Source organism: Electrona antarctica (genome assembly GCF_951216825.1).
Source record: "Electrona antarctica genome assembly, chromosome: 9".
Classification (NCBI taxonomy): domain Eukaryota; kingdom Metazoa; phylum Chordata; class Actinopteri; order Myctophiformes; family Myctophidae; genus Electrona; species Electrona antarctica.
Window position 1 is genome coordinate 1,129,295 of NC_136790.1, and position 72,089 is coordinate 1,201,383.

The 72,089-nt window shown below is 44.9% G+C and overlaps 3 protein-coding genes across 3 annotated transcripts in view; all 3 read left to right on the plus strand.

Moving 5' to 3' along the window:
- Positions 1-14,768: 14,768 nt before the first annotated feature.
- On the plus strand, positions 14,769-56,980 carry LOC306929269 (NACHT, LRR and PYD domains-containing protein 3-like). Its single transcript, XM_079509711.1, has 16 exons — positions 14,769-14,789; positions 17,833-17,894; positions 18,367-19,673; positions 19,803-20,449; positions 21,862-22,035; positions 22,584-22,754; positions 41,686-41,859; positions 41,940-42,095; positions 42,796-42,839; positions 46,373-46,907; positions 48,864-48,926; positions 49,689-49,903; positions 51,251-51,498; positions 52,227-52,358; positions 53,792-53,933; positions 56,001-56,980. The coding sequence occupies exons 3-16, from the start codon at positions 18,399-18,401 to the stop codon at positions 56,378-56,380; spliced, it is 4,356 nt and encodes a 1,451-aa protein (XP_079365837.1). The 5' UTR covers positions 14,769-14,789; positions 17,833-17,894; positions 18,367-18,398; the 3' UTR covers positions 56,381-56,980.
- On the plus strand, positions 31,555-38,991 carry LOC306930502 (uncharacterized protein; the record flags this gene model as incomplete). Its single annotated transcript, XM_079511505.1, has 7 exons — positions 31,555-31,618; positions 34,175-34,251; positions 34,356-34,545; positions 34,660-34,781; positions 35,069-35,183; positions 36,409-36,548; positions 38,956-38,991. The coding sequence occupies 7 exons, from the start codon at positions 31,555-31,557 to the stop codon at positions 38,989-38,991; spliced, it is 744 nt and encodes a 247-aa protein (XP_079367631.1).
- An 8,821-nt stretch (positions 56,981-65,801) lies between the features above and the next one.
- The window catches only part of LOC306929270 (nicolin-1-like), a gene marked incomplete at its 3' end in the record, with an annotated part of 9,343 nt that continues 3,055 nt past the window's right edge, over positions 65,802-72,089 (plus strand). Inside the window, exons 1-6 of the mRNA XM_079509712.1 lie at positions 65,802-65,870; positions 67,171-67,327; positions 67,571-67,744; positions 69,038-69,151; positions 70,962-71,030; positions 71,500-71,604. Of these exons, the coding sequence (XP_079365838.1) occupies positions 67,175-67,327; positions 67,571-67,744; positions 69,038-69,151; positions 70,962-71,030; positions 71,500-71,604 (615 nt within the window). The 5' untranslated portion in view covers positions 65,802-65,870; positions 67,171-67,174. The remainder of the gene's footprint in view (positions 65,871-67,170; positions 67,328-67,570; positions 67,745-69,037; positions 69,152-70,961; positions 71,031-71,499; positions 71,605-72,089) is intronic.

The window sequence follows — 72,089 nt, forward strand, 5'->3', positions numbered from 1 at the left end:
TCAGCAATTTCAGTTGAATTTGTCATCTCCTGTGTTTTGTGCAATAGTTTATCGTCCGCCCAAATATAATGCTAGCTTCATCCATGACTTTGGTGATTTTTTATCAGGCATAATGGTTAAATATGATCACTGTCTGATTACGGGTGATTTTAACGTCCATCTTTGTTGTGAGTCCCGCCCATTAGTCAAGAGCTTTAGTAATCTTCTCGATTCTTTTAATTTAGTCCAATCGGTAAGTGGCCCGACACACGAAAAGGGGCACACCTTAGATTTAATTTTATCACATGGTCTTTCTGTCTCTGTTAGTGAGATCCGCTCATCTTTCCGCATCTCCGACCATTTCCCTGTTCTGTTCAACGTTTCAATTCCCTGCTCATCTGTCAAACCCCAGGCCCCTGCTCGTCGCCAGCGCTCACTCACGCCTGAGACTGCCTCCCGGTTTTCACTTCAGTTCAACAACTCCATTTTACATTCCCCAATTGATCACTGCACCTCCAGTGCTGATGAACTTTTTGATATGTTTAACTCCACATGCACCATGATCCTGAACTCAGTGGCCCCCTTTAGACTGCAAACAAAAAGCGCCAAGGCACTCTCAGAGCCCTGGCTAAACAGCTCTACACGTGCCCTCAGATGCGTCTGCAGACGCGCTGAGCGGAAATGGAAAAAAGATGGACTCCATGTCTCTCTTGATATCCTTCGCGGGTGCCTGTCAGAATACCAGGAAGCGGTCAAAGCTGCTAAAACCAGATTTATATCAGACCTGGTCTCCAAAAACAGCAAGAAACCCCAGGTTCTTTTCAGTATCCTCAATTCAATTATTAATCCTAGAGATGTCTCCCCCATCGTACCTTCCCTCACCTTATGCCAAGATTTCTTAACATTTTTTACTGATAAGATAACTGCCCTCAGGGCAGCTCACTCACCCGCTGCTCATCAACCTTAAGTGCCACCTTTAGTCATTTCGAGCCTGTTTCTCTTACCCTGCTTACAGACATTGTAATGCAGTTGCGTCCTACTAAATGTGCCTCTGATGTCATCCCGTCTCATCTTCTCAAAGATGTTTTTGACTCTGTTGGTAACAGTGTATTAATATGTATGAATGCCAGTCTCAGTTCTGGTCATGTCCCTGCTGCTTTTAAACATGCGGAGGTTCAGCCTCTTTTAAAAAAAAAGAATCTTGACCCTTCCGTTCTTTCAAATTTTAGACCCATTTCACAACTCCCATTTCTATCCAAGGTTCTCGAAAAGTTAGTTTATACCCAGTTGCAATCATTTCTAACTACCCACGGCATCCATGAAACCTTTCAGTCAGGCTTTAGGACAGGCCACAGCACTGAAACAGCCCTCCTCAGAGTTTTCAATGATTTACTTTTAACTGCTGACACTGGTTCCCCTGCTGCCTTGGTGCTCCTGGACCTGACAGCGGCATTTGACACTGTTGACCACCCAACCCTGCTATCCAGACTAGAACATTACATCGGCATCACTGACATTGCTCTGCAGTGGTTCAAGTCCTACCTCACCGACAGGAGCTTTACAGTCAAGCTTGGTGAACTTTCCTCTAGTCCTGCCCCCCTTAACTGTGGCGTCCCCCAGGGCTCCATTCTCGGCCCTCTTCTGTTTTTATTGTATATTCTGCCATTAGGGACAATCATTAAAAAACATAATATGACTTTCCATTGCTATGCCGACGATGTACAGCTTTATTTACCCTTAAACACAAAAAACAGTGATTCAACTAAACCATTGTTGGACTGTCTCTCAGATATTAAGGCTTGGATGGCCTCAAATTTTTTAACACTCAACGAGGGAAAGACTGAGGTGCTGGTTTTCGATCATGCCCCAAGCTATCCCAACGCTGACCTTGGCCCACTCAGCATCAACACTCGCCCCTTTGTTAAAAATCTAGGAGTGCTCTTTGACAACACATTTAAATTTGATAAGCAGATTAGTGCCGTTGTCAAAGCTAGCTTTTTCCAACTAAGGCTGCTGGCCAAGATCAAGGCCTATCTACCTCCCTCAGACCTAGAGAAAGTTGTCCATGCCTTCATTTCCTCGCGGATTGACTACTGCAATGCCCTGTACTTTGGAATCGATCAATCTGCTATCAGACGCCTACAACTCGTCCAAAATGCTGCTGCCCGCCTCCTTACCGGAAAGAAAAAGCGCGATCATATTACACCTGTCCTTGCTTCCCTACACTGGCTCCCAGTTCGCTTTAGAATAGATTTTAAATTATTATTGTTTGTCTTCAAAGCCCAAAATGGGCATGCCCCCCCTTACCTCTGCGAGCTCATTAAACCATACGTCCCAGCCAGACCCTTGAGGTCAGCTGACCAACTGCGTTTGATTGTGCCTGGAACCTCATGTGTCACTAGAGGTGACCGAGCCTTCTCTGTGGCCGGTCCCACACTGTGGAATGCCCTGCCCCTTCCCATTCGTTCTGCCCAGTCCCTGGGTGTTTTTAAATCTCTCCTAAAGACCCACTTTTTCTCCCTGGCTTTTAATGTTGCCTGAAAATTCGTACCCTTCTTATACCATGTCTGGTTATACTTCCGGTCTCACTTGTTGCTTTGTTTTTGTTTTGTTTTGTTTTTCTTTTCTTTACATGCTCTTGTTGTTGCTCTGTTCTTGTTTTTACATGCTATTGTTCAGCACTTTGGTTTGTCTTCGGTCAATGTAAATGTGCTATACAAATAAACTTTGATTTGATTTGATATCCATCCCTGATTCACCTGTAGTAGCGAAGAGGATTCTATCCATCCTGATTCACCTGTAGTAGCGAAGAGGATTCTATCCATCCCTGATTCACCTGTAGTAGTGAAGAGGATTCTATCCATCCTGATTCACCTGTAGTAGTGAAGAGGCTTCTATCCATCCTGATTCACCTGTAGTAGCGAAGAGGGTTCTATCCATCCTGATTCACCTGTAGTAGCGAAGAGGATTCTATCCATCCTGATTCACCTGTAGTAGTGAAGAGGGTTCTATCCATCCTGATTCACCTGTAGTAGCGAAGAGGGTTCTATCCATCCTGATTCACCTGTAGTAGTGAAGAGGATTCTATCCATCCTGATTCACCTGTAGTAGTGAAGAGGCTTCTATCCATCCTGATTCACCTGTAGTAGTGAAGAGGATTCTATCCATCCTGATTCACCTGTAGTAGTGAAGAGGATTCTATCCATCCTGATTCACCTGTAGTAGTGAAGAGGATTCTATCCATCCCTGATTCACCTGTAGTAGCGAAGAGGATTCTATCCATCCCTGATTCACCTGTAGTAGCGAAGAGGATTCTATCCATCCCTGATTCACCTGTAGTAGTGAAGAGGATTCTATCCATCCCTGATTCACCTGTAGTAGTGAAGAGGATTCTATCCATCCTGATTCACCTGTAGTAGTGAAGAGGATTCTATCCATCCCTGATTCACCTGTAGTAGCGAAGAGGATTCTATCCATCCCTGATTCACCTGTAGTAGCGAAGAGGGTTCTATCCATCCTGATTCACCTGTAGTAGCGAAGAGGGTTCTATCCATCCCTGATTCACCTGTAGTAGTGAAGAGGATTCTATCCATCCTGATTCACCTGTAGTAGCGAAGAGGGTTCTATCCATCCTGATTCACCTGTAGTAGTGAAGAGGCTTCTATCCATCCTGATTCACCTGTAGTAGCGAAGAGGATTCTATCCATCCTGATTCACCTGTAGTAGTGAAGAGGATTCTATCCATCCCTGACTCCCTGCCACTACAACCCCTTCGGAGCACATCTTCTCCAAAGCGGGATTTATTGTCTCTTTTCTGCACTAATATAAGTACGGTAACTATAATATTGCACTCTCAGAGACAGAGCCGCCTTTTAGGTTGTGCGAACGGTGACGCTGCACATGGGCCTCACAGAGTCGCGCCTGCGAGGCCTCGCGCTAGACGGCTTTTTTTTTTCTTTGAAATGGAACGGCTTTACGTCTCTCTCTCTCTCTCTCTCTCATGAGCTCTCTCTCTCTCTATTCAATTCAATTCAAAGGGCTTTATTGACTTTACATTGCCAAAGCAATGTTCTCTCTCTCTCTCTCTCTCTCTCTCTCTCTCTCTCTCTCTCTCTCCTTTTAATTGAGATATTAACTACCGGTATTTAATTACATATTTCCATTTTGCACCAATATTATACTGCCATGTCTTAATACTAGGGCTGACCCCAAAAAATCGATTAATCGACGATCGATCGATATGCACGGGAATCGATCTTGAAATAAAAAATCGAATAGTCATTAAAAAAAAAAAGCGGCCGCTTTTGGTCCGCGAGCCGGCCCCATTTGGTCCGCGAGCCAGCTGCATGCTGGCGCCTCGCAGACCTCGCAACGCCTCCTCCCCTCTCCCCCTCACTCGTGGTAACAAGTTAACAAGGAAGTCAACAAGAACAGCTGCAGCCTGCAGCCCAAAAGAAATCAAAAGTGTATGATTCTATCCATCCCCGATTCCCTGCCACTACAACCCCTTAGGATTCGGAACGCATCTTCTCCAAAGCGGGATTTATTGTCTCTTTTCTGCACTAATATAAGTACGGTAACTAACTATAATATTGCACTCTCAGAGACAGAGACGCTTTTTAGGTTGTGCGAACGTTGGGCCTCATGGAGTCGCGCCTGCGAGACGGGATGTTTTTATTCGTTGAAATGGAACGGCTTTACGTCTCTCTCTCTCTCTCTCTCTCTCTCTCTCGCTCTCTCTCTCGCTCTCTCTCTCTCTCTCTCTCTCTCTCTCTCTCTCTCTCTCTCTCTCTCTCTCAAAGCAATTCTCTCTCTCTCTCTCTCTCTCTCTCTCTCTCAAAGCAATTCTCTCTCTCTCTCTCTCTCTCTCTCTCTCTCTCTCTCTCTCTCTCTCAAAGCAATTCTCTCTCTCTCTCTCTCATATTTCCATTTTGCACCAATATTATACTGCCATGGCTTAATACAGTGTTGCTTTTTACAAATAAAATAATTAAGAAGGTTGATCACAAAGTTAGTGTGCTACTTTGATGGGAATGCGACGCGACCTGCCTGGGTGCTGTGCGAACAGTGAATCATTATATAGTTTCTTACCTTGTGGCTCGTGCTGGTTTGAAGAAAGAAGAATTATAGGCATAATCCAATTATAATCCAAGGTTTGTTTGTCTGGAGGATGGAGATCCAACACTATGTCATATTATTAAAGTAGGCTAAGTAAACTTTAAGAAGAGCTGGTCGTCAGTGAGAAGCTGCTCCGCTCTGGTAATTGATCTGACCTATACTTGCGCAACTGACTGGCATTTGGTAGCCTAGTAATTATACTTATTTGGCAGCACCTGCAATTCAGTAACCTACAGGCCTACACATTTCAAAAGGCTTTCATATGCTATTACTATTTTTTCTAATAAGGTTTGTCCTGTGATCATTGAGAAATGTGATCATTGTTGTATAGTTTTGGATATTAATTAATTAATTATTAAAGCACAGGGCCTCGCATTTCTCCCAGGCAGCTCTGATTGCGTGCGCCTCGCAGCAAGCTCGTCATAAAGCCTCGATTAAATGACGCTTTATTTCAGTTAATTTTACGGCAAGATAAGGAAAATGCCTTTCCTTTACACTTGCGTGTGCTGTTTCCACGAAGCCTCTGAGTTTATTTCAGTTATAAATGCAATATGCCGTTCGTCGTGTGTGTGCTGTGCTAAAGTAAGTAAAAAGTAAGTAGCCTTGCCGAGCCATGAGGCCCATAGGGGCAGGAGCCTATCTCCTGTTTCTGTAGCGTGAGGCAGCTTGATGTACAAGTACACCCCCTGGACATGACGCTAGTATGTCACAGGGACTTACCCCCAATCCAACCCTTGATGCTGAGTGTCAAGCAGGGAGGCACTGGGTCCCATTTTTACAGTCTTTGGTATGACCCGGCCAGGGATTGAACCCCGACCTCCCAGTCTCAGGGCGGACACTCTAACCACAAGGCCACTGAGCTGGTCTGTGTGCTGTGTGCTGTGCTGCTTTGGATTATATCTTTTTTATTTGAGAGGTTATTTAATGTTGACTTGTTACGGTCGGATGTTTTATTGTAAGCCTAATTATTTGTGCGTCACTGCTTTCATGAAGGCTGCTACAATTGGGCGGATTGGGTGAAAGCAACAATTGTTGCTTATTGTTAAATAAAATAATTGAGACCAATCCAAGCATGCGTTTCTCTCTGCTATATCGTTGTTTTATGGGGCTCCACCGGGCGCGTCAGCGTCGCGTCACCGTCAGGGAATGTTCCCTTTTTAATCAATGAAGGGTGGCGCCACTGCCCGCGTTGCGTGACATTAACGCGTGCATTAAAATTGAACCGGTGCGTTTTTTGACGCACGCGACGGAGGCGTCCGGTGGAGCCCTGGCGTAATTCATTGTGCGTCACTGCTCGCCTTGATTGAATGACGCTTTATTTCAGTTAATTTTACGGCAAGAGAAGCAAAATGCTGTTCCTTTACACCTGAGTGTGCCGTTTCCACGAAGCCTCTGAGTTTATTTCAGTTATAAATGCAAAATGCTGTTCGTCGTGTGCTGTGCTGCTTTGGATTATATATTTTTTATTTGTATTTGATGGAGAGGTAATGCCTGTGTCAGGCACTGTTTAAGAATTGCTGATTTGTTACTGTCGGATGTTTCACTTTTTTATTATAGGCTGCTTAAGTCATTGTGCGTCACTGGTTTCATAAAGCCAGCTGCTGGTCCTTAGCTCTGGTCCATAGCTCTAATACCCTTTGCTGGCTCAACCCCTGCTACAGCCATCATTCACATCCCTGTAAGCTCTGGTCCATAGCTCTAATACCCTATCAGTGATGTAAATAGGGTGCGTTTTGCGTCCCAAAACGCACTTTATAGTTATGGGACGCAATACACCAACAGCCTTTGTGTCCTGTGGACGCAGAGGCTGTTGGTGTATCTGGCTGCACTGAAGACTATGGCACTCTCTCGGTCACACACTGTTCTACGTGGAAGTCTAGCACTCTTTCGGTCACACACTGTTCTACGTGGAAGTCTAGCACTCTTTCGGTCACACACAGGCTGCAACAACGGGGAGCACTGAGCGCTCCGCTGTCCCCTCGCCTCACTCATATCACACTTTGGCTGAGTAAAGGCTGGAGCCTGGGTCCGAGGGGCTAATGGACTAGCCTACATGTTGTTTACTCTCCGGAGTCCAGACTCCAGACCCATGCAGTTTAATAATATACAGTCACACCAGAATGCACACTGCTGTCTCGTGTCTCATCACAACCCAATGCGCGACCCGTGAAGTCGGGGGGGGGGGGGGGGGGGGGGAAATAATAAGAGAGAAAAGAAAAAGACGGAGTGACAAATCGTTAGCAACAAGCTATGCTAACAGACTGGTGGTGGTGGTGTTGGCTATTAGCTTGTTGCTGCTGCTGATTCAACGCACTTGTTGAACTTCACTTCATGTCCGCCTGTAACGTGAACGAATCCTGACACCAGCGCTGCAAAAACAGACAGATCTACAAGCTCTCAACGTGCTGCAAACGGCGCTGCAGAGATGGGCGCATCTGCGGGTTCTCAACGCGTTTGTTTTTGCAGCGCTGGTGTCAGGGTTCGTTCACGTTGATCTACAAGCTCTCAACACGTTGCAAACGGCGCTGCAGAGACAGGCGCATCTGCAGGTTCTCAATGTTGAGAGCTTGTGAATCTGTCTTTTTTTCGACTTGTGACCTGCTGTAAACTGTAATCACGAATATATCGTCTATCGGCGATTTTTGACCAGACGATGGGAAAATGTTGCTATATCGCCCAACCTTAATGCGTGTGTACTGTGTAGGGCAGCTGCCATTCTTCCTTGTAGACAGGGACTCAAGTGACTTCTAAGTTCCACTTTTCCAAATAAATTATTTTACATCCACAATGGCAAACCTATTTGCATTTTGGCTAAGTACAATAATTGCAACTGCAAAGAACTTTTGGTTGGTATATTAAGCTATGTTAAATCCACTGTTGCCCACTATTAGTATTTCTTACTGAGTTGTGCTTGCTAATACTACTAGCCTACATAAAAAGATATACTGTATAGGCCTATTTGATATTTTTATATATATATATTTTTTTTTTATAAAAAATGTTTTATTATTATTTTTGAGTGGTGCAACCACTCCCTTACGGAGCTATGTGTGTGTCTGGGTATGAGCACAAAAATAGCATGGTTGTTTTTCACCATCTGTGCGCAACCTAACGCACACACAAACACACACGCACGTATTAACTGTATATATGATGCTTTCGGGGGGTGCCAATACATTACAGTGACAGTACAGTACAGTAGAGGGACCGCCACACGGTAACTCTGTCATTTCTCAACCGTTTCGGACGCGGCACGGCACGGCACGCCGGAACCGGCCCGGCCCCCTGGGCGCATTCCTGGGGGTCTGGAACTCAACCTAACCTAACGCTAACCCCCTCACAGAGTTGCACCACTCACTTCACACAGGTGTGATTTTTTTTGGGACTCATAAGAATTTTTTGGGACTCATTTGAATGACCACCTGTGCATCCCGGGACCCATTACATTGAAAACCTATTTACATCACTGCCCTATGCTGGCTCAACCCCTGCTACAGCCATCATTCCTGTAAGCTCTGGTCCATAGCCCTAATACCCTTTGCTGGCACAACCCCTGCTTCACATCCCTGTAAGCTCTGGTCCATAGCTCTAATACCCTTTGCTGGCTCAACCCCGGCTACAGCCATCATTCACATCCCTTTAAGCCAGTAAAAAATGATAGATATTGCTAGTATTATATGTATACATCTACACAGACAATACATCTACGTGTGTGTGTGTGTGTGTGTGTGTGTGTGTGTGTGTGTGTGTGTGTGTGTGTGTGTGTGTGTGTGTGTGTGTGTGTGTGTGTGTGTGTGTGTGTGTGTGTGTGTGTGTGTGTGTGTGTGTGTGTGTGTGTGTGTGTGTGTGTGTGTGTGAGAGAGAGGCCGGTCCCCCCCCCCATGTCGGTGTCAGGTTACTAGTGCTCACGACATGAGAGCAGAGCAGCCTGGCCCTGCCTGGCAGCCTGGCCCTGCCTGGCAGCCTGGCCCTGCCTGGCAGCCTGGCCCTGCCTGGCAGCCTGGCCCTGCCTGGCAGCCTGGCCCTACCTGGCAGCCTGGCCCTGCCTGGCAGCCTGGCCCTGCCTGGCAGCCTGGCCCTGCCTGGCAGCCTGGCAGCCTGGCAGCCTGGCCCTGCCTGGCAGCCTGGCCCTGCCTGGCAGCCTGGCCCTGCCTGGCAGCCTGGCCCTACCTGGCAGCCTGGCCCTGCCTGGCAGCCTGGCCCTGCCTGGCAGCCTGGCCCTGCCTGGCAGCCTGGCAGCCTGGCAGCCTGGCCCTGCCTGGCAGCCTGGCCCTGCCTGGCAGCCTGGCAGCCTGGCAGCCTGGCCCTGCCTGGCAGCCTGGCCCTGCCTGGCAGCCTGGCAGCCTGGCAGCCTGGCCCAGCCTGGCAGCCTGGCCCTGCCTGGCAGCCTTGCCCAGCCTGGCAGCCTGGCAGCCTGGCCCTGCCTGGCAGCCTGGCAGCCTGGCAGCCTGGCAGCCTGGCCCTGCCTGGCAGCCTGGCCCTGCCTGGCAGCCTGGCAGCCTGGCAGCCTGGCCCTGCCTGGCCCTGCCTGGCTCTGCATGAATACCTGTGTCCGTGTGCTTCAACTCCGCGGAACGGCTCGGACAACAAATCATCATAGTGATATTGATTATTACAATGAATAAACATAAACAAACTAGTTCACTTGAACAATGTTGTGGTAACTAAGGTATTTGAAGAGGAATATACATTTTATAATTGCGATTATGCAACAGTTAACCTCTTAAACCCCAGGGGGGTCCAGGGGGAAAATCCGCAACATCGGAGTTGGAACCGGAGACCAATTGAGTCTCCATTGACCCGCTGAGCGCTGTTCAGAGGTGGACAGCCGCTGCCCCCGCCAGCGGGGGCAATGGGGCTCAAGAGGTTTTAAGGTGGTTGCACACTGGACGCATTTTTTCGGAAAAACGATGGAGAAACGCTGCTGAAAATCCAAAAAACGCGCTCGGTGTGTGGGGACCTTTACCCTAAAAAAAACACCTTAACTCAATGTCACTGTAACTAAGATTTTCGAGAGAAGAAATATTTTTTTGAATGAGACTTTCACCCAGTATGAAGCTAAATGTGACACCAAAAGAGGCACTCTGACGTCATCATCAAGATTAGCATAACACATAGCCGTTCTTATCTCCCGAGGGGCGTGTCATTCCCCCTTTAATTCAAATATCACTTCTTTTTTTGTTTTGTTGTGATAATCCTCCCTACTATAGAGTGTGCTGACCATAAAAGGAGTTCCTCCCTGTCTCCAGTTAACCCCTGGGGGTCAAAAAACCTTAGGTTTCATTTTTGGCTAGGTGGCCCAGCCTTCATCCAATCAGGATAGAGAGGGGCCTTCCGCCAATCATGATCGAGCGGGGGCGGGCCTTGGTGTGTGTGTGCTGTTGGCCTGTTGCATACCCACTGTAGAGTGTGCATGTGCACATCTGGTTACCGGGGTGTACCATGTGACTGTTTCCAAATCACTGAATGCTCCTTTAATAATAGACACTTTAGGTTAGGTAGATTTTAGGATTTGGGACGTTAGTGTTTAAATAATAAATACCCTTCTTTGTGTTGTTCATCATAGATGTGTTAAAGTCTAGAAGATGAGTGACTCTGGGGACACCGTGGGGGAGGAGCCTCCAGCATCCAGACATGAAGACCAACCACCAGACACCGTGGGGGAGGAGCCTCCAGCATCCAGACATGAAGACCAACCACCAGACACGGTGGGGGAGGAGCCTCCAGCATCCAGACATGAAGACCAACCACCAGACACCGTGGGGGAGGAGCCTCCAGCATCCAGACATGAAGACCAACCACCAGACACCGTGGGGGAGGAGCCTCCAGCATCCAGACATGAAGACCAACCACCAGACACCGTGGGGGAGGAGCCTCCATCATCCAGACATGAAGACCAACCACCAGACACCGTGGGGGAGGAGCCTCCATCATCCAGACATGAAGACCAACCACCAGACACCGTGGGGGAGGAGCTTCCAGCATCCAGACATGAAGACCAACCACCAGACACCGTGAGGGAGGAGCCTCCAGCATCCAGACATGAAGACCAACCACCAGACACCGTGGGGGAGGAGCCTCCATCATCCAGACATGAAGACCAACCACCAGACACCGTGGGGGAGGAGCCTCCATTATCCAGACATGAAGACCAACCACCAGACACCGTGAGGGAGGAGCCTCCAGCATCCAGACATGAAGACCAACCACCAGACACCGTGGGGGAGGAGCCTCCAGCATCCAGACATGAAGACCAACCACCAGACACCGTGAGGGAGGAGCCTCCAGCATCCAGACATGAAGACCAACCACCAGACACCGTGGGGGAGGAGCCTCCATCATCCAGACATGAAGACCAACCACCAGTGGGGGAGGAGCCTCCAGCATCCAGACATGAAGACCAACCACCAGACACCGTGGGGGAGGAGCCTCCAGCATCCAGAAAGCTGTAAGTTTTAACTCCAGCTTGGATGTCACACACTAGACAGAATGGTGGTTAACTGGTCACATCACTAGACAGAATGGTGGTTAACTGGTCACATCAGAATGGTGGTTAACTGGTCACATCACTAGACAGAATGGTGGTTAACTGGTCACATCACTAGACAGAATGGTGGTTAACTGGTCACATCAGAATGGTGGTTAACTGGTCACATCACTAGACAGAATGGTGGTTAACTGGTCACATCACTAGACAGAATGGTGTGACTGCCGGATATTCTCATAATAACAGATAAGCAGTGCCAGTGGTTAGATAGTGATCAATATAAAATCATTCACAGAATATTTTCTTGTTGGAATTTGTAAACACGAAATATGGTATTGTGCGGAGGTGAGAGAAACAGTGATGATAACAGGGGTGACATAAACAATGATAACAGGGATGACAACCAGAGTCAGAGACCAGAGGCTCCAAGCAGCACAACGAGTGGCATCTACTCTCTCACTTCTACCGGACTCTCTTCAGATGTCAGTGATGAACCTGAGACATTTCTTTAAAAACAATGATACCGTGACCAGCGCACCTGCCTCGTCCTTCAGACCAAAAAGTAGATTTAGTCCAAATGTCTCTAACGCTTCTATTAATACATTTTGTCGCTTAGTAGATCAAGACATTCTGCACACTGTAACTCAACCTTATCGTGTTTCCCATAATTTATCAACTGCAGAGAAAACGGCATTAAAGGAACTTATGGACTCTAAAGACTTGGTTATTAAACCTGCTGACAAGGGAGGGGCTATTTGCATCCAAGATGCTGCCAAATATAAAGCAGAAATTCTCTCCCAACTGTCTAATGACAACGTCTATAAGAAATTGAAATCTGACCCAACTAACTCATTTCAGAGTATTGTTTTATCCTACTTGGAAGAGGCTAAATTGAAAGGTTGGATCTCTAAACCGGAATTTGATTTTCTACATAACCAGCACCCAATTCGACCTGTTTTCTATACCCTACCCAAAATACATAAATCCTTAGAAAACCCTCCAGGTCGGCCTATTGTGGCCCAGACCGACTCCTTGCTGTCTCCACTATCTGCTTTTGTTGATTCCCATATTAAGTCTTTTGCACAATCCCTACCATCTTATATTAAAGACTCTACAGACTTTATTAATAAGATTTCCAGTATTCAAAATATCCCAGATGATGCTTTACTAGTAACTTTGGATGTGACAAGTTTGTATACTAATATTCCACATGACGGCGGCCTTGAAGCTTTAAAGTTCTTTCTGTTGCATCGAGACGATTCTATAAACCCCCCCAATGAGTTTATCATTGAGTTGGCACGCCTTGTCATGAAGTACAACTACTTTAAATTTGACAATGATTTTTATCTCCAGGTTTCGGGCACGAGCATGGGCTCAATTTGCGCCCCTAATTATGCAAACCTATATATGGGATATTTTGAACATACTTTTGTTTCCAACCCTGACATCAACATCCATTTGAAGAGAATTTTAAAATGGTACCGTTACATTGATGACATTTGCTGTATATACCAGGGTAATGTTGATGAACTTGATGATTTTATGAAATTGCTAAATAGCTATGATTGCAATTTACAATTTACTATGGACCACAGTTTAGAGAAAGTACATTTTCTGGACATGTGGGTCATAAAAGGCAATGGAAGTCTATTCACTACACTATACAGAAAGGAGACCGATAGAAATACACTTCTCTTGGCTAGTAGTTTTCATCCTACACCCCTGAAAAGAGGTCTCCCTAAAAGCCAATTCTACAGACTAAGACGAGTGTGCCACTCTACTGAAGACTTTTGTGAGAAAGCCTCAGATATGCGAGAAAGGTTTGTGCAACGTGGCTACCCGACCACTTGGGTGGATCAAGCTTATAATGCAGCGCTCCACAAGCCTCGTTCCGAATTACTAACTACCAGCAATAAGACCGAAAAGAAATTCTCAGTGACCTGTATCACAACATATTCGCCCCACTCGCAAGCCATTAAATCTGTTTTTAAAAAACACTGGCACATTCTACAGTCAGACCCTGAACTAACCACTGCCTTTCGTGATCCTCCTCTGTTTGTTTTTAAACGTGACCGCAATCTGAGAGACAATCTTGTCAATGCATATTTTGCACAAAACGAACCACAGTCCAGCCAAACACGCCTTTGCCCCTTACCTAAAGGAAACTACCGGTGTGGCCGCTGTGCACAGTGTAATAACACTGTTAAATTGATGCACTTTAGGCATCCACACACAGGGAAAAAGTTTCCCATAAAAAGCGTCATCACCTGTGATAGCACCCATGTTATCTATTTAATTACATGTCCCTGCGGACTGGCATATGTCGGTAAAACCACCCGAAAATTAAAAGAACGCATGAGTGAGCACAAGAGCTCAATCCGCAGGAACAACAGAGAATATCCTGTCGCTGTTCATTTTAATGACTTAAAGCATGACATATCCTCTTTTAGATTTCAGGGGATAGAACAAGTCCAAATGCCACCCAGAGGTGGCGACCTTGACCTCATGCTAAAAAGAAGAGAAACATTCTGGATCTTTACATTGCAAACCCTGGCCCCTAAGGGTCTTAATGATGAATTCACACTTAACATTATGCTGTGATTTATCATGCGTTGATTGGATGGACTGCCTGTATATATTTGTGCTTTTATTTTTTGTACTCTTGTGGCTTCTCTATAATATTGTATTCTCACTGTGTGTTTTTAAACTTTTGGGTCCACTAATATGACTTTTCTTGTCTTCTAGATATTGAAGACCTGGATGACTTACACTGTCATATGATCCTTTGTTCTTTAGTGATGCCCTGACCCTGATAAATTGTTGTATTTTGTTTTATGGGATTGCATACACCTTTTCTCTATTTAGGGTGGGTTCAATATGGTTTTAAGGGGAGTGTCTTAAGGGTTCTGGTTATCTGTGCAGCCAATGACCTGCATCTCCATGACCTTCTTACTGGGGGTGTGGTCTATAAATGTTTGGTGGTTATTGTGTCCTGTATTGTCTGTCCTGATGAAGGTCGAATAGACCGAAACGTTGAATAAAGAGCAACATTTCTGGCAAGTTTTCTGACAGTGTGCGGGACCCTTCTTTGTTTTTCAAAGATACCCTTTTAAGTATACTTTATTGCCCTACGCACCTGTCAATAGCCTTGAGGTGTGCATCGGCCTTTTGCTAAAAGTGATGAACCTGGACCTTCACGCTCAAAGTAAGATCGTTTAAAAATTCATGCTTTTCGAGAATGAATAAAGGTTTCAATCAAAGGTCGTAGTCAGAAAAAAAGCTAAACAGAGAATACACACTGGCAGAATTCCTGAGCACTGTGACTGACCCAAAACTAAGACAGTCCTTGACCAGGTACAGACTCTGTGAACACAGCCTTGCGATAGAGAAAGGCTGACACAGACAGACCCCGCTCCCATGACAAGACAGACTGCACCCACTGCACGCTCCCATGACAAGACAGACTGCACCCACTGCACGCTCCCATGACAAGACAGACTGAACCCACTGCACGCTCCCATGACAAGACAGACTGCACCCACTGCACGCTCCCATGACAAGACAGACTGCACCCACTCAGTGATGTAAATAGGGTGCGTTTTGCGTCCCAAAACGCACTTTATAGTTTTGGGCCGCACTTCAAAAACATGCGTGCGTCCACGGGATGCACTACGGTACTCAGTGTACAGTAATAATAATCCACGTGAGAAATAAAAATCGCGGAAAAAAATGCGGTAAAACAAATAATCTACGGACACGATCATTTTGCATGGCCGCATGCGACCTCATCCTACGTTATAAACGATAAAATCCACGTAGGACTCGTTGTAGAACCACTAGTTTGTAAATTAACAACAACACAGTCTGACGGGCGCCGCCATCTTGCTCAGAGTCGAGCGCTGAGCGGAGCGCAGCCTGGAGACCAGAGCCGTTTAGAGAGAGAGAGTGACGACAACATACCGTTCAGTGACTCATGAAGCTCCGTGAATAAACAGTGAACGCGGTTGTCGCAACTCTCTCATCTACAGGCGAACATTTTTGAGCATGACAAACAGAGTAGACCCGATTGAATGGGAAACACACATTGTGTACTGTAACAAACGCCGACACTGTTGTATGTTGTGCGTTGTGGACCGGTGCCACCACACATTAACATGCCCCCACCCACCCCCCAAAAAAAGAAGTGCCAAAGCCAACTGCAGGGCAACAAAAAATATTAGCAACCCTATTTTCTAAATCTAACATCATCATCTGCTAATGATGATGATGTGTGCTGCTGTGCACAGCCTACCTCCTCCATGACTGCTTCTACTTAATCTCCAGGTTAGTTTTGTAGCATTCATTTTTATTTTGTATGTATTGTGTAATGTGTCATGAAAACAACATAAAGATTTATTAACAGTTAAAACTGGCAGAATTATTATAGATTTCATATAGCCAAAATCATATGAAATATGTATGTAGTATGAATGTAGAGTTTTTTTTTTATTATAATTTATTTTGCTAGCTTTAGTTATAATAATAATTTCTTCTTCGTTTTCTACATGAATATAACCACATTATAACCATATAAGATGAAATGGGAGTTAAATGCTGCAATTTGTAAAAATGGCAAAATATGACTCTTAAACGTCGCTGAAGTGGGACTCATCAAATGTCCCTGGGACTCATCTAAAAGACCACCCCTGCATCCCGGGACTCATTACATTGAAAACCTATTTACATCACTGCCCACTGCACGCTCCCATGACAAGACAGACTGTGCACCCACTGCACGCTCCCATGACAAGACAGACTGAACCCACTGCACGCTCCCATGACAAGACAGACTGTGCACCCACTGCACGCTCCCATGACAAGACTGACTGCACCCACTGCACGCTCCCATGACAAGACAGACTGTGCACCCACTGCACGCTCCCATGACAAGACAGACTGCACCCACTGCACGCTCCCATGACAAGACAGACTGCACCCACTGCACGCTCCCATGACAAGACAGACTGCACCCACTGCACGCTCCCATGACAAGACAGACTGCACCCACTGCACGCTCCCAAGACAAGACAGACTGTGCACCCACTGCACGCTCCCAAGACAAGACAGACTGTGCACCCACTGCACGCTCCCATGACAAGACAGACTGCACCCACTGCACGCTCCCATGACAAGACAGACTGCACCCACTGCACGCTCCCATGACAAGACAGACTGCACCCACTGCACGCTCCCATGACAAGACAGACTGCACCCACTGCACGCTCCCAAGACAAGACAGACTGCACCCACTGCACGCTCCCAAGACAAGACAGACTGCACCCACTGCACGCTCCCATGTCAAGACAGACTGCACCCACTGCACGCTCCCAAGACAAGACAGACTGCACCCACTGCACGCTCCCAAGACAAGACAGACTGCACCCACTGCACGCTCCCATGACAAGACAGACTGCACCCACTGCACGCTCCCATGACAAGACAGACTGCACCCACTGCACGCTCCCATGACAAGACAGACTGCACCCACTGCACGCTCCCATGACAAGACAGACTGCACCCACTGCACGCTCCCATGACAAGACAGACTGCACCCACTGCACGCTCCCATGACAAGACAGACTGCACCCACTGCACGCTCCCATGACAAGACAGACTGCACCCACTGCACGCTCCCATGACAAGATAGACTGCACCCACTGCACGCTCCCATGACAAGACAGACTGCACCCACTGCACGCTCCCATGACAAGACAGACTGCACCCACTGCACACAGACTGTGGTGGAAACAGAGCTACACTTAACACTTTTCATGCCAGGGAATTTTTCAGGAATAAGGTCCTAGAGTGCCTATAAAGTCTGACCTCTCTTTAGAAGCATTTAAACGAGTTGAGTTGAGATGGTTTCAACTTCAACTACAAAGACACAAAGCTACTAATATTTCACCTACGGTGTATATATAACTAGTACTCAACTAGTCTGTTACCGTCCATCACTAGTTACTAGCGGTGTGTGTGTGTGTGTGTGTGTGTGTGTGTGTGTGTGTGTGTGTGTGTGTGTGTGTGTGTGTGTGTGTGTGTGTGTGTGTGTGTGTGTGTGTGTGTGTGTGTGTGTGTGTGTGTGTGTGTGTGTGTGTGTGTGTGTGTGTGTGTGTGTGTGTGTGTGTGTGTGTGTGTGTGTGTGTGTGTGTGTGTGTGTGTGTGTGTGTGTGTGTGTGTGTGTGTGTGTGTGTGTGTGTGTGTGTCCACAGAGAGGGGACTGAGGGTCCATCCAGGGGTTCAGTGTGTGACCGTCCCTCCAGCATTCTACCAAGTAAAGCCTGAGATATTCATTAATTTATGACATGATGTAAATAATATATTATACATGTAATTCATCATAGCTCACTAATGTAGTAAGTAAATAAATAGAGAATTAGATATACTAGTCAAATAGTTTCTGTTGCCCCTTAGTTTAATAACATTGTATTGAACGGCTGTGTTCCAGAACATGGTTTAATAACATTGAACGGCTGTGTTCCAGAACATGGTTTAATAACATTGAACGGCTGTGTTCCAGAACATGGTTTAATAACATTGAACGGCTGTGTTCCAGAACATGGTTTAATAACATTGAACGGCTGTGTTCCAGAACATGGTTTAATAACATTGAACGGCTGTGTTCCAGAACATGTCAGACTATAATAACATTGAACGGCTGTGTTCCAGAACATGTCAGACTATAATAACATTGAACGGTTGTGTTCCAGAACATGGTTTAATAACATTGAACGGCTGTGTTCCAGAACATGTCAGAGACCCATATGTGATCGGTGTGATGAAGAGGATCGAAGGTCAGCGAGATGACATCACCGGACCAGTACCTGGAACCTCCTTCAACAGGAACTACACAACACTCTACCTCTTAAAGGGAGACAGTGAAGGGGTTAATCTGCAACATGAGGTGTGGCAGCTTGAGAAAGCGTCCAAGATGGAGAAGAGCCTCTTTGACCAGATAAAGTGCACTGAAGTCTTCAAGCGCTTGGCAGCCGGTGAGACAGACATCCAAAGAGTTCTGACGAAGGGCATCGCCGGCATTGGGAAAACCTTCTCCGTGTACAAGTTCACTCTGGACTGGGCGGGGGGCGTGGCCAATCAGCACATCGATCTCGTGATTCTGATGTCGTTCCGGGAGCTGAACCTGGTCCGAGAGACGCGGCACAGTCTTCTCTCACTGATCCATGACTTCCATCCAACGTTAAAGAAGGTCACAGCAGAGCAGCTCGCTGCCTGTAAGACTGTCTTCATCTTCGATGGTCTCGATGAAAGCAGGTTTCCGCTGAAATTCGAGAATATTGACATTGATTCTGACGTCTTCGACAACAATGACATCGTCTCTGATGTCACGGTGACATCATCGGTGGGCGTGCTGCTGACGAACCTCATCAAGGGGAATCTGCTCCCCTCGGCTCTCCTCTGGATAACCACCAGACCCGCGGCAGCCTATCGGATCCCTCCTCAATGCATTGACAGGGTGACAGAAGTAAGAGGGTTCACAGACCCCCAGAAGGAGGAGTTCTTCAGGAAGAGGTTCAGTGATGACGAGGAGCTGGCCAGCAGGATCATCTCACACGTCAACAAAACAAAGAGCTTCCACATCCTGTGTCACATCCCACTCGTCTGCTGGATCGCTGCCACGGTTCTGGAGGTCCTGTTGAAGAGCGACGGGACAGGACAGCTGCCCACGACCCCCACTGAGATGTTCGCCCACTTCATTTTGGTCCAGATATGTAGGAAGAACCGTAAGTATGGTGAGAAAGGTGAGCTGAGTCAACAGCAGCTCATGGCGACCGACCGGGAGGGTCTTCTGAACCTGGGCCTGCTGGCGTTTCAGCATCTGAAGAAAGGCAGCGTCATGTTCTACCAAGAAGACCTGGAAGAGTGTGGTCTTGATGTGAACGACGCCGTGCTGTACTCGGGAGTGTGCACACAGATCTTCAAAAGAGAAAGTGTGATCTTCGAGAGGAAGGTCTACAGCTTTGTTCATCTGAGCATTCAGGAGTTCCTGGCTGCAGTTTACCTGATGCACTGTTTCACTGAGAGGAACACAGAGGTGCTGAAGACATTCCTGGGAGGAGGAGGAGGAGGGGGAGGAGGAGGAGGAGGAGGAGGAGGAGGAGGAGGAGGAGGAGGAGAAGAAGAAGACTTCTCCCTGCAGAGAGCCATTGAAGAATCCCTGAAGAGTATTGAAGGAGGAGGAGGAGGAGGAGGAGGAGGAGGAGAAGAAGATGAAGATGACGTCTTCCTGCAGAGAGCCATTGAAGAATCCCTGAATAGTATGGAAGGAGGAGGAGGAGGAGGACCATTGAAGAACATGGAGGTCCTGAAGACATTCCTGGGAGGAGAAGAAGAAGAAATGACCCTGGAGGACTTCCTGCAGAGAGCCATCAAAAAAGCCCTGAAGAGTAAGAATGGCCACCTGGACCTCTTCATCCGCTTCCTTCATGGCCTCTCACTGCAGTCCAGCCAGAGTCTGTTAGGAGGCCTGCTGGGTCAGACAGAGAACAGTCCAGAGGAGATCCAGAGAGTCATCAACAACCTGAAGGAGATGAGCATTGTCGGGGATGATGCTTCCCCTGACAGATGTATCAACATCTTCCACTGTCTGATGGAGATGAAGGACGACTCAGTTCGTCAGGAGATCCAACAGTTCCTGGAGTCAGGGGACAGATCTAAGACACAACTGTCAGAAACCCAATGTTCAGCTCTGGCTCACATGCTGCTGATGTCAGAGGAGGTTCTGGATGAGTTTGACCTGAGCAAATACAACACATCGGCATGGGGTGAAGCGAGACTGCTACCAGCTGTGAGGAACTGCAGAAAGGCTCGGTTAGTATTCATGGGGATTTGAACAACATGAAGGAAATCATATTCAGCCAGCCAGCCAGCCAGCCAGCCAGCCAGCCAGCCAGCCAATCAATTGACAATCAGTCATGCTGGCAATAAAGAGTGAACTAAACTCTTTACGTACTTTTAAATGTAAAACATTTTAACATTTATTCTACAGTGGTATTATTCTTATTATGATTATAAAAATAACCTATAGTAATATTAGTAATATTAGGCTGTGATGGAAAGTATAACTAAGTACCCAGTACTGTACTAAAGTACAACATTCCAGGTACTTTAACTTTCCAGGTACTTCTGATTTTCTATACTTTTACTTCTACTCCACTACATCTCAGAGGCAAATATTGTACTTTTACTCCACTACAATTTATTGAAAACTTTATTTACTTGTTAATTTGGAGATTTTGATTATTATTACAAAACATACATTAACCACTTCAGCCCTATTTAAACTTTGTCTATTTGGAAAATATAGGCGATCTACAAGTGTCACATCGCAACACGTTTGTGAGCTTGTAGATCAGCTATTTTCAAAAGATTTGTAATACATTTTAGACATAAAACGGAATAGTCTGCATAATGAGTACTTGATGCCAACACTTATGTACCTTTGAGTAAAACTACATTCTGAGAAGAAAATCCACTACAATTATTTGAACACTTTAGTTACTAGTTATGTTTTAGATTTGTATTACTAAACATATATTAACCACTATACTCTATCCCTACCACTCTAGTCTATTTGATAATAGCGCCGATCTACAAGCTTGCAATGTGACGCGTTGTTCTACATACTGTAGCTCACGTTGATCTAGGAGCTCACAGCGCGTCCTAATGCGACGCATTGTGAGCTTGTAGATCTGCTATTTTCGAAATGTTTTATACATTTTGAAAACTCTAAATTCTGCATTATGATTACTTTTACTTTAATACATTAAGTAGATTTTGAATCCCGGACTTGTAACAGAGTATTTATACATTGCAGTATTGATACTTTTACTTATAAGTAAACATTTGAGTAGCTTACCTTTTCCGCCGCTCAGGTTCAGTGAGGCTTATGGGTAATGTAGTAGATGGTGTGTGTGTGTGTGTGTGTGTGTGTGTGTGTGTGTGTGTGTGTGTGTGTGTGTGTGTGTGTGTGTGTGTGTGTGTGTGTGTGTGTGTGTGTGTGTGTGTGTGTGTGTGTGTGTGTCATCACAAATTAAGTTAAACATTTACCTTTATTAGATGTATCATTGTGGTAATTTCATTACCCATGCCTCCATAGTAGTAGTAGTAATATTTATAGTAATTGTAGTGTATATTACAGTGTTGTTATTGGCAGTGTGATGCTGTATAAACTGATTGTTTTGTAATATTAACACATGTTCTATGTTAATGTGTAATTACAGACTTGGTTACGTTGACATCAATGAGGCAGCATGTGAGGTTGTGGTGTCAGCTCTCAGCTCTAATCCATCCTATCTGGTTGATCTGGAGATATCTGATAACACCCTGGATGAAGATGCAGTGAAGAGGCTCTGTGATGCAATGAAGAGCCCACACTGTATACTGAAGAGTCTGACGTCAGTATCTGTCTGTCTGTCTGTCTGTCTGTCTGTCTGTCTGTCTGTCTGTCTGTCTGTCTGTCTGTCTGTCTGTCTGTCTGTCTGTCTGTCTGTCTGTCTGTCTGTCTGTCTGTCTGTCGTTCTATCTCGTTCTCTCTCTCTCTCGTTCTCTCTCTCTCTCGTTCTCTCTCTCTCTCGTTCTCTCTGTCTCTCTCTCTCTCTCTCTCGTTCTCTCTGTCTCTCTGTCTCTCTCTCTCTCTCTCTCTCTCTGTCTCTGTCTCTCTCTCTCTCTCTTTCTCTCTCTCTCTCTCTATCTGCACCTTTGATCTCTATTATGCACATTGCTTGCTTGCTTGATTGACAGTACAGTATTATGAGAATATGATTTATTTAGGATCCAGTTCCATGAACACAGTCCTCAGAACAAAGACACTCAAATAAGGTGTGTGTGTGTGTGTGTGTGTGTGTGTGTGTGTGTGTGTGTGTGTGTGTGTGTGTGTGTGTGTGTGTGTGTGTGTGTGTGTGTGTGTGTGTGTGTGTGTGTGTGTGGGTTTATCTCCATTCAGGCTGAGTGACTGTGGCCTCTCAGAGAGCTGCTGTGAACATCTGGCCTCAGTTCTCTGTTCCAGCTCTAGTCTTCAGGAACTGGACTTGAGCTACAACGTCTTGACCGACGCAGGGATGGCGAAGCTACTTCCTGGACTTGAGAGTCAACAATGCAGACTGAAGATACTCAGGTTTGATCAGTTAACACTCCCATCGCCCAGGACGAAGTACTTTGTCCTTTCTATTAGTAACGCCCGTTGCCCAGGACGAAGTATTGTCCAAAAGACGAAGATTATTGATATGAGAACGGATCGCATGGCTCTATAGCCCAGGCGTGCCTCCTGGGCAATCCTCGGTGACGCGCAAGAGTGAGACGTCCTTGAAAAACCCCTCTGTTTAGCTGATGAAAACGAAAATCTTAAAACGTTCATAACTCGCGATCTAAATTATCCCGTTTTTTTAATGAAAAAAAATCCTGTGTTAGACGGCGCCCCTGCGGCCCATTCGCTAGTCTCGATTAGGGCTGGGGCGGTATGGGAGTTTTATTACCGCGGTTATTGTCGCCCCCCCCTCCCCGCGCGAAAGAAAAATCCTCCGGTTTTATAGTGTGGAACACCGTGTATGGAGATGTATAGAGCAGCTCAGCACAATGTATGCACCGCGGACCCCAGATGTCATTCTTTTATTCGATTTAATGGCGGTTTTATAAAGGTCCCGTCGTTTACTTATCACCTATGCTGCTGCTTTACTTTTAAGGAAGCCGGACAATACCTGTAGCCTACAAAGATTAACAATAAAGAACTTGAAGTTTACTTTAACGTGAACCTCGTCTGTCTTTACTGATACTGAATGGACCTCATCAATGAACATTTAATATGACATCACTTTCTGGCAAAAATAAATGATTATCATGATTCACCATGTTATTATGATGCCACGGTAGCCTCGCAAGTTTTATTGCTTGTTTTATTTACCTGCTGATGTTTGCTCGTCTCGTAGTCACGCTGCAAATTATCGTTCCAAATGTTTATATTCCAACGCGGTATAGTAAAGAAATTGCAGGGCCATCCATGATCATGACATTAATGTAATCCGTGAAAGATTATTTGGAAAGTCTCGTCTCAGATAAAAAAAAACATTTTGCAGATCAAACTGTCGTATTTGTTTGCGACAGTGCCGTCTTCCGTGACCGTCACGTGAATCGACGCCGGAAATGGCAGATCTCCAAGCTCGGAGGTGAGCTTGTAGATCAGCTTTTTTGACAGGTGATACGCGGAAGTATTACATTATAATGGTGATGTACTCCGAGCCAAGCTATTTCAAATCAATCAATTCAACATGAACAAACCTGTGAATGCTATAGGTGCGATACCGTGCGAAATATAAATAGCTCATTAAGTCGAAAAAAGAAAAGAGCAATTCCATAGACCATGCGATTCTTGGGAGATGGTAAAATGTCGCCATCTACTGCTTATTTCATATAAGCAGTAGATGGCGACATTTTACCAGTAAAGTAAAGTTTTGCCAGTTGACGTTCTTTAGGCTATACAAAACATTATACACTGTCTGTAATTGTATACTGGAGATATTTACATTAAAGTCATTAACATGAACCAACAATTTCCAAATACGATTTATTCATAGCCATTAGCCATTGAACAGCAGCACAACAATAAAAAAACAAAAAAAGGCAATTTAGTGCAGAACTAGTCTAGCCTAGTAAGCCTACTAGACTAGTACAGTATCAAGTAAGGTCACAGACAGTGCACTTCTGCTGCTGCAGAGCAAATCCAGCAGAAACAATTTAAGTAAATGCAAATTGCAAAGTCAGTCACAGTCTCAGTCTCACAACAATTCTTTGAAAAAAGAATTATTTCAGTGCAAAAATATGTTCAAGCACAAACAAACAAAACAAAAAACAGCCATTTAGGCAATATAGTGCAATGCTCTGCTGTAGTGTGTAGTGCAAATTCACAGTATAATGCAACAACAAGAAAAGTAGTAAGTAAAACAGAACAAATATGTTCCAGGAACATAATATAATGTCCTTGGACCTTGACATGAAATAGTAAACCACTGAATAATCATCTATATCAGTGGCACTGATATAGAAACATAGGTTTTCTGAAAACTGTCAGGATTTAGAACACATTTTGTAGAATCGTCCTCAGGTCGAAATGGGAACATAAAGCCCATCTAACTAGGCAGTAGGCACGCAAGGCAGCTTTGGCTGCTCTTTTTCAAGTAAAGTAGTAAGTAAGTAAGTAAAATGGAACAAATATGTTCCAAGAACATAATATGTCCTTGAGACCTTGACATGAAATAGCCCATCCTAACTAGGCACACAAGGCAGCTTTGGCTGCTCTTTTTCAAGTAAAGTAGTAAGTAAGTAAGTAAATAAAACGAAACATATGTTCCAAGAACATAATATAATGTCCTTGACATGAAATAGCCCATCTAACTAGGCACGCAAGGCAGCTTTGGCTGATCTTTTTCTAGCCTCACGTTCACTTTTCAGGTTTCTTGCCAGGCAAACCAACATGTTGACTTTTTCTGGCTTAAGGCAGGCCCTCATTGGTGTCACCACCCTGCCAGCAGCACTGAACACACGCTCCGACGCAGTGCTTGTAGCACATACGGTCATGTACTTTCTGGCAAGCTTGGACAAGAGAGGGAATCTGGCCTCATTGTGCTTCCACCAGATGAGCGGATCATCATGATCATCAATGGCTTCCTCCTGGATATATCTCGTGAGCTCTGTGTCTGCACGGATTCTCTTGGGGATCGGAATGGAGGCCCTTTGTTTCCGTTGGCTCAGAAGGTCAGCCAGAGTCCTCTTTTTGATAGGAGGTGGTGCACGTGGAGGGGCATCATCATCTCCATCTGAGGCCCTGGCCCTGGGCATGGCACCATCATCATCACGCCTGAGCCTCTCTTCGTCAGCCATTTCGGCTAATATCTCTTCGAGTATGACATCTTTCACTTCATCAGCTGGGATGCAGCCCTTGTGTCTGGGATCAAGAAACGATGCCTTTGCCAACAAATGCTGTAGTTTAGGGTCTGCATACTTCGCATTCAAGACATCAAGCATCTTCTTCCTCAGGTTTACCGTTAACTCGGTGTCTTGTGGCTCAGTCGTTGCGAGAATTTCCTCGTTTAACAGCTGCAACACTGGTTTCACAGAAGAGCCTGTGACTGAGTTCTCCTCAGAGAGGGAATCTGTGAATTCAGCTACTGGCTTCAGTGCTGCATTTATTGACTCCAGCACACCTTTGCTCTGCCACTTAGGAACGTAGTTGAGGCTTTTCTTGTCACCCTCCAACGCCTTTTCGATGGCTGGCAGTTGGTCCAAAATGCAGCAAACAGCATTAGTAAAAGCAAAAGTAGTATTAGATCCCCTACTAATAAATTAATAGAAAGCTGTTTGATCATTTACACATGATAATGATGATACAACACAAAAACAGGGACATGACTGTAGTCGTTAAAATGCCTATAGAGGGCGCTATGAGCCTGTTCTGCGTCAGGCCAGGTGACGAGCAGAGTTTAATGTTTATTTTGTCCGTGTTTGTTTTACATCACCATTACATCACCCAACCATAGCAACATGAGTTAATATATTAGCGCCCCTCACTTCACTCGGGTGTGATTTTATTTAACGTATATACTTTTATTTTTTTGCATTTGCTCATTGTATCACTTTGAGATTCCCATTATTATATTAGGCCTATATATTTAATAAAATACGTCGATAACTATTGACTATTGATTAAGAAATATGAAATTAAGAACAACTTTAACTCACCATGACTAAACCTTTGGCAGGAGTTTCAAGGTTTGGGTTGAGGTCCTTCAGTGTTTCCCTGAGCTTTTTCTTTTTTTTCCAGCTTTTTGAAAAGGTTCTCACGAGACCTTTGCACATGCCGAGTGCTCGGGATGTCCTGGCATCCTCCGCCTTCAATGCATTGGTTACAGCCAAATGCAAATTGTGGCCAAAGCAGTTTAGCCATGTCCACCCAAGGTCTCGAATAGCAGCAACTATGTTGGCTCCATTATCCGTAGTAATGCAAGCCAGTCGCTTCTCATCCAGTTGCCAGCGTTGGAGGGCTTCTCTGAGGGCTTCAGCCAAATGTACTGCAGTGTGGCTTTCTGGTAGAAACTCTGTCTCCAAGCACTTCACTTTTAACACCCACTCTTTGGTCAAGTAGTGTACCGTAAGGCTCATGTAGGGCATCATGTTTACGCTTGACCACAAATCGGTTGTCAACGAGTAGAAGGAAACGTCCTTCAGCTCCTGCTCGACATCTTCTCTCATCGCATCATACAAACCCGGCACTGCTTTCCCAGAAAAGTATTTTCTGTCAGGTAGTGTATATTGTCTGTTGAACGTGTACAACATGTCCATTACATTACATTACATTACATTACATTACAGTCATTTAGCAGACGCTTTTATCCAAAGCGACTTACAATAAGTGTATTCAACATAGGTAGGGAACAAAAACTACTAATCACCAGAAGTCTTTAGTGCATTTTATGCAAAAACAAGCAACCAAGAGTATACCTAGCGCTAAGGTAAAAGTGCAATATATCAGCTACCTATTTCCTTAAACAGATGAGACAAAATAGCTAAATCAAATGAGCATGAGCTAAAACAATTAAGTGTATCGACTAAACAAGATCCAATAAACAATACAACAATAGAAAACAAGCGTTCGTACAACTAGTTAACAACAAGTAGGTCAGGCAGAGAGGAAGGGTAGTGTTTCCTGAAGAGGTGGGTTTTCAACCTGCGGCGAAATATGGGCAGTGACTCTGCTGTCCTAACATCAGTGGGAAGTTCATTCCACCACTGTGGGTCCAGAACAGAAAAGAGTCGTGACCGTGTGGATCGGCCAGAAGGACCCTTGAGTGACGAGGCAATCAGTCGCCCCGAGGTGGCAGACCGAAGTGGTCGGGCAGGGGTGTAGGCATCGACCATAGCCCGGAGGTAGGAAGGAGCTGTTCCTTTCACTGCCCTATAGGCTAACACCAGGGTTTTGAACTGGATGCGAGCCGCTACGGGGAGCCAGTGTAGAGAACGGAGAAGGATGGTTGTGTGGGAGAACTTGGGGCGGTTGAACACCAGACGAGCCGCAGCTTTCTGAACAAGCTCCAGAGGTCTGATGGCAGATGCCGGAGCACCAGCAAGGAGGGAGTTGCAGTAGTCCAGGCGGGAGATGACGAGAGCCTGGATGAGCACCTGGGCTGCCTTCTCCGTGAGGAAGGGGCGAATCCTCCTGATGTTGTAGAGGAGGAATCTGCAGGACCTTGTCACTGATGCGATGTTTGCCGAGAACGTCAGTTGATCGTCCAGGGTCACACCCAGATTCTTCGCAGTCCGAGTTGAGGTCACCACAGCATTATCAATGGTGATGGCCATGTCTCGGTGCGGACAGCCCTTCCCCGGGAGGAACATCAGCTCGGTCTTGTCCAGGTTGAGCTTCAGGTGGTTTGTCGACATCCACGCCGAGATGTCAGCCAGACAAGCAGCAATGCGTGCCTCCACTTGGGTATCAGAGGGGGGGAATGAGAGGATCAGCTGGGTGTCATCGGCATAGCAGTGGTAGGAAAAGCCATGGGAGTGGATGACAGCACCCAGAGATGTAGTGTAGAGAGAGAAAAGAAGAGGACCCAGAACCGAGCCTTGGGGAACCCCAGTTGTGAGCCTGTGTGGTTCTGACACAGACCCTCTCAGCATCACCTGGTAGGAGCGACCCGTCAGGTAGGATGCAAACAGGGAGAGTGCAGAGCCTGAGACACCCATCCCCTCGAGGGTGGAGAGGAGGATCAGATGGTTCACCGTGTCGAACGCTGCAGACAGGTCCAGGAGTATCAGGACGGAGGAGAGAGAGTTCGCTCTAGCGGCATGGAGCGACTCCGTCACTGCCAGCAGGGCAGTCTCTGTCGAGTGACCCACTTTGAACCCAGACTGGTTGGAGTCCAGGAGGTTGTTCTGGTGGAGATAGGAGGACAGTTGTTTAAAGACAGCACGTTCGAGAGTTTTAGATAGGAAGGATAGAAGGGAAACCGGTCTGTAGTTCTTGATCTCAGAGGGGTCAAGTGTCGGTTTCTTCAGGAGGGGGGTGACTCTGGCAGTCTTGAAAGTAGAGGGAAAGTAGCCAGATGTCAGAGAGGTGTTAATAAGGTGGGTTAAGAAGGGAAGAAGTTCAGGTGCAATAGACTGCAACAGAGTGGATGGGACCGGGTCCAGAGAGCATGAGGTGGGGCGACTAGAGGTAACAAGGAGAAGGACCTCGTTAGGGGAGAGGGGAGAGAAGTGGGATAGAGAGGGGATGGGGGGGGGAAGAGGAGTAGATGAAGGTAGAGAGGGGGGGGGTGGCAGGCAGACGGGTGTGGGTAGTGCGCAGGGCACCAGCCGGGGGAGGAGGGAAGGAGGATCGGATATCGTTCACCTTCTTGTCAAAGAAGTTGGCGAAATCGTCAGGGAGGAGGGACGAGGAGGGAGGAGGGGGTGGTGGTTGTAGGAGAGAGGAGAAAGTTTCAAAGAGTTTTTTAGGGTTGGAAGCAGAAGCCTGAATTTTAGTGCAGAAAAAAGCAGCTTTAGCAGCTGATAGAGAGGAGGAAAAAGTAGAAATGAGAGATTGGAAGGTGAGAAGGTCCTCCGGGAGGTTGCCATTTCTCCATTTGCGCTCAGCCGCTCTCAGGCTCCGTCTCTCAGTCCGCACTGAGTCCGACAACCAGGGGGCAGGTGGAGTTTGGCGTGCAGGCCTGGTGGTGAGGGTCCATGAATGCCCCTTTATCCACGGTGCGAAATGGTACGGTTTCTTCAGCCAAGTAGCGTACCACGCTGTCGGTGAGCTTACGCCATCGGTTGCTGTCTCGCTCGTATTTTGCCACTCTAGCATAGGACTCGGAGACTCCTAGCTGTCGCCTGCTATGTCCTTCATTTCCAGAAGTAGAACTGCTTTCGCCGCCATCGGCGCCGTGCTTCGACTCAGCAAACTTTGCAGGATGGCTTACTCTGAGATGCGTCCTGGGGTTTGTTGTATTTCCACGACGAGCAGGAATCTTGGCGCCACAGATGCGGCAAATGACCTCATCCACATTTTTTGGCTTGCCGTTTGGTCGTCTGGTATACCGTCGTCTGGTATAAACCCAAAATATTTCCAAATAGACGCTGTGACATTTGGCTTAGTAATCAATTTAGTTATATCGACAACAACACCTCCACCTCCAGTTGCCATTGTTTGTTTGGAGAGGAGAAACACGTTGAGCGGAAGTTGACTGGATTGGTCGACTCAACTCAGACAGGCAGTGGCACACACAAGAAACCCCCCATACGTTTTATAATGGACTGTCCCTGTCCGTGTCTTGCTCAAGATAACTGATTTACAAGCTAACACTGCCTCGAGTCGAGAGGCGATCTGAGCTTGTGGGTCTGCTATTAAAGGAGAATTCCATGCTAGAAGGCTTTCTTACCGTGATTTGCAGTTGTTTAATATCCAAATAAGTGGTCCAGTTGTTGTTTTGTGAAAAAACGCATTATTGGCTATTCCCCCTACCATCCCCTTCCCCACCATAAGCCCTGCATGGGGCATATGGGGTGTTGTGCAAATTCGCTTATTTCCATCGCTCGAAAATGCATTTTTTTGGTATATATCAACTCTCCATAGTGTCAACAGTGTGCTAATGTTTACATTTTGCTGCATAGTGACGGCGTTGTTGTGTTGGAGACGGTTTAGCCGTAAAGCCTGAGATCTCGTCCATCTCGCGAGATATCCGCGAGACTTCCCCAGGAGCGCACCAGGAAGTGGTCCGCTGCCTTGTTTATTATAAGGTTTATTCCCAGCGCCACTGTTGTCCGAGAATATTAGTTCTGAAAATGAAGGAATGCGCTTTTCCTGGCTGTTCAAACAAAAGAAGCTGTGCCACTCGAAAGTTGAAAAGCTTTCATAGCATACCATTGGATCTTGATCAGCGGAAACTTTGGCTCACAGCTCTCAAATTGGATATCAATACTCCACCTGATAAAACCAGGAATTGGACAGTGTGCAGTGACCATTTCGAACCGGAGGATTTCTACCCAAAAGAACAACCAAAGGATGCAACGCCAGAGAAGAGACCATCAAAGAGAAAATCAAAAACTAAAAGAAATCCAAGGAAAGAGCGCATCGTTCTAAAGCCACACGCTGTTCCAAGGACTACTACATTACAGGTACATTTCGGGAGATTTATAAGTTATTCTTTACCAAGCATTCTTTTTTGCCCCTATATATGTATTTATTTATTTATGTATCGATGTGTAGAGGCTACTGTTTTTATAGTTGTGAAGGTTTATGGGTTGATTTCGACGTCATTTGCACTTTATTTTTTACGATGAATAGTATTATGAAACAAACGACTGGTTGAGAATGGTGGTAAACCCTCCCCCGTTCTCACCTTTACCGTTTAGGACAGACAATACAAAGTAGGCTACTTCTCAACACTACTGCTCCAGTGGGGTTTTTACAACTGCTATTCAAGTAGAAGTTTTAAACCTAAGAACATTTTTTATTTAAATAATATTAGTATTCGTGGTTGAATATCTGTTTGAAAATAAAATCATTTTAAAATATATGCAAATGATCCCCATAAGAGAATAGGCTATGTTTGCAGCTCTAGTGGTGATTGTCAACCTGTTTACTTTCAAGGACCCCCAGTTTGACATGAATTAGGCTACGGTCCCTAATTTAATGACATTTCTATCTCTGAGAACCCAATTAATATTGCTAATTCAATGTCACTAATTCACAATGTAACTCTGAGTGTACAAATGGAACAAAATGTGCCTATAACGGGTCCATTTGGTTCCATTTGTACACTTGTAAGTGGTAGCCATGACAGAGTATAGTTCTATTTATAATAGAACTACACAATATGTTCACACACCAAATAATGTTTACTAGTGTAATATATGTATTCTAAATTTGATTTATTTATTCTCAAGGAATGGCCTTCTTCTTCGTCATGGTCTTCAAAAACGCAGACCCCCAAAAAGGCTGCTGTTGCACAGGTGAGGAGCAAACAATTGATGATTAGGGTATTTTTCATATTGTTTTATTCCATGGATAAACTACATTCCCCTTGATTGTCATTAGTCTATTTTAGTTTATATACACCTATGTGTTCTACTGCCATAACACCTTCATTAATTCTTGCATGTCCCTTTATCATTTCTGCCACTTTGTATTAAAAAAATCACACCCGTGTGAACTGAGTGGTGCAACTACACATTTATTGTTATAGTTACTGTACATTCACTCTGACGTGATATCTGTGATGTCAGTGACGTCACATACTAACCATAGCAACCATGCTCGTTTTTTTGGTTGCTAACCATAGCAACCATGCTCGTTTTTTTGGTACGAACAAACACGGGTACAAAGCCAGTTGTTGGAGTGGTTTGCACCACTCAAAAATAACAGCATGATTTATTATGTTCATCAATGATAGGGAGGGGAAGCAGTTGAAACGGATGAGGACATCCCAGACTTTAGAGGTGCCCAAAGCTCCACACCTGCTAAGTCTATGCCAATCCAAGGAGGGGAGTCATCACAGCCTGCCAGTCCAATATTGCCAGCACAAATGATTTCTGAGTTTGGCGAGGCAGTAGAGGTGAGGACATTCATATGTTTGTTCATGGCAAACAACTAACTATGGTCTTATAAAATAAACTGTCTAATTGTGCCTAAAACTTTTGAAAAAAATCTGTTCTGAATGTTATTTACGGTGGTCAGGCCTTGAATGAATAGAATACCTTTGCTGCAGTTTACTTTATTAGTTTTTCAATAAACATATTTAGGTTAATCGTCTTTATTCTCTCTTATAGGGTGCTGAGGGAGGTAATGTCTCAGAGGCTGTTGTTGGCGGCTGTCGTTACAAGATGCAGCACCATTTATATCTGAGCACCCCTCCTCATCAACAGCCGGAACCTCGCCCCAGGACATCATTGTCTGGGAAATATTTGGCTCGAACTCCTACATTTTTCCTTGAGGTAAGTAGTCTTACAATTTATATTATACTTACATAATCTTTTATGTAAAGTCACTTGATTCAAACCATAACGATACGATTATTGACGTTGGTTCATGTCCATCTATAAAACCTGAAACTTTGATTTCCAAACGAGACCTCCAAATTTAACCTAAAAACTGTCTCAATCTCAAACAGTTTATTACTAAAATACTTAATTATGTTTATTACTAAGCTGAAATATATGTCTTTGTATTTCCTTAGTCTGCAGCAGAGGCTGACTTGGATAAGCAAATGAGAATCCTGAATGAGTCTTACGGGAGCATGGACATTGAAGATGATTTAGAGTCTTCTGATGATGGACAGGAACCAGAAAAGAAAGATTCTGATTTGTCGTTCTGTCCACCAAGCCAAGCTAGTTCTGGTTCAGAATCTGCTGATGCAGAAGAACCTCCTTGCTGGGATCCAACGAGGCGGTGGATAGTGGACGAGTCACACCTTATGCAGCTGTTTGATTTCTGTTCACAATGTGGAAATAAAACAATGATGAAAACTCCCCATATAGTCGGAGGCAGCCGACTGGTTGTGAAATGGGAATGCGAAGGTGGATGCTCTGGATCTTGGAGTTCTAGCCCTCAAATCCATAAACGTGTTGCAGACAACAACATACTTTGCAGTGCAGCAATATTTTTCACCGGAGCAACCTACACAGACATTTTTGAATGGGCACAACTGTTGAACCTACAAATTCCCCAAAAAACATTGTTCTACAGCATTCAAAAGAAATATCTTATCCCGGTCATCCATGCTGCCTATAAAGACTACAATAAGGAAATCATAGAACGGCTGAAACAGAGATCTGCAGCAGGTGAAAGGATAGATCTGTGTGGTGATGGCCGATCAGATAGTCCAGGTAAGCTAAAGTAAATGTGTTATACTGTATACACACACATGATGTATTTTTGTTTATATATATATATATATATATATATATACATACATACATACATACATACATACATACATACATACATACATACATACATATGTATTATATATATACACACACACACACACCTGTCCTCAGTGATGTATCCTAAGGAAAAACTAGGGGGACACAATCCGCTCCTCCTGAACTACTCTGCCTTGACTGGGTATGTGGGAGGATCGCATCAATCTGGCGCGTCTCACTAGGTCCACTCCTGCTCACACCAGGCCCAGCACCTGTGGGGTGCACCAGACTCCCAACACCAGGCACTTCACAATCTGGTGCAATGCACAGGGGCAGGACCTAGTGAGAGCAGGAGCGGACCACCTAGTCCTTCCACGTGCCAGAATAGTACCTCCCAGTCCCGGCAGAGTAGTTCAGGAGGAACGGATTGTGTGGCCCTGGTTTATCCCTAATGGTACTGATCAAGGGTAGCCACTGGGACGTAAATCGGGACTTGATCACCCCGGCTGTGTTACCTGAGTGAGGGGTATGATGTTGGGAGACCCGAAACCCCGATGACTTTGGGATACATCACTGAGGATACGTCCCAGGTGCAACTATGTGAAGTATTTTTGTTTTTTACACACACACTCTAATGTGTTCTAGGTTACAGTGCAAAGTACACGACATACTCGTTTCAGGATGATGTCACCAAAGAGGTTGTCCACTTTGAGTTGGTGCAGGTAAATTATGTAAAACCTAACATTGAAATGTTTGTTTCTAATGTCATTTTTGTGGATACTTGTGTCTCCATTTCTTTTTAATATGTATTTTTTTGGCTTTGTAGGTTTCAGAGTCAACCAGCTCAGCAGCAATGGAGCTGATTGGATTCCAAAGGGGCCTCGAGAAACTTGATTACCTGGGTGTGAAAGTTGGACTCATTGCCACTGACCGATCACCTTCCATCAAGAAATTGATGAAGAGTGAAAAGTACCACGGTGTGCTCCATGAATTTGACGCATGGCATGTTGGCAAAAGTATGAGTCCACACAAATTACTACATTATATTTAAAAAGTTGACAATGTCTAGTCACATCAGACTTTGATGTCATTGATCTCAAATCTCATTTGTATAATCTTTTCTTTTGCAGATGTGAAGAAGAAGTTATTGGCTGAAGGGATCAAGGCCAGTAACAGACCACTTCAGCCCTGGATTAAAGCCATCAATAACCACTTATATTGGTCATGTGAGATGAGTGCTGGTGATCCAGAGGTAAACAGAGTGTTGTAATTGCTGCTATTTCTCCACTACTTTTGTAATAAGAAAATCCTTTTAGCGTAAGACAATTGTCATTGTAGAATGTGGAAGTATGGAGCCGTATTGCTTCTGACATTGACACAACTGTAACTATTATGTTGTGTGGTAACTTGTAGGTATTTTTTAGATCAAAGCTAAACAGTAATGTATTTGGAAATTGTACTGTAATATATGTATTTTAAATTGCAGTGATTTGCAGTGATTGCAGATTTTACCATTGGAAACTCATCTATGTTTTACAGAAGTGTGTGAATCAGTGGAAGTCGTTGGTTCACCATATCTGCGGTGTTCATCGATGGGAGGAGGGCAATGTTGAGCATACCTGCCAGCACCGTGAATACACTGCTGAAGAGCAACGTAAAAAAAAGTGGCTGACTAATGATTCCTCTGCCTTCCGTGTAGTCCAGAGCATTGTTTTAGACCCCACCATTCTCCGTGACATCAAACAAATGTCACATTTCAAACATACAGGTATGTGTATTACTGGAGGATTATGTATTGTTAATAATTCTCCACTATAGAAAACTTTTCCTTGAGAAATTGTGGACTCTGACTAGCATGTATCAGTATCACTCTAAGCTGGCGCGGCTCTATGCTGGCGCGGACCATGCTCGCAGTCATCGACCACAACCTCAATGTTGGACGGGAGAAGGGCACTACAAAGACAGGTAACAATCTAACTATAAATGCACCTAGTCTCTTGTTGTGTTTACATTGTATATGCCTCGTCATCATCGCACCTGCTCCAAACCTACCGGGTGTGCGGAAGTCATCTCTCTATACAAATGTAAAAAAAAAATGCATTTAGGGTTGCTTGTTTTTATCGTTAGTTTTTTCCTTTTATAAAAAGTCAGCATATGGCTTCTATAGTACTATAGTACTAACTGTTGAAATACAGGGTGGTAGGGGCATGGTGGCACAGTCGGTAGTGCTGTCGCCTCACAGCTAGAATGTCCTGGGTTCGATTCCCTCCTCCGCGTCATCAGTGCCCATACCCGAGGTGGGGTTGGCGAAAGGGCCTTTCTGTGTGGAGTTTGCATGTTCTCCCTGTGTACCCTAGGGTAGGTACCCTCACAAAAACATGCAGTAATCCTGGTCTCTAAACTGCCTCCCCCTGGCCAGCCGGGGCCCCTGATGGAGGGGAAAGGAACTGGTTGGAATAACGTTTTCCTTCCACGCGCTACGTCCGGCCAGGGAAATTCCCCCGTCAGGTGAAAAGAAGCAGCTTGGACTCCGCATGCATAGGAGGCATGAGGTCAGTCCGCTGCCCCCCAGGTTGACAGAGGATGTGTAGCGCCCAGGATTACATTAGATAATTGGCACTGGGTGAAAAAACTGTGTTGCAAAATCGTGGGATAAAAAAAAATTAAATACAGGGTGGAATTCTGATGTGGAATAGTGTCATTGTAAAGATTTATCCTCCTGTAACCAAATAATTAAATTGTTAATTTGATGTCAAGTTCAAACTACAATTGGAGTGATATGCTATATGAAATAAAAATAAGAGGACAAGTCTTTGTAATGACACATTGCTGACAACGTTTGGATTATATTTTTGATATTTTTCTTTGAAAATTTGTAGGAATGGAGAAGCTGAAAATCCAATTTTCGAAGGCCTCACACAGATATGTTGTAAAGTACCAGTTTGAGGACACACAACAACTGCCGTTCCGTCTAGAACTTCTGGATCGTGTGAAGGAGTTGAGTAAAGAGGAGCCGTTAGTACGGCAGGAAGAGATGGGGAAAAAGAAATTCCCCAGGGGTAATATAGCCAAAGAGCCTAGGCCAGACCTGGATGTACTAATGTCACAGGTTTCACATCGATTCAGTCATCAGAAGAAATAGATGTCATTTTTTTCCACACAAACTGAACCAGTCAATACTAAATGTGTGTATATCTTCAGCTATGCCTATCTGCAATACTGTTTAAAATAATAGGAACTAAGTATTGTTTTGTTTTTTTAGCCATCCCCTGGTATGTATTGATAAATACATTTACATGATTCAGACAATGTTGAATCACGTTCTTGTTATGTTCACTGCCTTCACAGAATTGAAATCATTCAATCATTTTTTTTTTAAATGTGTTGGTAAAGTACACCCACTACAAATATTGGTATAGGTATTGTAAATAAAGGATATTTTGTTCTGACCTGAAAAGTAAATATCTGTATTCATTATGAAGTACTACTATGAACTTTAGGATACCTTATGAAAAACTACATTGGCTAAAATGAATGTTTCCTACTTATTTATGAACGACAAGTGAATAATTAACACATGACTTATTTATTTTCTTGATTGAATAACATGTGGTTCTGATGTCACACAGTCACATAAAAGATAAAACAAAAACAAAGTTATTAATTTAGCTGTTGGTTGCTGTTGGAATGTTCTGTGTGAATAGCTAGACACCGGCCATCAGTGACTGAATAGAGTAGGGTGTGACATGATACAAATAATTACAATGGCTAATGACTATGGAAAGATCTAATTACAATAGATACAAAGGGGAGATGGCAGACTATGTCTAGTGCAATAACTGATTGTGGGGGTATAACAGAAAATTTAATCAATGGTCCAACAACATGCATCAAATAGTCAGTATTGTGGATTATTGTACAGGCCAAGTGTATTTCGCTCTGAGATTGCCTGCTTCCTCCAAAAAACCACTGTATAGTCCAGATTCTGAAGGGTATTTTCTTCTGACTGCAGCAACGACACAGCATGGCATAACAATTCGATTTCCAGCACCAAGTGTTTCCCCTCTGAGCTGCCACTCTAGAATGATCCTATAGGACGCCAGTCTGCACTGACTAGTGGAGAAGAAGCACATGAGCATATTATTAGGACATGAGTAATAACAATCAGATTGTATTTGATGTATGTGCTCTAACTTTGTGTATGTATGTGTATACATATATATTCAATATTCAATTTAATATTCAATATACTTTGTGAAATGTTTCATACAAGTAAGACGCGCAAACGCGGGAAGGGAACGCAGCTCGTGAATTGCAATAACAACAATTAGAATAAATTACGTACTTTTTAAGGTTTTTTTTAAGTTAAGTTTTTTTAAATTAAATGTTTTTTCAAGTTTTTTTTTAGTGTGTGTATGTGTGCGTGCGTGTTTCTTTTTTAGGTTTTTTTTTTTAAAGTTTTTTTTTAAGTTAAGTTGGTTTTTAAGTTAAGTTTTTTTTTAAGTTAAGTTTTTTTTTAAGTTAAGTTTTTTGTGTGTGCGTTTTTCCTTTTGAAGTTTTTTTTTTAAGTTAAGTTTTTTTTTTAAGTTAAGTTTTTTTTTAAGTTAAGTTTTTTGTGTGTGTGTGTGTGTGCGTGCGTGCGTGCGTGCGTGTGTGTGCGTGCGTGCGTGCATGTGTGTGTGTGTGTGTTTTTGTGTGTGATACAGCTGCGCCCTCTGGTGGTGGGCGGGTGGTGTTACAGCGTGACACACACACACACAGACACACACACACACAGACACACACACACACAGACGTGATCTGCTGGGTCTCATAGTAAATGCTCACTGCGTTCGCAATCACTGCGTTCGCAATAATCCCATATGGGATGGGCCAAAGTGGCATGACACGAAAATAAATATTTCATTCATTCATATATAGAGCCTGTGATATATACAAATCTATTTAGACAATTTCACATTATTCCTAATTTATGTATTCATGTGATGTAACTATAACGCTATTTCATACGTAGGCCTATATTTTATTTATTTTAATAACATTGCCAAGGTTTGTATCAATGTTTATGTAAACAGTCCATAAAATAATGTCAGTATAACGGTAAATGTACAGTAGCCTACTTACTCATTGGATAAGTGACCATTCTCTCCTTCAGGCTCTGGTCTTTCGGCCCAGTTTATTTTCTTTGTTAGAAAAAAGGTTTCCAGTACAGCTCTATTTATCATGGAAGCGAAATCTTCAGATGATGTGATACAGGGTAGGGCATCATCATTGTCGGACTCGGAGATGCCATATGGATTCCACAAAAAAAACTCGGAGCAACATAGGCACTCCTCATCTCCTGGCATTTTGACGCAGTTGTAGCCACACTTACACCACTCGTGAGGCTCTTCCAAGTGTCTCCTCCGTGTTTGTGGTTGTGCTAGGTTGGTGTCGGCATCCACCTGTTCGTGTTCTTGTGATAACATCGCCTCTTCCATTTCAGACAGCTCTGCGTCTGTGTACTCAGGTTCGAACATGTACGGGGCGCTACCATATTCAAAGCCCTCTGCCATATCTTCAGCATCATAACCTTCCGCCATCTTTTGTCCAATATGCACACGCTAGATCCGAATTATATGCTGATTGCTGAACTATTGATTGATACGCTTTGAAACTCTGGAGAGCAGTGAGATACTCCAGGGTAGGCGGGGCAATGTCTGGTCGTGGTCAATGCGCTCCAATACTGTTAATAGTCTTGTTTGAACAGCCAGGAAAAGCGCATTCCTTCATATTCAGAACTAATATAAGATGATACAAACAAATCAAAAGTACTCTCGTGGCTAATAAAGTGTGCACTGTGGCAACAGTAACTGCAGACTGCAGAGTGAGGAAACGTTACTCGGACAACAGTGGCGCTGGGAATAAACCCTATAATAAACAAGGCAGCGGACCACTTCCTGGTGCGCTCCTGGGGAAGTCTCGCAGATATCTCGCGAGATGGACGAGATCTCAGGCTTTACGGCTAAACCGTCTCCAACACAACAACGCCGTCACTATGCAGCAAAATGTAAACATTAGCACACTGTTGACACTATGGAGAGTTGATATATACCAAAAAAATGCATTTTCGAGCGATGTAAATAAGCGAATTTGCACAACACCCCATATGCCCCATGCAGGGCTTATGGTGGGGAAGGGGATGGTAGGGGGAATAGCCAATAATGCGTTTTTTCACAAAACAACAACTGGACCACTTATTTGGATATTAAACAACTGCAAATCACGGTAAGAAAGCCTTCTAGCATGGAATTCTCCTTTAAGGAGCCGACACAATCCCGCCCCCGAACGCGAAGCCAATACCATACAGGTTAGCCTAGTCTAGCATCATGATTCATGATATGTTCATAAATAATCAGACACTAAACAATGATACTTGTTTATTATGGTAAACTTTTGTTTTAATTTTATACAACACCATATGCACCCGTAGGCCTATATATATTTTTTTCTTTTTTTAACCGCGGTAATGAACCCGACACCGCGGTATGCGTTACATACCGGCGGTATGGCGATATTGCGGTTATTGCACCCAGCCCTAGTCTCGATAGATTTATTCTTGTCTCCCGTTGTTGTCGATCGACTCTAGAGTGGTGTGGCTATTGTTAGCTGCTACACACACATCAACAACTTCCGCCGGTCCGTCCGGAAAAGGGGTCCGTGTTTATAAATCGAATGGGCGCATTAATGTAATGGGTTAAATAACCCCGGGCAATTAAAGTGTTAATGGTGACGATTGTGGGCGGTGATGCTGAGTTCCATTATTCTATAACTATAGAAATGTGATGATGATTGTTCTTGTCACTGTGATTAACTTCTGTTTCATTAATGGATAAGTAACCCCCCCCCCCTTACCTTACCTTAGTAACCTTAATTAGTAGAAGAAAATCACAGTAATTCCACTAATTGTCTCCACCAGGCCGAAGGCGTGCGTGCGTGCGTGCGTGCGTGCGTGCGTGCGTCCGTCCGTCCGTCCGTCCGTCCGTTACCAGCTAATCTCCGGCACCGTTAACGCGATGAACCTCTGCCCCAAATGTTCCAGAACGGCCTGTTATAGCGCCACCAGGAGGACGACTTTTGAAAAACACATTTTTAGATATTACTCCTCCAGATTCTGTCCAAACATCCTGCAAATCGTTACACAGTATCTCTATAGTCATGTGTTCAAGACGATATCCGTCCGATATTTCATATTCCATCCTAATTGGCCAACATTAGCTTTCAAAGTTTGCAGGATTGGCCCATTTTCAACAAAAATCCTCAAATCATGAACGCAGCGTGCAATTTACGTGAAATATTTCACAGACTTTCCTAGAGACCTGTCCTATTATAGCGCCACCAGGAGGCCACAACCTGACCTGGCCTGGTGGAGACCTGTCCTATTATAGCGCCACCAGGAGGCCACAACCTGACCTGGCCTGGTGGAGACCTGTCCTATTATAGCGCCACCAGGAGGCCACAACCTGACCTGGCCTGGTGGAGACCTGTCCTATTATAGCGCCACCAGGAGGCCACAACCTGACCTGGCCTGGTGGAGACCTGTCCTATTATAGCGCCACCAGGAGGCCACAACCTGACCTGGCCTGGTGGAGACGTGTCCTATTATAGCGCCACCAGGAGGCCACAACCTGACCTGGCCTGGTGGAGACCTGTCCTATTATAGCGCCACCAGGAGGCCACAACCTGACCTGGCCTGGTGGAGACCTGTGCCCAGAGGGGCATTTTATCTAGTTGTTCACTAAAAAGATTGGTTGTCGATATGTTGTTTTTCTTTTTATCTTCTTCTTTGGGCATAGTATTAAATACTATTGTAATGTTAACTTGCCGTAGCACTTTCCATAGACTTGATGACCTTGCAGGCGTATGCAAAGGCTCAACTTATGTAACTTAGATAGCATTTTATGTAGACATAGCACTCTAAAGATATTCTACATATCTTGATGGATGTTAGGTTCTTAGCTTACTTGTGATTCCTGATGACTATTTGTATGTATGTGATGTATTGCCATGTGTTGTTCTTGCTTACTCAAAATCACTCTGGATTAAGAGCATCTGATAAATGCCTACATTTTTAACCTGTCCACATGTCTGTCTGTCTAACCTTTTTTCCAACCCAGGTTGAGACAAACTGACCTCACAGAGAAATGCTGTAAGGAGTTATCCTCACATATCAGTTCCAACTCCTCTAGTCTGACAGAGTTGGATCTATCTTCAAATGGCTTAAGGAATTATGGAATAATTCAACTGTCCGTTGGTCTGAAGAGCCCAAACTGCACACTGGAGATTCTGAGGTAAAAATTGTGTTTTCCCTCTGTGTGAATCTCTACGTGAATATCAGAAGCAATTAGTTAAACTGTTTGTTTCTCTGCAGGTTGTCCCACTGTCTGGTCTCAGAGGAAGGCTTTTCTTGCCTGGCCTCAGCTCTGCGTTCCAACCTCTCCCACATGAAAGAGCTCGACATGAGCTTCAACCAACCCGGGGCCTCAGGAGGAGAGCAGCTGCTCTCTGTTGGACTGGCTACTCTCAAGTGAGTAGATTTGTGAAGTCCTTCCATGCTGAAATGATTTGTGAGAGACAACCTAAACCCATTTTGTTCAATTGTTTTATTTTATTAGTATTTCATTTTTACAAAATGAGGCGTCACTTCTCTAGATTGACCAAACCCTCTTGCAGTAAACTTTATGGAATAATGTTAATTTGAACAATGTAAAAAGATGTATATTTCCAGTGGACACAACAGAGTTCAATACATGTGGATTTGTTGCAGTTAACTATGTGCATTTCCCGTCAGTCAGTCACATCCCATATAATGGTCATGCCTGGTGACATCACGTGATGTCATCAATATTAAGCCCATATATGGAGATCCCTGATGTCATCAGTATTGGCCAGCAACTAGACGGGCCTGCCCCAAAGTTATTAGTGCAGCCGCGCCCAGCAGCCGGCAAAAACTAGAGTTCTCAACAGGCCCGAAAATTAAGATCTTACCTCCCATGCCAAAGCGCCAGCGCTCGCCCAGCAGTCTGCTGTCACCCAGGCAGATGTGTGCAGTAAGACGCGTCTCAGGCGTCTTACTGGTGTGTGTGTGTGTGTGTGTGTGTGTGTGTGTGTGTGTGTGTGTGTGTGTGTGTGTGTGTGTGTGTGTGTGTGTGTGTGTGTGTGTGTGTGTGTGTGTGTGTGTGTACATGTGTCATATACTCATATTAATGTGTTTTTCATTCCTACAGGTTGGATCAAGAAGAAGAATATTCACCTCTACTTCTTAAAACATGTGAGTACAGACATATGATACAATACAATATATTACTGTATTATTAAAACATGTGAGTACAGACGTATGATACGTGAGGGATAATGTATGGCTGAGTGGTCCTTGTTGATAGATAAATCACCTGAAAGGTGATTAACTGTTTCCATGTTACGCCGGGGCTCCACTGGACGCGTCAGCGTTGCGTCTCCGTCACCGTCAGGGAATGTTCACTTTTTAATCAATGAAGGGTGGCTCCACTGCCTACGATGCGTTGCGTTGCGCTGCGTTGCGCTGCGTTCGGTGACTGCTTTAAAATTGCCCCGGTTCGTTTTTTGACCAGCGTCACACGTGTCACATGCGTGGAGCCCCGCCGTTACAGCAGTAAACTAGAAAAAGTGCCCTTCTGGGCACAGGTCTCCACCAGGAGGATAGGAGTGTGTGTGTGTGATGTTTGGCAAAATGTTTAGGAGCAATATAAACGTGTGTGTGTGTGTGACGCGGCTTGGCCTGTTGTAGCGCCACCATGAGGCTGATTTGAAAACGGTTAAGTGGTATTTCTTCCAAAGCCTAGTGGGAATATGCATGCACAGTTTCACCACAATCGGACGCTGCGTTGAGTAGTTGTAGCGATTTGTACAAAACGGGTACAAAGCGGGCTACTCCTGAAAAGTTTAGAAGCCAATCGTAGCCAATGAGGGTGGATTATGAGAAATCAAACAAACCCGTCTTGATCACATGACTATGAAGAGCATGTGTACCGATTTGCGTGAAATATGGATACAATCTGAAGGAGTAATATTAGAAAATGTGTTTTACATATGTCGGCCTCCTGGTGGCGCTATAAAGAGCAGATGTAAAAAATTCCAGGCAAAGGTTTTTCCTTGGCCTCTAGGAAGTTGGCATACAAAGTTATCCACAGATCCGTGCAGTTAGAGGTAAAAACACTTTTTGGCCAGTTATAGCGCCACCATGAGGCTGAGTTGAAAATGTTCATGTGGCATTTCTTCCTCGGCCTAGTGGGAATGTGCGTGCACAATTTCACGGAAATCACACGATGTGTTCATGATTTGCAGCATTTTGTTTGAAACTGAGCACTCCTGCGAACTTTGGAAGCCAATCTTAGCCAATCAGCATGGAGTCTGAGAAATCTGAAAGACCCGTTTCGTTGAATGGCTCTAGAGAGACTGTGTACCAATTTGCGTGATGTTTGGACAAAATCTGTAGGTGTACTGTCCAAAAACTTGTTTTGCACAAAGCAGCCTCCTGGTGGCGCTATAACAGGCCGTTCTGAAATTTTTGGGGCAGAGGTTCATCGTTGGCATCCAGGGAGTGTGTGTGCAAAATGTGGCATCGACCGGGTTAACGGTGCCGGAGATTAGCTGTTCACAGACGGAAGGACGGACGGACGGACGGACACACACACACACACACGGACGGACGGACGGACGGAGTGCAAAACATACTCTCTCCCCATGCCTTCGGCCTGGTGGAGACAATCAAGCGGGGCGCAGCAGGTGCTCCGAACCTTTGATTATACATCGGTCTGTTATAGTATATATTTATATATAGTCATTATTCAGTTATAGTATATATATATATATAGTCATTATTCAGTAATAAAACACAACTGAATTCTGTGATTGACCAATCAGAATCAAGCATTCAACCAAGCTGTGCAATACAATACAATATATTACTTTATTATTAGCTTTTACTGAAATGTGTCTTGTAACACAGCAGCCATAATAAAACGTAACTAATTGAACGCATGCATGCGCGCACGCACGCACGCACGCACGCACGCACGCACACACGCACACACACACAGTCCTTGGCCAGATTAATTTATTATGTCTCTTTTGAAGGTAGCAACTTATATTTCCCATTCAGAACATGGCTAGTGTGTGAAGTGATATGCCTTGCCAATCTTAGATGCTAATCACAGTAAAACAATACAAAACTGAATTCACTGTTATTTTAACAGTGGAATGTTGTGCCGTCACTGCCTTGGCACATGGTCTTACCTTGCGTCTTGGGGGTGTGGCCAGGCCACACCAATGTTGAGCCCTGAATTGATCATGTTTAGTCACTCTCTCACGCACAATGGAACCTAATAAAGGGCGAGATTGCGAGGTTGCGAGGTTGCGTGCACTGGTCATATATGGAGCGTGTCTTGAGTGCACAGGTTTTGATGAGGTCAGATCAACATATGGAATGTCAGAACAGTTCAGCTCCATATATGGAGATCTAAGGGTGGCAACGGGGGCAGTGTCTTGAGTGTACAGTGTTTGCCGGTAGCGGCTGCACTAATAACTTTGGGCCAGCCCCGTCTAGAGTTTAAATGGACAGGTATCAGTCAACAGGCCCCGTCTAGAGTTTAAATGGACAGGTATCAGTCAACAGGCCCCGTCTAGAGTTTAAATGGACAGGTATCAGTCAACAGGCCCGTCTAGAGTTTAAATGGACAGGTATCAGTCAACAGGCCCGTCTAGAGTTTAAATGGACAGGTATCAGTCAACAGGCCCGTCTAGAGTTTAAATGGACAGGTGTCAGTCAACAGGCCCGTCTAGAGTTTAAATGGACAGGTATCAGTCAACAGGCCCGTCTAGAGTTTAAATGGACAGGTATCAGTCAACAGGCCCGTCTAGAGTTTAAATGGACAGGTGTCAGTCAACAGGCCCGTCTAGAGTTTAAATGGACAGGTATCAGTCAACAGGCCCGTCTAGAGTTTAAATGGACAGGTGTCAGTCAACAGGCCCGTCTAGAGTTTAAATGGACGGGTATCAGTCAACAGGCCCGTCTAGAGTTTAAATGGACAGGTATCAGTCAACAGGCCCGTCTAGAGTTTAAATGGACAGGTGTCAGTCAACAGGCCCGTCTAGAGTTTAAATGGACAGGTATCAGTCTAAAAGGAGACATAGAAGAGGAAGGATGGATGGGGAAGGATGAACATATGGAATGTCAGAACAGATTGTGACAGATTCTAACATATATATATTGATGACATCAGGGATCTCCATATATGGGCTTAATTGCGACAGCAGGTCGCATTTATTATGATATGATCCCTGACTTACTATCATCCCTGATGATGTCATAGTGATGTCACGACTAGACCTGGGCACAATATAGAGAATAGCTGATCTACAAGCTCACAACGTGGCGCTCTGCGCCACGTTGTGAGCTTGTAGATTGGCAATTTTCAGCATGCAACCTAGCATGACATTACTTGTCTTTTAGTTCTGCTGGATCTCTCTCTCTCTCTCTCTCTCTCTCTCTCTCTCTCTCTCTCTCTCTCTCTCTCTCTCTCTCTCTCTCTCTCTCTCTCTCTCTCTGTGTGTGTGTGTGTGTGTACTGTATCTACTCTAGTGTAATTCTCTCTCTCTCTCTCTCTCTCTCTCTTTCTCTGTGTGTGTGTGTGTGTGTGTGTACTGTATCTACTCTATTGTAATTCTCTCTCTCTTTCTCTCTCTCTCTCTCTCTGTCTCTGTCTCTGTCTGTCTGTGTCTCTCTCTCTCTCTCTCTCTCTCTCTCTCTGTTGTTCTCTCCATCAGATGCCTTTCCTCTCACACTGGACACAAACACAACAGGCCCCAAGCTCTCTCTGTCTGAGAACAACAGAAAGGTGACAGGGACCAGTGAGCCTCAGAGCTATCCAGACCATCCAGACAGATTTCAGTACTGGCCACAGGTTCTGTGCAGAGAGGGTCTGACTGGATGCTGGTACGGCGAGGTAGAGTGGAGTGGAGGGGTTCGTATAGGAGGGACTTCCAGAAGAATCAACAGGATAGGAAGGGGGCATGACGCTCTGCTTGGATCCAATGACCTGTCCTGGAGTCTGGACTGTGATGATGAAGACAACAGATACACTGTCCTTCACAATAAGAAGAGAACCGCCCTCCTTGTCCGTCCCTCTGGCTCCAACAGAGTAGCAGTGTATGTGGACCGTCCTGCTGGCCGTCTGTCCTTCTACAGAGTGTCCTCTGAGACACACACACACCTGTACACCTTCCAGACCACCTTCACTGAGACCCTCTATGTTGGGTTCAATGTGTGGCGTGGCTCCTCAGTGTCTTTGTGTCAGATAGAGTAAGTGGAACACACACACGCACGCACACGCACACGCACGCACGCACGCACACACACACACACACACACACACACACACACACACACACACACACACACACACACACACACACACACACACACACACACACACACACACACACACACACACACACACGTGTTTTATAGATCTGATATTTTTAGAACATCATCATAACATGCAGATGTTTTATAGATCTGATATTTTTATAACATAACATATAGATGTTTTATAGATCTGATATTTTCAGCGATTATAACATCATCATAACATGCAGATGTTTTATAAATCTGTTATTTTCAGTCTTTATAACATCATAACATGTAGATGTTTTATAGATCAGATATTTTCAGTGTGTTGTAACATGATCTATAAGGTGTTGCACATGTTTTATAGATCTGATATTTTCAGTGTTTATAATGTATCTAACACTGGTTCTCAAACTTTTTCATGTCAAGGACCCCCAAATTAACACTAATCAGCCCCGTGGACCCCCTTTGAAAAGATATGCCAGGGACCCCCAAATTAACACTAATCAGCCCCGTGGACCCCCTTTGAAAAGATATGCCAGGGACCCCCAAATTAACACTAATCAGCCTCGTGGACCCCCTTTGAAAAGATATGCCATGCATTAGTCTACGGACCCCCATTTAATGGCATTTATATCTCTGGGACCCCCAATTTATATTGTAAAATCAATGTTAATTTAACTCTCAGAGTTACAGACCCATAAGGGTCCATTTGGTCCCAAACTATCATTTGACCCCCTGAACTCCCTCAAGGACCCCTGGGGGACCCCGGACCCCACTTTTGGAACCACTGCTTTAGCTATTGAAAAATAGCACATCTACAAGCTCATAGCGCGGCATCGAGTGCCGCAATACGAGCTTGTAGATCTGCTATTTTGGGTAAATTGTGAAAATGCGGCGCAAATCTTTGAATATATATTCTTTCAGAGCGAACGTTTTTAACTCAAATCTTTTGCTGCTTGGGCGGTCCCTGGAACAACATATGTTCAGATGGGGGTCTGCGGCCAAAAACATAACAAACATGTTATTTTTGGGGGTCCTTGACATGAAATAGTTTGAGAACCACTGATATAGAAACAAATGTTTTTTTTTCTGAAAACTGTCATGATTTAAAAGACATTTAGAAGACATTTAGAAGACATTAGAAGACATTTAGACATTTAGAAGACATTTAGAAGACATTTAGAAGACATTTAGAGGACATTTAGAAGACATTTAGAAGACATTTAGAAGACATTTAGAAGACATTTAGAGGACATTTAGAGGACATTTAGAAGACATTTAGAAGACATTTAGAAGACATTTAGAGGACATTTAGAAGACATTTAGAAGACATTTAGAGGACATTTAGAAGACATTTAGAAGACATTTAGAAGACATTTAGAGGACATTTAGAAGACATTTAGAGGACATTTAGAAGACATTTAGAAGACATTTAGAAGACATGTGTAGAATCATTTCTCAGGTGAAAATGTCTGAGTTATACTTACTGTAGTTGTAAACCAACATATCAAATCAAAGAGTTGTGGTTAGTGTAGGGTAGGGTTACTCTACCCTAGGGTAGGGTAGAGTTGTGGTAGAGTAGGGTAGGGTAGAGTTGTGCACTTGTAGATCAGCTATTTGGACTATTTTAAAATATTCTTTAAGTATTGTAAAATGTGCTCAAGTGCTCAAGTGGCTCACATATAATCCCTCAAATAAATGTGTGTGTGTGTGTGTGTGTGTGTGTGTGTGTGTGTGTGTGTGTGTGTGTGTGTGTGTGTGTGTGTGTGTGTGTGTGTGTGTGTGTGTGTGTGTGTGTGTGTGTGTGTGTGTGTGTGTGTGTGTGTGTGTGTGTGTGTGTGTGTGTGTGTGTGTGTGTGTGTGTGTGTGTGTGTGTGCGTGCGCGCGCGTGCGTGTGTGTTTCAGGCCGGTCGTTCCAACCAGTTTCTCCCCTGTCGTGCACACAGAACACACGACCACTGAATACAGGTCAGTTCTAACCCTAACCCCTAACACACAGTTCCACTATTATAGTACCAAAAATCCCTTTCTAGCCAAAAAGTACCGTTTATACGTGTGGTGGGGGGGAGGGGGGCTCAGAGTGCACCCACTAAGGAAAGTAGGCATTCTAATGACACGCCCCGCCTTTGTTTTGGTGAGTAGCAAAAAAGTTATTTTTATTTACGCTAAAGACGAGAGGCTGGTCTGCATTCATGCGAGCGGCGGAAGTCGAGAGTAACATAGCTCTAAATGCAACGCATTAGAGCTATGGACCAGAGCATTAGAGCTATGGACCAGAGCATTAGAGCTATGGACCAGAGCTAGGTTAGGGTTATCCTAACCCTCATATGTGTTCCAGTTCCCCGGGGTGGGGCTGTTCCAGTGCAGTGACACCAGGTTGGGTTAGGGTTAGGTTTAGGGTTAGGGTTAGGTTTAGGGTTTAGGGTGAACGCTAACCTAACCCTAACCCTCATATGTGTCCCAGGTTCCAGTGCCCCGGGGCGGGGCTGTTCCAGTGCAGTGACACCAGGTTGGGTTAGGGTTAGGTTTAGGGTTAGGGTTAGGTTTAGGGTTTAGGGCGAACGCTAACCTAACCCTAACCCTCATATGTGTCCCAGGTTCCAGTGCCCCGGGGCGGGGCTGTTCCAGTGCAGTGACACCAGGTTGGGTTAGGGTTAGGTTTAGGGTTAGGGTTAGGTTTAGGGTTTAGGGCGAACGCTAACCTAACCTTAACCCTCATATGTGTCCCAGGTTCCAGTGCCCCGGGGCGGGGCTGTTCCAGTGCAGTGACACCAGGTTGGTGTTTGGAACATGGAGGGGAGGAGACGTTCTCTACAGGACTGTTCAGTGGGAGGAGAGATGTCTCCCGTCAACAGGAAGGACTCCCGCAGGTCCTCTGTTTGACATCCAGTGTCCTCAGAACGCTGTCTGCCAGCTACACCTGCCACACTGTGCCATCACACCTGGTGAGTCAGCTACACCTGCCACACTGTGCCATCACACCTGGTGAGTCAGCTACACCTGCCACACTGTGCCATTACACCTGGTGAGTCAGCTACACCTGCCACACTGTGAGATCACACCTGGTGAGTCGGCTACACCTGCCACACTTTACCACCACACCTGGTGAGTCAGCTACACCTGCCACACTGTGCCATCACACCTGGTGAGTCAGCTACACCTGCCACACTGTACCATCACACCTGGTGAGTCAGCTACACCTGCCACACTGTACCATCACACCTGGTGAGTCAGCTACACCTGCCACACTGTACCATCACACCTGGTGAGTCAGCTACACCTGCCACACTGTACCATCACACCTGGTGAGTCAGCTACACCTGCCACACTGTACCATCACACCTGGTGAGTCAGCTACACCTGCCACACTGTACCATCACACCTGGTGAGTCAGCTACATCTGCCACACTGTACCATCACACCTGGTGAGTCAGCTACACCTGCCACACTGTACCATCACACCTGGTGAGTCAGCTACACCTGCCACACTGTACCATCACACCTGGTGAGTCAGCTACACCTGCCACACTGTACCATCACACCTGGTGAGTCAGCTACACCTGCCACACTGTACCATCACACCTGGTGAGTCAGCTACACCTGCCACACTGTACCATCACACCTGGTGAGTCAGCTACACCTGCCACACTGTACCATCACACCTGGTGAGTCAGCTACACCTGCCACACTGTACCATCACACCTGGTGAGTCAGCTACACCTGCCACACTGTACCATCACACCTGGTGAGTCAGCTACACCTGCCACACTGTACCATCACACCTGGTGAGTCAGCTACACCTGCCACACTGTGAGATCACACCTGGTGAGTCAGCTACACCTGAATCGTCCAATCAGGTTTCTTGTTCACAGCGACAGTATAACAGATGTGGTGATTTTTTATTATTTTGGAAATACATTTAAAATGGTACAAATAGCCGAGCTCACAACGTGTCGATGTAGATTGGCTAGTATTAAAAATGTGTCACACAGGCTGTGAGCGAGTGCTCCACACACACACACAGGCTATATGAGCGAGCGCTCCACACACACACACAGGCTGTGAGCGAGTGCTCCACACACACACACACACACAGGCTGTGAGCGAGTGCTCCACACACACACACACACACAGGCTGTGAGCGAGCGCTCCACACACACACACACACACACACACACACACAGGCTATATGAGCGAGCGCTCCACACACACACAACACTTGTATTTGTTTGTAGAAGTGTTGTGTCTGATTCTCACGTCCTCACAGTATAATAGAATGATTCTTTCCACAGGTGATGTGGACCTTTGTGTGGCCAACGTCACAGATGGCGCAGCGTACCTCTTGGAGCCACAGAAAGTGACCCAGACGCACGTGGTTTTAAACGTGGACCACCTGTCTCTGTATGGACTCCTATGGAAGAAGATTAAGGAGTATTTCTGTCCAATATCTGGTCAAGTTCTGCTGTTCCTTCAACCTCCAGGACGTCGAACACGGAAACTCAGTGTATTGATGCTGCCTGGAAATGCGGATCTCGACAAGGTAAATATATATATTATCTGTTATGTAGTTATTCAGGTTACGTGAAGTTCAATTCAGATTTTGAACAGACATCTGTAGGTGTGGACAAACATCCAGTCTAGTCTGTAGGTGTAGACCAGGGGTTCTCAACCCGTGGGTCGTGACCCCTCGAGGGGTCGCCAAATTATTTTGGGGGGTCCCCAAAGTTTTTTTTTTTTTCCCGTTTTTTTGCAACTGAATGGCTGTAAAGTGGAAATGAAGAGTTTACATATAGTACATGCATACACCTTCCTTAATGATTATGGTTTCAGTATTTATTTATGGTGTATTGTCTCTATTATTAGGTGTAGACCGACAGACAGACAGACAGACAGACAGACAGACAGACAGCTCCAAACCGACCGCAGCTTAAATAGGTGAAAAATCAACTGCGACGGAACGGGATGCGATGCGATTATTGTTTCTTAAAAAACAAAACAAAAAAAACACTGCCTAGCGCGAGGCCTCGCATGCGCGAGGCCCTGTGCGGCGGCACCATTCGCACTACCCAAAAAGCGGCCCTAACACACACACACACACACACACAGACATGAATGTGCAGTAGCCTACCAATGCTTGTTGTGTCTGTGTCATTGTAGGTGAAGACCTTCTATTGTTGTGTCTGTGTCATTGTAGGTGAAGACATTCTATTGTTGTGTCTGTGTCATTGTAGGTGAAGACATTCTATTGTTGTGTCTGTGTCATTGTAGGTGAAGACCTACTATGAAAAGTACAACAAGAAAGACATCCTGGAGAGCACCTCAGACTGTGATCTGACTCCAGACCTGCGCTACAGACTGCAATGTGCTTCACATTGTCTCAACCCCACCATCCATCCTGAGGTAGGGTAGGAGGATAGGGAACCCTAACCCTACAATTACACAGTAGTTCTTAGGGTAATATAGGGAACCCTACTATTACACAGTAGTTGTTATAGTAATATAGGGACCCTAACCCTACTATTACACAGTAGTTGTTATTAATATAGGGACCCTAACCCTACTATTACACAGTAGTTGTTATTAATATAGGGACCCTAACCCTACTATTACACAGTAGTTGTTATTAATATAGGGACCCTAACCCTACTATTACACAGTAGTTCTTAGGGTAATATAGGGAACCCTAACCCTACTATTACACAGTAGTTATAGTAATATAGGGACCCTAACCCTACTATTACACAGTAGTTGTTATTAATATAGGGACCCTAACCCTACTATTACACAGTAGTTGTTATAGTAATATAGAGAACCCTAACCCTACTATTACACAGTAGTTGTTATAGTAATATAGGAACCCTAACCCTACTATTACACAGTAGTTGTTATAGTAATATAGGGAACCCTACTATTACACAGTAGTTGTTATAGTAATATAGGAACCCTAACCCTACTATTACACAGTAGTTGTTATAGTAATATAGGGACCCTAACCCTACTATTACACAGTAGTTATTAATATAGGGACCCTAACCCTACTATTACACAGTAGTTGTTATTAATATAGGGAACCCTAACCCTACTATTACACAGTAGTTGTTATAGTAATATAGGGACCCTAACCCTACTATTACACAGTAGTTGTTATAGTAATATAGGGACCCTAACCCTACTATTACACAGTAGTTGTTATAGTAATATAGGGACCCTAACCCTACTATTACACAGTTATTATTAATATAGGGACCCTAACCCTACTATTACACAGTAGTTGTTATAGTAATATAGGAACCCTAACCCTACTATTACACAGTAGTTGTTAGGGTAATATAGGGAACCCTAACCCTACTATTACACAGTAGTTGTTAGGGTAATATAGGGAACCCTACTATTACACAGTAGTTGTTATAGTAATATAGGGACCCTAACCCTACTATTACACAGTAGTTGTTATAGTAATATAGGGACCCTAACCCTACTATTACACAGTAGTTGTTAGGGTAATATAGGGAACCCTAACCCTACTATTACACAGTAGTTGTTAGGGTAATATAGGGACCCTAACCCTACTATTACACAGTAGTTGTTAGGGTAATATAGGGAACCCTACTATTACACAGTAGTTGTTATAGTAATATAGGGACCCTAACCCTACTATTACACAGTAGTTGTTATAGTAATATAGGGACCCTAACCCTACTATTACACAGTAGTTGTTAGGGTAATATAGGGAACCCTAACCCTACTATTACACAGTAGTTGTTATAGTAATATAGGGACCCTAACCCTACTATTACACAGTAGTTGTATCTAAAACTGGTCTCTGTTTTCAGAATGTGAAGTATCGTCTGAACTATGGACCAAATTACAATCCAACGTTTAAGGTGACGATGGATCGCAACGTAGAAGTCGCCTCGTTGGCAATCCTGGGACCTGAGAACCACCAGGTCTGGAAGGATGACATTGAACTGGAAGGTAAACATAGTTATTCTGTTTAATTTACTTATTATTAAACTTTAATGTTGAACTGCAAAGTGAACATAATTATTCACTGTAATTTAATGCAGTCAGGTATACTCGAGAGGTTAAACGCTGCGCTTATGTCGGTGAATACAGTGTTATGCAAGACCCATACGTCACACGCTGACGTGGCAATCAGCTGACCAATTGGGCGGGTATTTAAGCTCCCCTAAGTCTGTGTTCTTTCTGGTTATGCGTTCCTGGTTGTTATGCGTCATTTGCTGCTCCGATGCTATAAATCGATTGGGCGCTCTGATTGAATGGATTAAATAACCCCGGGCAATTAAAGTGTTACTGGTTAATGATGGCTGTCTAATTGCGCCGAGCACGGAGAAAAATGTAGCAGAGCCGAACGCCAAGATGAAATATTATATCCACACTTGTGTTCTCATTCTATAATAAATATTGGTTCAATCCATTCCTGAGTTATCTGACTTTATATGGCCTGGCTCAAAGGTCACAACATTTAGCTGCATGGGGACCACCTGGAACCCCCTCAAGGACCACTGGTGGTCCCCGGACCACCTGGAACCCCTCAAGGACAATTTACAATTTAGGCATTTAGCAGAGGCTCTTAATCCAAAGCGACTTACATTAAGCAAGAACAAAAAGCATGGCAATACATCACATACATAAAAAGTAGTTATCATGAAACATGCGTAAGCTAAGAACGTAACAGTGGAATATCTATATAATGAAACTATACATATATACTGTACTATGCTATACATAATGTACTATGAAGTGTTATGACTACATACAATGCAATTCTAGTGCTGTCTACGTAACATGCTATCAGTCTGTATCAAATGCTATCTAATTCTACAAAAAGTGCTATCTAAGGGGGTAAGGTAAGTGCTACGGGCCATTATGGTGGAGTCTGAAAAGGTGGGTTTTCAGACTACGGCGGAAGATTGGGAGTGAGGCTGCAGTTCTGATTGTAATGGGAAGTGCATTCCATAGTTTTGGAGCCAGAAGGGAGAAGAGTTTGGGACGTGTGGAGCGTTGTCCCAAACTTAGTGAGGGTATTTCCAGCTTCCCTGCGTTGGCTGATCTGAGTGCGCGGGAGGGTTTGTAGGGTTCGATCAGACTTGCAAGATATGGGGGAGCCATACCTTTGGTTGCTTTGGATGCCAGCACCAGAGTTTTGTATTCTGTGCGGGCAGCGACCGGGAGCCAGTGGAGGAAGCGGAGAATGGGGAGGGGCAGCGACCGGGAGCCAATGGAGGGAGCGGAGAATGGGGAGGGGCAGCGACCGGGAGCCAGTGGAGGAAGCGGAGAAGGGGGAGGGGCAGCGACCGGGAGCCAGTGGAGGAAGCGGAGAAGGGGGAGGGGCAGCGACTGGGAGCCAATGGAGGGAGCGGAGAAGGGGGGAGACGTCTGAGAATTTTGTCTGGCGAGCTGCGGCATTTTGGATCAGTTGGAGAGGCTTAAGTGCACATGCCGGTAGGCCAGTAAGGAGGGAGTTACAATAGTCAAGTTTTGACAAGACTGTTGTCTGGATTAGGACCACCAGTGGTCCCCTGACCACCGGGGGTCCCCGGACCACTGGGGGTCCCCGGACCACTGGGGGTCCCCGGACCACTGGGACCACTGGGGGTCCCCGGACCACTGGGACCACCGGGGATCCCCGGACCACTGGGACCACCGGGGGTCCCCGCACCACCGGGGGTCCCCGCACCACCGGGGGTCCCCGGACCACCGGGGGTCGGTCCCCGGACCACCGGGGGTCCGGGGACCACCGGGGGTCCCCGGACCACTGGGGGTCCCCGGACCACCGGGGGTCCCCGGACCACCGGGGGTCCCCGCACCACCGGGGGTCCCCGGACCACTGGGGGTCCCCGGACCCGGACCACTGGGGGTCCCCTGACCACTGGGGGTCCCCGGACCCGGACCACTGGGGGTCCCCTGACCACTGGGGGTCCCCGGACCACTGGGGGTCCCCGGACCACTGTTTGAAAACCACTGATCTAACTGAATGCATATGAAGTGTAACTGAAAACAACATTGTTTCTCCTCCAGACGCCTCCACCCCCAGTCCAGGCTCCGCCCCCAGTCCAGGCTCCGCCCCCAGTCCAGGCTCCGCCCCCAGCCAGCCAGACGCAACGACAGCGATGGCGCCGCGACAGGGAGCGGAGATGTTGCGCTCTGTGCGTTTAGGGTTCATCGAACGAGTGTCGGACCCGGTGATCCATGCTCTGCTGGACAGACTGCTGGACGAGAACGTCCTCAACGACGCAGAGATGGACTCGCTCAGGCTGGAGAGGGGCAGGACGGAGAGAGCGCGGGAATTAATCGACATGGTGAGAAAGAAAAGCGACAAGGCGTCGGCGAAGATGATCGCCGCGTTTCGTGAAGTGGATCCAACGCTTTACGACGTCCTGGGTTTGAACCAACCTTGAGATCTGTCTCGGTTTAGACCTTTGATTGATTGAAACGCACGTACAAAACAAAAGATTGCACAATCGTAGCCAAAAAGAATGACAGAAACTAAACATCGAGCCACAGCAATAACCCACTTCATCCATTGACCAATCAAAATCAAGCATTCGACCAAGCCGTGTAATGCATACAATGCATATGCATACTGCATTCAGCAGTGTATTTCGGGTGGACATACTGGACACTGGACAGTGCCGCGCTATGAGCTTGTAGATCTGCTATTTTTCAATAGTTAAAGTATAACATAATGCTTAAAACCGTTCCGTCCTGAATGGGTTAATCTCCTTTTTCCCCTCACTGTATATGTTTTTTCTTCCTTTTTTACCTCCTTTTATGATGATTTCCTGTCTTTGGCTTTATAGAAGTGTCTATTTGTACGTCTCTAAATGTTTTGATGAATTGAACATGGTGGACCCTCTTTTAAACAAGTGTAATGCTTTATGATGTCGTCCACTCACAGTTAACAGTCTTTGTATTGAGTTGTGCTTGAAATGTACTGTAATTCTCCAATCTGTTAATAAATACTTCAATCAATCAATGAATTCAGTGAAGCTGGGCAGCTTGTGTGTGTGGGAACCACGTCTGTGTTCAGGTCCATGGGCCTACGGGCCGTCTTTGGCCAGTTTCATGTGTAGATAACCCAGTCATTATGTATACAGCTCCATCTCAATAAATTAGAATATTTTGTAAAAGTTAATTTTCTTCTGTAATATAATTCAAAAAGTGAAACTTTCATAATTATAAATAATGTTATATTCTTTAATTCAACAATAAAATATGTATTATACAGTTGTATTAAATAATGTTTTATAATAATTTTGTTCAACAATCTCAGACCCAAAACTAAAGAATATTGTTGTCGTCGGATTAGATTTTCTCCACAATTCCATATTGGTGTTGGTACCATTAGGAGAGATAACATGATGTTGGTACCATTAGGAGAGATAACATGGTGTTGGTACCATTAGGAGAGATAACATGGTGTTGGTACCATTAGGAGAGATAACATGATGTTGGTACCATTAGGAGAGATAACATGATGTTGGTACCATTAGGAGAGATAACATGGTGTTGGTACCATTAGGAGAGATAACATGGTGTTGATACCATTAGGAGAGATAACATGATGTTGGTACCATTAGGAGAGATAACATGATGTTGGTACCATTAGGAGAGATAACATGATGTTGGTACCATTAGGAGAGATAACATGATGTTGGTACCATTAGGATAGATAACATGGTGTTGGTACCATTAGGAGTGATAACATGATGTTGGTACCATTAGGAGAGATAACATGATGTTGGTACCATTAGGAGAGATAACATGATGTTGGTACCATTAGGAGAGATAACATGATGTTGGTACCATTAGGATAGATAACATGGTGTTGGTACCATTAGGAGAGATAACATGATGTTGGTACCATTAGGAGAGATAACATGATGTTGGTACCATTAGGAGAGATAACATGGTGTTGGTACCATTAGGAGAGATAACATGATGTTGGTACCATTAGGATAGATAACATGATGTTGGTACCATTAGGAGAGATAACATGGTGTTGGTACCATTAGGAGAGATAACATGATGTTGGTACCATTAGGATAGATAACATGATGTTGGTACCATTAGGAGAGATAACATGGTGTTGGTACCACTAGGAGAGATAACATGATGTTGGTACCATTAGGATAGATAACATGGTGTTGGTACCATTAGGAGAGATAACATGATGTTGGTACCATTAGGAGAGATAACATGATGTTGGTACCATTAGGAGAGATAACACATGATGTTGGTACCATTAGGAGAGATAACATGGTGTTGGTACCATTAGGAGAGATAACATGATGTTGGTACCATTAGGAGAGATAACATGATGTTGGTACCATTAGGAGAGATAACATGATGTTGGTACCATTAGGATAGATAACATGATGTTGGTACCATTAGGAGAGATAACATGATGTTGGTACCATTAGGAGAGATAACATGGTGTTGGTACCATTAGGAGAGATAACATGATGTTGGTACCATTAGGAGAGATAACATGGTGTTGGTACCATTAGGAGAGATAACATGGTGTTGGTACCATTAGGAGAGATAACATGGTGTTGGTACCATTAGGAGAGATAACATGATGTTGGTACCATTAGGATAGATAACATGATGTTGGTACCATTAGGAGAGATAACATGATGTTGGTACCATTAGGAGAGATAACATGATGTTGGTACCATTAGGATAGATAACATGGTGTTGGTACCATTAGGAGAGATAACATGATGTTGGTACCATTAGGATAGATAACATGGTGTTGGTACCATTAGGAGAGATAACATGATGTTGGTACCATTAGGAGAGATAACATGATGTTGGTACCATTAGGATAGATAACATGGTGTTGGTACCATTAGGAGAGATAACATGATGTTGGTACCATTAGGAGAGATAACATGATGTTGGTACCATTAGGATAGATAACATGGTGTTGGTACCATTAGGAGAGATAACATGATGTTGGTACCATTAGGAGAGATAACATGATGTTGGTACCATTAGGATAGATAACATGGTGTTGGTACCATTAGGAGAGATAACATGATGTTGGTACTCACGGTCGCAAGGAGACAAGGAGATAAACAGCTACACAGCTGTTTAAACTTTGAATCTCTGCATACACACACACAGGTAGAGGAACACACTCCGTTCCTTTTGCACTTATTCTATTCTAACCCCTATAAACTATCCATTAAAGCTACCCCTCTACTCTTCAACCATCTCTGCGGTTGGTTATTTTACTTCCTCCCTTTCTTCCATACATACTGTCCTAGTCCTAGAATGAACCTTGATCCGTAGCTCACACCGGCTGACCAACGACCACTTTAGCCTGGTGCCCAAGCCAAAGACCCGGACATCCAGACACATCTAACGAAGGAGGCAGCCTCCCAGGGTTTTGTATCAATCTTCTTCTTCTTCTTCTTCTTCTTACTATTATTATTATAATTTTTTACTATTATTACGCTCTTATTTCTTATTTTTATTTATCTGTGTACTATGTGTTTTCCCACCATCCCTATCCTGCCCTTTTCATGTCGCCCTAGACACTACTTCCCCCGCCACAGAAATCCCTCAAATCTCATATACCCAGCTCGTTCACCCAGTCACCACATTGTGGTGGAGGGAGGCCTTGGAACTGCCACGCAGCTACCAAAGAGGAAATGCCTGAATTTATCTCAGCCCACGCCACCCTCAAGTCTCTGCATTTCCTTGCTCTAACCGAAACCTGGATTACCCCTGATAACACAGCTACCCCCGCCGCCCTCTCTGTTTCACACAAATTCACACACACCCCTCGCTCAACAGGTAGGGGGGGTGGTACAGGGATACTCATGTCCCCGAAATGGAATTTCCGTGTCTTAAATCTCTCTCACCTTTCTCTCACCACATGTGAATTTCATGCTATCTCAATATCACAACCAGTCCCCCTCACCCTCATTGTGCTCTATCGCCCCCCAGGAACCCTTGGGAACTTCCTGGAAGAACTAGACTCTCTGATCAGCTCGTTTCCGGAGGATGGCACCCCCCTGATTCTACTGGGTGACTTTAACCTATCTACGGCAGAGAAGTATCTTCCCGTTACGTCCCTCCTATCCTCGTTTGACCTCTCCCTTTCTCCCTCCCCTCCCACTCACAAGGCTGGTAATGTTTTGGACCTCGTGTTCTGCAGAGCCTGCTCCCCCTCCACACTCTCTGTTACTCCCTTAATTAGGTCTGACCACCACTTCATAACCTTCTCCCTCTCTCTCTCTACTCTCCCACCTAAACCTACTCACCCTCCGACCGTCACCACCCGACGCAATCTCAAGTCCCTAAACCCCTCCTCCCTCTCATCCTCTATTCTCTCCTCTCTACCCTCCCTAGAGTCCTTCCTCTCTCTCTCACCCGACCCCGCAACCACATCCTTCCTCTCCTCTATCTCATCTGCATTTGACCAACACTGCCCTCTCTCGACCAGGCCAGCTCGCTCATCCCCACCGGCCCCCTGGTTATCTGAAACCCTCAGATCTGAACGAACACCTCTCAGGGCAGCTGAAAGGAAGTGGCACAAGACAAAGCTACCAGATGATCTCTCCCACTTTCACTCACTCCTCTCTGCCTTCTCCCTCTCACTAACCACCGCTAAAACCTCCTTCTACCACACCAAAATCCAATCCTGCACTTCTAACCCAAGGAAACTCTTCTCCACTTTCTCCTCCCTCCTTAAACCCCCTCCCCCCACTCAACCCTCATCACTCACCGCGGAGGCCTTTGCCAACTACTTCGAAAAGAAGGTTGATGATATCAGTAGCTCCTTTACCCCCCTCCCCCATAAAGAAGCACTCGACTCAACCAATGCTAACCATAACATACCATGCATGTCCTCCTTCTCTCCTCTATCCCCAGATGAGGTCCTGAAACTAGTCACATCCACTAGACCTACCACCTGTCCTCTCGACCCCGCCCCGTCTCCAATCTTCCAGACCATCGCACCTGACCTGCTCCCCTTCATCACTTCCATTATCAACACCTCAGTAACCTCAGGCTGCGTCCCATCTGCCTTCAAGTCAGCCAGGGTATCACCACTCCTCAAAAAACCAACTCTTGACCCCTCAGATGTCAAGAACTACAGACCGGTATCACTCCTTTCCTTTCTTTCCAAAACCCTTGAACGTGTTGTCTCTAACCAGCTTTCTCTCCATCTCTCAGAGAACAACCTGCTGGATCCCAACCAGTCAGGATTCAAGAAGGCACACTCCACGGAAACTGCACTCCTCGCAGTCACAGAAGCACTACATGCTGCCCAGGCTGCTTCCCACTCTGCAGTCCTGATTCTCCTAGACCTATCGGCGGCATTTGACACAGTGAACCACCAGCTGCTCCTAGGCACCCTAGCTGATCTAGGCATAGGCGGGACGGCGCTGAAGTGGTTCTCCTCCTACCTCTCTGACCGGACTTACCAGGTTTCTTGGAAAGGTTTGCTATCACCCCCCCGCACCCTCCAAACTGGGGTCCCACAGGGATCTGTACTTGGTCCCCTCCTCTTCTCACTGTACACTAAATCCCTTGGCACCATCATCTCTGCTCACAATATATCCTATCACTGCTATGCCGATGACACACAACTGTTTCTATCCTTCCCCCCCTCTGCCACCCAGGTAGAAGAGCGCATCACTGCATGCCTGGCTGACATCTCACAGTGGATGTCTTCCAACCACCTCAAGCTGAACCCAGACAAGACTGAGCTTCTGTTCTTCCCAGCTAAGTCCTGCCCTATGCGGGAGCTAACTATCTCCGTAGACAACGCCCTGGTAAAGTCTGTCCCGACAGCCAGGAACCTTGGTGTTGTCCTGGACAGTCAGCTCTCGTTCAAAACACACATCACAGCTGTCACTAGATCCTGTAGGTTTACACTCTACAACATACGACGAATTAGACCGTTCCTCACCCAGGAGTCAGCCCAGCTCCTAATCCAGACAACAGTCTTGTCAAAACTTGACTATTGTAACTCCCTCCTTACTGGCCTACCGGCATGTGCACTTAAGCCCCTCCAACTGATCCAAAATGCCGCAGCACGCTTGGTCTTCAACCAGCCACAATTCTCACACGTCTCCCCCCTTCTCCGCTCGCTCCATTGGCTCCCGGTCACTGCCCGCACAGAATACAAAACTCTGATGCTGGCATTCAAAGCAACCAAAGGCATGGCCCCCCCATATCTCACAAGTATGATCGTACCCTACAAACCCTCCCGCTCACTCAGATCAGCCAACGCAGGGAAGCTGGAGGTACCTTCACTAAAAACGCCGGGACAACGCTCCACACGTCCCAAACTCTTCTCCCTTCTGGCTCCAAAACTATGGAATGCACTTCCCATTGCAGTCAGAACTGCAGCCTCACTCCCAGGTCCGTGCAGAGAGCACTAGAGGGGCAGGGGCTCAAACTCCAAAAAAGGGCACATGTGTGGGCGCGCGTAGCACGCGCCGATTTTTGGGGGTGGTCTTTTTGTGGAGTCCTTCCCTTGTGCCATTTCATGTCATTGGACAGTAAAATAAGAACTAATGTTCTCATTAGTCTGAAACTAAAACTGACTGATGGCAGATTAAAAGATAATTCATTATGATAGTGGAATTTATCATTACTTGTCAAATGTTCGTCTTGAAGAGCCAATGGCACTTATTGGCCCCCCACACAAGCCCTTATTTGCCCCCCACACAAGCCCTTATTGGCCCCCCACATAAGCCCTTATTGCACCCCCACACAAGCCCTTATTTGCCCCCCCACATAAGCCCACAAGCCCTTATTTGCCCCCCACACAAGCCCTTATTGGCCCCCCACACAAGCCCTTATTGCCCCCCCACACAAGCCCTTATTGGCCCCCCACACAAGCCCTTATTGGCCCCCCACACAAGCCCTTAAATGCCCCCACATAAGCCCTTATTGGTCCCCCACACAAGCCCTTATTTGCCCCCCACATAAGCCTTTGTTTTCCCCACACAAGCCCTTATTGGCCCCCCACAAGCCCTTATTCCCCCCCCCCACATAAGCCCTTATTGGCCCCCCACAAGCCCTTATTGGCCCCCACATAAGCTCTTATTGGGCCCCCACATCTCCTTATGTGGCAAAAAAAAAATGTTGCCCTTTCCCTCAAAAAAAATAAAACTTTTTTTTTGAGAGTTTTGCCCCCCCCTCTGCACGTGCCTGCTCACTCCCAATCTTCCGCCGTAGTCTGAAAACCCACCTCTTCAGACTCCACCATGGCCCGTAGCACTTGCCCTAGCCTAGCCCCTTAGATAGCACATTATGTAGACTTAGATAGTATTTTAAACAGACTTATAGCTTGTTATGTAGACAGCTCTAGAATTGCACTTTATGTAGTCATAGCACTTTATAGTACACATGTATAATATATTATATAGTATAGTATGTATAGTTTACATAGATACTCCAATGTTACGCATGATTCATGATAACTACTTTTTATACATGTGATGTATGCCATGCTTTTTGTTATTGCTTAATGTAAGTCGCTCTGGATTAAGAGCGTCTGCTAAATGCCTAAATTGTAAATTGTAAATTGGTACCATTAGGAGAGATAACATGATGTTGGTACCATTAGGAGAGATAACATGATGTTGGTACCATTAGGAGAGATAACATGATGTTGGTACCATTAGGAGAGATAACATGATGTTGGTACCATTAGGAGAGATAACATGATGTTGGTACCATTAGGAGAGATAACATGATGTTGGTAACATTAGGAGAGATAACATGATGTTGGTACCATTAGGAGAGATAACATGATGTTGGTACCATTATGAGAGATAACATGATGTTGGTAACATTAGGAGAGATAACATGGTGTTGGTACCATTAGGAGAGAACATGATGTTGGTACCATTATGAGCGATAACATGATGTTGGTACCATTAGGAGAGATAACATGATGTTGGTACCATTAGGAGAGATAACATGATGTTGGTACCATTAGGAGAGATAACATGATGTTGGTACCATTAGGAGAGATAACACATGATGTTGGTACCATTAGGAGAGATAACATGATGTTGGTACCATTAGGAGAGATAACATGGTGTTGGTACCATTAGGAGAGATAACATGGTGTTTGTACCATTAGGAGAGATAACATGATGTTGGTACCATTAGGAGAGATAACATGATGTTGGTACCATTATGAGAGATAACATGATGTTGGTACCATTATGAGAGATAACATGATGTTGGTACCATTAGGAGAGATAACATGATGTTGGGTACCATTAGGAGAGATAACATGATGTTGGTACCATTAGGAGAGATAACATGATGTTGGTACCATTAGGAGAGATAACATGATAACATGTTTGTTAACTCATTTGTTAGTTAGACTCTAACTAACAAATGTCATGTAATGTAATGCATGGTGGTGTAATGAGCACATGCACCCACAGGGCGTCACTGTTGTACCGTAAACCTCCTCAGACAGACAGACAGTGGAGTAGGAACTGTTACAGACGGAACTGATCTGTTTAAAGTGTTTGTTTCCGTCCGGGCCTCTTTTAAATGCTCCACACCGGATGTTTTCAATCTGAGCATCCTGTCTAGGCTCCGTCTTTTTGGCAAATCTAGAACTTCCTGTTTGAGAGCTAGCAAATGTAAGACATCCAGTTGCTTTCAGAATAAAAGTGTCATTAATTAAATAATTATTAATTACATTATTAGTATTATTATTACATTACAGTTATTGTGAAGACACACATTATGTTTCTGTGTAAAAATAAGTAATGAAAGGATTTTTGTCCAGCGTCCACTTTAGTTCACTTTAGTCTGGAAATGGGATATTTTTTTATCTTTCACCTCACTGTATGGCGTGCCAATTTTTGTTTTACACCTCTGCTGCTTAGCGGACAGTGTGGTGTTGTAGAGGAGGTCTCCCCGGACATGTGCATATGTCACACTAGTCGATACATAGCAGGGACTTTTGTCCAGTGTCCACTTTAGTTCACTTTAGTCTGGAAATGGGATGGTTTTTGACCTTTCACCTCGCTGTATGGTGTGCCAATTTAATTTTTACACCTCTGCTGCTTAGCGGACAGTGTAGTGTTGTAGAGGAGGTCTCCCCGGACATGTGCGTATGTCACACTAGTCGATACATAGCAGGGATTTTTGTCCAGCGTCCACTTTAGTTCACTTTAGTCTGGAAATGGGATATTTTTTTATCTTTCACCTCGCTGTATGGCGTGCCAATTTTTGTTTTACACCTCTGCTGCTTAGCGGACAGTGTGGTGTTGTAGAGGAGGTCTCCCCGGACATGTGCATTATGTCACACTAGTCGATACATAGCAGGGATTTTTTTCCAGTGTCCACTTTAGTTCACTTTAGTCTGGAAATGGGATGGTTTTTGACCTTTCACCTCGCTGTATGGTGTGCCAATTTAATTTTTACACCTCTGCTGCTTAGCGGACAGTGTGGTGTTGTAGAGGAGGTCTCCCCCCGGACATGTGCATATGTCACACTAGTCGATACATAGCAGGGATTTTTGTCCAGTGTCCACTTTATAAAGTCCATGCACTCCAGTGAATAGCATTTATCCATTTAGATAACTTTTTAATTACTTATCTTTACACAGAAACATTACTTATTACTTATTTATACACAGAAACATAATGTGTGTCCTATAGCATCGTTTAAATGCTTAATTTTTTCAATACTCTAGAGGGTACTCTTGAAGAGATCGTCCACCGGAAGTCTTATATTTGCTAGCTTAGATTTGCCAAAAAAACAGTGCCCTGACAGGGCATGTTTGTTCTTCAAACTCTTTTCCTGCTTGACCTTTTGTATCGGAGAGCAATGGACAAGCGATGAAGAAGACATCGGTACATATATAGTTACACTTACCAGCGCCTGGTAAGGAACATAATGACTTGACTGGCTAAATGTTAAATGGATGCTTAGCATGACATCATTGTCCGATCAATAAAGCACATTTCATGGTAACCTGGCACCATTGCGTCACGTTAATATAATGTTGAACATTAATTGCATGCGCACAAATCCCAGGAAAGATGAAAACTAAACAGGTCACAGTTGTTACCGTCAGTTGCATTAGAAAATGTGAATTGAGAGTCTCAATACTGTCGGCTTTGGGCTTGTAAGTGCAAAGTCGCTGTCCATGGTGCTGCCATACTGTGGCAGTGAGTGCTTATAGTTTCCAGCAACATCATTTTGCTGGGCCCTAAAGCACAGCTCACTAGTCACTAGTTGTACTGTTATTCCCTTGTACAGTCCGATTTGCACACCAGTACCTTTTACACTTATTTACACACCGATGCATTTGCTCCTGATCCTGTTTCCAGTATCTCATGAAGCAGCCATGTTTCATCTCCTTAACCTGATTGGAGAAATTGCTATGACATTAAACCATCTTAAATGAAAACATGACTAGCGTTGGCTAGTGATAAATATAATAAATATAAATAAATAGCAATAAATATATATTGTTACTTTAAAAACTAGAAACATACAAACATGTATTATTGATATTGATCAAACAATATAACAGGTAGGTTGCCTGATGCCTTTGCATGTACATGTCACTTGCAATAACCCCCCAATAAGGAGAATTCCATACTAGAAGGCTTTCTTACCTTTAGTTGTAGTTGTTACGTCCCCACCAAAGAGGTCCAGGTGTTATTTTGTGCAAAAGTGCATTATTGGCTATTTCCCCTACCATAAGCCCTCAATGAATTGCATTGAATTGAATGGGGCTATGGGGTGTTGTGCTAATTCGCTTATTTCCATCGCTCAAAAATCTATTTCTTTTGTAGATATCCTTTCTTCATAATGTAAATAGTATCCCAAGCGGCACACTTTACTACTTATTTCGATGGAAATAAGCAAATTAGCACAAAAACCCAACCCCCATTGAGGGCTTATATTAGGGGAAATAGCCAATAATGCACTTTTGTACAAAATCACACCTGGACCTCTTTGTTGGGGATGTAACAACTACAAATCTATATCAACAAGCATGCATGTTATCTATCTATCTATCTATCTATCTATCTATCTATCTATCTATCTATCTATCTATCTATCTATCTATCTATCTATCTATCTATCTATCTATCTATCTATCTATCTATGCTTTTCTTTACATGATTCCTGTGAAATATACTCTAACTAAGCCCATACCTGTATTGTACAGCAGAATGGAGATGAGCATCAGCGGTGATATCAATCAGCCTGTGAGCTGTACCATCAAATCTCCAGTCTACCTGCAGATTGGAGATGCAAAGACAGACTCGTCTCGCTCTGGGGTCTCTGTGGTGGATGTCACTCTGCCCTTCGGAAAGACTGCCAATGTAAGCTGTGCCTGGCGCTTTTTGAGTGGTGCAAACCACTCAAAAACCACACATAGCAGACCTACAAGCTCATAGCGTGCCACCGAGTGGCGCGCTACGAGCTTGTAGATCTGCTATTTTTGAAAAATCGTAAAAAATGCGGCACAAATCTTTGAATATATATTCTTTCAGAGCGAACTTTTTTTTTTTTTTTTTGACGTCAGGCCTAAATGGGATAATCTATACTTGATGTTTTCTTCCCAGATTGACAGGATTACCTTTAAGAACTACTACACAGCCTTTGTGACTGTGCGTCTGTTGAGGAGGAATCCAGGCCACGATGCTAAATGGAGCACTGCTCTAAGAGACCTGGCTATGATGGCCAACCCGCACACAGAGGGAGGGTCACAGGACTACTTCTATATACACAGGTCTCAGGTACGCTGGGAAGTGTGTGTGTGTGTGTGTGTGTGTGTGTGTGTGTGTGTGTGTGTGTGTGTGCGTGTGTGTGTGTGTGTGTGTGTGTGTGTGTGTGTGTGTGTGTGTGTGTGTGTGTGTGTGTGTGTGTGTGTGTGTGTGTGTGTGTGTGTGCGCGCGTGGGTGCGTGCGTGTCACAGTGTGTGTGTGTGCGCGCGCACTTCTTATTGTAGTAGAAAATGATTCTCTTTTTTCAATAGTCTTCATTTGTCTCTTGCATTTTTTGCCTTTGTTGCAAACAATATTGTTGCAAAAATATTTTTTAAAACTGCATTTCGTGTCATATTGACTCTGTATCCATGCAAGTATTGGCAAGCATGATGATACAGTATATTGCTGCATTATTTTATTATTATTATTATTATTTTTGTAGCACAGCCCGCAACACATTGTGAGCCTCCCCATCCATACTTCTGTGTATGGACGGAGTGGCTTCATCCATATCCGTATGTATATTTAACGTTGAACATAAATTGACATTAAAACAGCAACAGTACAGTAAATCCTCTCCCGGTGTGGATTTCCCTTTGTAATTCCACTGCAAGTGGATCACTACTGCGCACTTACTGTGTCTGCCACAGCCACAATCTACCTCAGAATCCACAAGCCAGCATTCCCATTGAGCATAAAGCCAACACAGGCTGCCAGGGATCAGCACAGTTTACATTCCATCAGCTGGCCTTGGAGGGCAGCCAAGCCAACTGTCATAACAAGGCACCGCAGTAAGCTATGTAGAGTCGATTTACAGCAGTGCTACCCGCTAACTCATTGTTTATTCCCCATTTCGTTTATTTCTTGTTTATTCTCTTGCAAATCGAGCCATATGGTGGATGGTTATTTGACTTTTTGACTGTGCTCCAAGCCACACATAGTTTAGCGCTGTTGTTTATGCTCCGTTTATGGTTTTGCTATTTGAACTTTAAATTATTTTGGCCATGTTGGAAGTGCTCTGTATTGGACTGGTAGTTGGGATTTGTCCTGGTCTGTCCTGGTTGAGATCATTTTAGGATGATGGGAGATAACTATAAGATGTTTTTCTTGTGAAATAATGATTCAACATAGGCTTCCTCAGTAACTAATCCTAAACCAACATCACTATTTAATGCCATGCATGCCTGCTTGTATTGTGGATAGCACCTCTTTCTTTGGATGAAATTATCATCATCATGTGCAGTAAAAACAGTGTTTTCTCGTACCTGATAAAAAGGACTGGTAGACCTTAAAACCATCACATGTAATTCCTTCCTTGTACAGATGAAGGTGGAGCCGGATAACGTGGCATCTGTGAGGCTGATCCTGAGACAGCCTTCATCTGCCTGGCTTACCTTCAACCTGGAGGCCATCAAAATACATCCCTACGTAGAGCCAGTATGTTTTCATCTAAACTGGATTCTGGCTACTGTAACAATACAAAGCAGGTCATGCAGGGGTAGTAGTATTACTGTAACAATACAAAGCAGGTCATGCAGGGGTAGTAGTATTACTGTAACAATACAAAGCAGGTCATGCAGGGGTAGTAGTATTACTGTAACAATACAAAGCAGGTCATGCAGGGGTAGTAGTATTACTGTAACAATACAAAGCAGGTCATGCAGGGGTAGTAGTATTACTGTAACAATACAAAGCAGGTCATGCAGGGGTAGTAGTATTACTGTAACAATACAAAGCAGGTCATGCAGGGGTAGTAGTATTACTGTAGCAATACAAAGCAGGTCATGCAGGGGTAGTAGTACAGTACAGTACAGTACAGTACAGTACAGTACAGTACAGTACAGTACAGTACAGTACAGTACAGTACAGTACAGTACAGTACAGTACAGTAGTATAGTATAGTATAGTATAGTATAATAGCATAGTCAGTACAGTACAGTACAGTACAGTACAGTACAGTACAGTACAGTACAGTACAGTACAGTACAGTACAGTACAGTACAGTACAGTACAGTACAGTACAGTAGTACAGTACAGTACAGTATAGTAAATAGTATTTACTGTATTTTCTGTATCCTGCAACCAAAGTTAACCCATTAACCCATTTAGACATTTTTGTCTGGGGACCCCCGGAAACATGTCTGGGGACCCCCGGAAACATGTCTGGGGACCCCCGGAAACATGTCTGGGGACCCCTGGAAACATGTCTGGGGACCCCCGGAAACATGTCTGGGGACCCCCGGAAACATGTCTGGGGACCCCTGGGACCCCCGGAAACATGTCTGGGGACCCCCGGAAACATGTCTGGGGACCCCTGGGACCCCCGGAAACATGTCTGGGGACCCCCGGAAACATGTCTGGGGACCCCCGGAAACATGTCTGGGGACCCCTGGGATCCCCGGAAACATGTCTGGGGACCCCCGGAAACATGTCTGGGAACCCCCGGAAACATGTCTGGGGACCCCTGGGACCCCCGGAAACATGTCTGGGGACCCCCGGAAACATGTCTGGGGACCCCTGGGACCCCCGGAAACATGTCTGGGGACCCCCGGAAACATGTCTGGGGACCCCTGGGACCCCCGGAAACATGTCTGGGGACCCCCGGAAACATGTCTGGGGACCCCCGGAAACATGTCTGGGGACCCCTGGAACATGTCTGGGGACCCCCGGAAACATGTCTGGGGACCCCTGGAACATGTCTGGGGACCCCCGGAAATGCTTTGGAACATGTCTCTTCAAAAAATAGATCTACAAGCTTATAGTGCGGCACAAAGTGACACGCTATTAGCTTGTATATCTGCTATGTTTGTATAGCAAAAGTATAAAACAATGGTTAAAGTTGTTACACAGACGATTTCCTGGTTTTAATTAACAAAACATTACTCTAACCAAGTATGTGGTCTTCCTAATATTCAGTTGAGACATTTAGATCATGGTGCTGGGCAGGACACCTCCCATGTTCGAATGCCGGGGTCCGGGTGTTACAGTTGCAGTTAGTAGTTCTCTCTGTCAGGAGACTTAAAACTTACAGAGGGCAACTTTAATGTACAGTACAGCATATTAATGTAAGCTAAGTATTAATACACTGTTTAACTCAACGAACCACAACATAAAAACACATCTTAAGTACACTAATTAGTTACGACCGCACTTATCTGAACTGATTTGTAGACTCATTGTGGTCAGAATACACAGTGATGTACAGCTTGTGCTGTTGTAAGTAGAAATAAGGTCCACTTGGTTTCAGGATCCAGAGAAGGAGGTCCGGGACTGGCTGTCTGACTTGACCGTTGTTGACCAAAGCACAGATTTAGAGGTAAGCGTGTGTGTGTGACTGTGTGTGTGTGTGTGTGTGTGCGTGCGACGTGCGTGCGTGCGTGCGTGTGTTTTACAAGTTTTACAGTGCAAAATCAGCAAATGCAGGTTTGGCCTTCCACAAAGACGTAATTTAATCCCCAAAACGTTACGTGTCAACAATTTGCAGATGCTGACCATGTTGACTCAATCCTACATGTTTTAAGTCTTAATACATTTAACTGAACATATTTACTGTTCGGGGCCTTCTATCAGTATGAAACTCCAACAGCGCTGGGCCAGCAGCAGTGGGCTTTGGCGCGGCCAGTTGCTCGGGCAATGCGTCACTCGGGGGCACCTCTCGGGGGTTCAGGCCCACTGCTGACAGCGCGTCAGTGGTTTGCAGAAATGTACAATGGTGACGTTTATTCTCTGGCAATGAGGTTGCTGTGTGGATGTTGTGTAATTGTTTGTTTGGTCATGCGTGCCAGGGTCTTCCACACCCCCAGACGGTGTCCTCTAGTATCCAGCAGATGTGGGCTCTGACTGAGGTCATGCAGACAAACCAAACCACAGCCTCCATCGGCAGATTTGATGTGAGTCAAACACACAGGCTGCGTTCGAATTGCTAGGGTTGTTCCCTACTCCCTACTCCCCATACGGGGACCCAGACTCAGTGGACTCAAATAGTGATTAATTCGGACAATACTCCCTGTATGGGGAGCACCGACTCTGACGTCAATATCGGTAGAGGGCGCTATAGGTCCGCGGGTTCATGTACTTTTTATTTGCATTGTAATCCCCATAGGGTTTTTTCAGATCGCCTCATAAAGAACTGTATGAAAAATAAACAAATCATCCCGGCCGTTTCACTCAATTGGATATGAAGAATCAACTGACTACAAAAAACCAGTCAAAACGCTGCTGCTGAAATGATGATAAAAAGGTTATTATTTTAAAATAACATAGGCCTATGATTATTATCAATAAATTAATATTATATCCATTATCCAGCAATATGAAAACAGTGCACCACCTTGACAATATGAAAATATCAGCAGCATGATTATGAACCCCCGCT

What these genes read in the sequence shown, in the direction of transcription:
- LOC306929269 (XM_079509711.1), top strand. Translation starts at nt 18,399, where the DNA reads ATGAAGAGGATCGAAGGTCAGCGAGATGACATCACCGGACCAGTACCT. An exon ending in TGCAGACTGAAGATACTCAG is followed by an intron (nt 22,755 to 41,685) that starts GTTTGATCAGTT and finishes TTTCCAACCCAG; the next exon opens with GTTGAGACAAACTGACCTCA. An exon ending in ACCTCTACTTCTTAAAACAT is followed by an intron (nt 42,840 to 46,372) that starts GTGAGTACAGAC and finishes TCTCTCCATCAG; the next exon opens with ATGCCTTTCCTCTCACACTG.